General features: G+C 45.2%; 1 protein-coding gene and 1 pseudogene across 1 annotated transcript; both read left to right on the top strand.

Annotated features, from left to right (window-relative positions):
• The first annotated feature begins 37328 nt into the window (after positions 1-37328).
• On the top strand, positions 37329-37535 carry LOC128413254 (uncharacterized; annotated as a pseudogene).
• Positions 37536-41466: 3931 nt separating this feature from the next.
• Positions 41467-69040, top strand: OBI1 (ORC ubiquitin ligase 1). The gene is made up of 6 exons (XM_053384542.1): positions 41467-41669; positions 54125-54260; positions 55644-55735; positions 57197-57445; positions 60211-60299; positions 66473-69040. The coding sequence occupies exons 1-6, from the start codon at positions 41598-41600 to the stop codon at positions 68034-68036; spliced, it is 2202 nt and encodes a 733-aa protein (XP_053240517.1). The 5' UTR covers positions 41467-41597; the 3' UTR covers positions 68037-69040.
• Positions 69041-72089: the final 3049 nt, after the last annotated feature.

Here is a 72089-nt window from a genome sequence, read left to right as displayed (position 1 = left end):
GAGATGCTCCTTCAGGTATACAGGGCCAAGGCCATTTAGGGCTTTAAAGGTCAGCACCAACACTTTGAATTGTGCTCGGAAACATACTGGGAGCCAGTGTAAATCTTTTAGGACCGGTGTTATATGGTCCTGGCAGCTGCTCCCAGTCACTGGTCTAATAGCCTCATTCTGGATTAGTTGTACTTTCTGAATCACCTTCAAAGGTAGCCCCACATAGAGTGCATTACAGTAGTCCAAGCAGGAGATAACCAGAGCATGTACCACACTGATGAAACAGTGCACAGGCAGGTAGGGTCTCAGCCGGCGTACCAGATGGCGCTGGTAGACATCTTACAGCATACAAAATATAATAAAATTAGTCAGTAAGTATCCACAAAACACAACTCTAGGCTGACTTCTGAAACTGCTGGACAGCTCCTCTGCTTGGCTCAGAAAAGTTAAAAAAGACAGTGAAGAGTGCAGTGACTGGGAACATATTTATACAGGACAGCGAGCTCAACTGTTCTCTAGTCTTGCTCTATATGACTGCTTAATGTTCAGAAGTATGACATATACCTAAGGCATCTACACCACAAAATTAAACTGATGTCACAGTTGTTCCCACTCTCTCTAAGAATTGTAGCACTTCGAGGGGATAAGAGATTTCTAAGAAATCACCCTGACTGCGTTACACTTCCCAGTATCCTTTGGTGAAACCACGAAATAAACTGGTGCAAAATCTATGAAAGTTGTACACCCTGCATGTTTACACAAAAAGTAAGGATCCCAAAAGGAAATAAAGTCCCGTAATTGGTATAGTTGAACTAAAAAATGTCCCCTTTTTTGGTCAATGTAGGCAATGTTGGCTGGGTGTTGCTAGACTCCAAATCACATCAGCCCCAAGCAGAATGGCCAATGGTCAGAGATTATGGTGACTATAGTCTAGTTGCATCTGGAGAGTTCTGCTGGATCAGACCTCCGGCAAATCTCATCTAGCATTCTGTTTCCAACAATGGACAGCAAAATGCTTCCAGGAGACCAGCAAGCAGACATCCTGAACCAGTTGTTATTCCCAGGAATCTGTTATTCAGAGGTCTACTCTCGTTGAACATGGAGGTTCCAATTCATTATCAAAGCTATTGGGAGGCATTTCTCCCAAGGATTTTGTCTCATCCTTGAGGTGCAAAGAAGTATCGTCTTTCGTATGTCCTGAACCTGTTGCCAAACAAAGTTTATGTAGACAGGTATGATTGTTTCCCTGAAAAGTATCTGCATTTACATTTGTTTCGGGGGCATCGTGTATAATACGAAGTCATTCCCAAATCTCCCACTAAAGAATCACTTAGCAAAGCAAGCTGTTGCCCAAGACATTGATGCATAGGATGTAGATGATCCATACACTGGGTGAATTTATCAGTAAATCGTTTACTCCATTTCCTTCCCTAAGGAACCAGACCTGCCTGCACAAAAGAACTCTTTGTCAGGACCACCGTTAAAGGATTAATATTGGCAAAACATTCAATTTCGATTTGCTCCTGTGGAAGTTTCATAAGGCATAATTTGATAAGTCAGAAAGGCACGGATTTCATCCTCCTGTTACAAATACATTCACTCGCTTCATTTGTCCTAACTGAAATAGTTTCCTGATGAACTTGACTTGCAGCACTGTGGTTTCATCACAAAATATCGCCAGGTATTCACAAAGTACCAATGTTCAACATTTGGAATCAGCTTCTCGGTGTCATTCACCATTTTCCCATTAATAACTTTAAATTTCACTCTGCTCACATCAAAGCTCACAAAGCATCAGTTAAATTTCCACTGCACTTCAAGAGCTTCTTTTAACTAATGCTAAAGGGGTGATTATCCCAACATAAAATATTAAATTGATACATATGGTCATTTTCGTTCAGCTCGCTATGACCTACGCAAGTGACATTTGTCTGAAGTATTTTTAACACCAAAGGCAATCAATAATTTTGACGTCACAGCAGCCAAACACTACATCAAGCATAACTCAATATTTTAAACTGTTCTGTTCATAAACCATAGTCTTTCCTTTCGTGAAGGATCACGTAGTAGCATTTCCATAGCAATACCCCATGCAACTTGCATGATATCAGATTTTAACTGATAGTTAAAATAGTTAAGAAGGAAGGAAAGAAGGAAGGAAGGAAAGAAGGAAGGAAGGAAGGAAGGAAGGAAGGAAGGAAGGAAGGAAGGAAGATCAACCAATATCTCTCCAATAAGCCATGCCTGGGGGGGAAACTACTTTTTATGAATCCTATGCATGTTTACTTGGGAGTAAGTACCACCCAAATCAGTGATTATTAAACATACACTCTCACACACGAATGGCTACCTGCACTGTTCTCTTTGAGCTGGCTGCTTGAGAAGAAGGATATAAATAGATTATCTAAAAGAAGTAAGTATACAGTATATAGTAACATGCATTAGAGGGCACGCGGGTGGCGCTGTGGTCTAAACCACTGAACCTAGGGCTTGCCGATCAGAAGGTCGGCAGTTCAAATCCCCACGACGGGATGAGCGCCTGTTGTTCGGTCCCAGCTCCTGCCAACCTAGCAGTTCGAAAGCACATCAAAGTGCAAGTAGATAAATATTGGTTCCACTCCGGCGGGAAGGTAAACAGCGTTTCCATGCACTGCTCTGGTTCACCAGAAGTGGCTTAGTCATGTTAGCCACATGACCCGGAAGCTGTATGCCGGCTCCCTCGGCCAGTAAAGTGAGATGACCTTTGGTCTGATCCAACATAGTTCTTCTTACAGGCTCTGCATAAATCCTTCTATGTGTGTGTGGCACATGGAATTTGGCAAGATGTATATTTTTCATTGTGACACTGTCAGGAAGACTATTGTGCCTTGTAATCAGGGGCTGAACTAGATGAACTTTCGGCCCCTTCCAATCCTGCGGCTCTATTATATTGTATTTAAAACCTAGTCTCATAATGCAGTGGTTTTCAACCAGGTGTGGTGATCACACAGGGTCCCCGGACGTTTCACCGTCTGTTGATCCCTGTGCCACCACTTTATTTCTCGCTGCCACCACCCAGGCCCTACCTGGGACAATACTGAGTCCAGTCAGGTTTAAACTGAAACATAAACTTCTGTTTATTTATTGCAGTTTAACAAGCGTGTGGTCTCATAAACAGTCTCAGTCAATTACAATCATGAGGTGCCTATCCAGACCTATAACTTCCGCTACCTGCTCTTATTCACTAAACCACTTCTCAGATATTTACTTGTCTTCCTAGCTCCTAACTGTTCCTGACTCAGCTTATTTTGCTACACTAACTCAACCTACCTACAGACTCTATCCCAACTCACTCCCACTCCAACCAACCATCCAACTCCCAATGAACTCCTCAACCCTCCCAGAGCTGGTTTTATAGTCCCTCTGACTCCGCCCCCCGGGTCCTGATTGGGTAACCTGTTTAACTATTTCACCTCCAGCACTCTCTCATATGTTAACATCACACCAGGCGACTCTCAAAGGGTAGCAGTGTTTTGATTTGTGCATTTTTTTCTGGGAAGTGCAAATTGGATAGGTCTGTACTGACATGTGAACCGAACTGATCTTCTGCCCCATCTCCACCATGATGCATGAACATGGCCCATGTAGGTCCCACCATTCATTTGGAAGCCTTAGGACAGAGCCTGTGGCTGTATTTTGATTTATGTGCTGCACCTAATTACCGAGGGCACTCTAGAACTTACTAGCGTTAATAAAGCCAGACCATGGATTTCTGTACCTTAAAACTCCCCTAAATTAGTTCGACCTCATTCTGCTACATGTGTAGATCCAGCCACAGCCTAGAGGGTACAAGGTGGCACAGATAGGTGGTTGGGGAGAATGAAGTAGAACATTTGCCAGGCTGTCATTTTATAATGCACTATATCCTGTATCCTTTAGACCCAATTACTGGCTCAGCAGTTCTCAATTCTCATTTCCTTACCTGAAGCATGTTTTTTTCCCCTCCCCTCTTTCTCTCTTGCCTGTCCTTCAGGGCAAATTATCAGAGGCATATTTGCCTGTTGGCACGGAGAAAGGATTTACAGCATCCTCGCTAATATACATGATGGTAGCAGTTTTTGCTGCCAGCTATCAGAAATGAAGCACAATTTGGAGCGCACACCAAAATCCCGGCCGAGTACAAATAGGCTCCCACTGTACTCAAGGGGGAGAGAGAGGAGCAATGGTCGTACAGACTTGGAACCGACAAATGCAATAGCAAGAATTGTAAGGATGGGCATGGGCAAAGCAAAGGGAGAATCGACTAATTAGGAAAGGCAGAGGTTGGGGGAAGCATCAGGCTTTCAGCGAAAGCTTCGCACAGACAATGCCAATAACAGACCTCAGAAAAATAGCAAGAATAGGACCATTGCACTGCAATTTTTATTTTATGGTGTGTGTGTTTTTTATAAGCTACCATGAATGGAGGTCTGTGCATTTGCAACACAGGTGAGATATGGAATTTTTGTCTAAGCAGCTCTAAGTCAATCCTCTTTCATTTAGTAAGTATGTAGCACCAAGCATTTGTACAGTGGTACCTCGGGTTAAGAACTTAATTCATTCCGGAGGTCCGTTCTTAACCTGAAACTGTTCTTAACCTGAGGTAACACTTTAGCTAATGGGGCCTCCCACTGCTGCCACGCCGCTGGAGCCCGATTTCTGTTCTCATCCTGAAGCAAAGTCCTTAACCTGAAGCACAATTTCTGGGTTAGCGGAGTCTGTAACCTGAAGCTTCTTAACCTGAAACGTCTGTAACCCGAGGTACCACTGTATATTGCTAATCATGATGTGTGTTAGGGCTGGGCGATATAGCACCCAAAACTGGTTTGAAGTCCATATCGTGATTTCAGTTTCATAATTTTTGACTTGGCCATATCTCATGAATCATGATGTGTGTGAGAGTGTGTGCTATGCAAAAACCATGATGCAGGAAAAACCGTGAAGTCAGCCAATGCCTCTGGATAACTCCATCCTTATTTCAGACATTGTGACATATCTGTATATCACGATGTTTAGCTGGTGATATATCACGATGTTGAAAACCAGATATCTCCCTAACAATCTTATTGGCAGGGGGTTATTTAGACGCATCACTGTATAGCGATTTCAAGTGATCACAGTACTACACATTCATGCTCCAGTTTTGATCCTTGGAAAAGGGGGCATGGCAGGGTGCTGGGCTCAGAAGCTTCATGAATACCAGAAGAAGACCTCAAGAACACTATTACTATAAGATAACATAGGAAACTGCCTTATATTTTTCATACTTTTGGTCCATCTAGCCCAGTGCTGTCTACACGGAGTGGCAGTCGCTATCCAGGGTTTCAGAAAGGGACCTTTCTCAATTGAATTTAGGACTTCCGCATACCAAGTGTGGGTTCCACTGCCGAGCTATAGTTAGGTTAAGCTGAGAGTCACCCAAGATCATCCAAGAAGCTTCTTGCATAGCAGGAATTCAAACTCAGCTCGGACACTGCCACCCCTATTCCATGCTAGATATACTTTGGATTGTCTAAATCCTTTGCATGTTTTCCATGTACCGGTAGCTAAGATAGTTATAAACCACATGTCGCTCAGACCATTTGCAAAGAAATGCAGATGCGAGATTGTGTTTCCCTTGTTCAGATTCAGCCAGTTTCAGCACAACACAACCCTTATTTTGAATAAAGTTAGGAAAATACCTTTGCCTATCAGTTCACTAAACTATGACCTTTCAGGATTTCTTTCTTTTTAAAATGTAAATTGTACAAAATCCCAACTTCAGTGCTCAGCTGAAGAATGGAACTCCCCTCTTCTCAAAGATCAACGGATTTTAAAAGTGCTTGTTATCTTTAATGATTATGACAACCATTCCATGTGAATTTGTATAGCTAACACACACATGCACACCTTTTCAACTTAATGCTGTGTGCACTTCGTTTTTCATTGAAGAAGTAGCATGTTCCTAGACCTCATGGGCACATAAGTTAACTCGGAAGTGTATCTATTTGGCATCCTGGTGCTCAGAGGTTGTTTCCAATTTGCCAACACTTTGATTGTACCCTAGCTCAGTCAATGCAATGACACAATGCCTTGTAGCAGAGGTTTCCAAGCTTTTTGAATCAATGGCTCCCTTAAACAACTACTGACATTTAGAAGACATCTGAAGGCAGCCCTGTTTAGGGAAGTTTTTAATGAATGATGTTTTAATGTATTTTAAATCTTTTGTTGGAAGCCGCCCAGAGTGGCTGGAGAAACCCAGCTAGATGGGCAGGGTAGAAATAAATTATTATTATTATTATTATTATTATTATTATTATTATTATTATTATTATTATCTTTCTGTGGCACTGCTATGGGGCTCAGGAGCCCAGTTATGTCACCCCTTTCCTGCAGAGCTGGCAGCCTCTCACCCTTTCTCGAACACTCTCCCTTGTGGAGTGTTCCCTCAGCCTCCTCTCCTCTCTCCTTGGGAGTCCACTGAGCAGCCATTGCTGCCGCCCCTGATCTCTGTTGTTGTTGTTGTTTAGTCGTTTAGTCGTGTCCGACTCTTCGTGACCCCATGGACCAGAGAACGCCAGGCACCTCTGTCCTCCACTGCCTCCCGCAGTTTGGTCAAACTCATGGTGGTAACCTCGAAAACACTATCCAACCATCTCGTCCTCTGTCGCCCCCTTTTCCTTTCCCAACATCAGGGTCTTCTCCAGGGAGTCTTCTCTTCTCATGAGGTGGCCAAAGTACTGGAGCCTCAGCTTTAGGATCTGTCCTTCCAGTGAAAACTCAGGGCTGATTTCCTTCAGAATGGAGAGGTTTGATCTTCTTGCAGTCCATGGGACTCTCAAGAGTCTCCTCCAGCACCATAATTCAAAAGCATCAATTCTTTGGCGATCAGCCTTCTTTATGGTCCAGCTCTCACTTCCATACATCACTACTGGGAAAACCATAGCTTTAACTATACGAACCTTTGTTGGCAAGGTGATTTCTCTACTTCTCAAGATGCTGTCTAGGCCTGTCATTGCCCTTCTCCCCAGAAGCAGGCGTCTTTTAATTTCGTGACTGCTGTCACCATCTGCAGTGATCATGGAGCCCAAGAAAGTAAAATCTCTCACTGCCTCCATTTCTTCCCCTTCTATTTGCCAGGAGGTGATGGGACCAGTGGCCATGATCTTCGTTTTTTTGATGTTGAGCTTCAGACCATATTTTGCGCTCTCCTCTTTCACCCTCATTAAAAGGTTCTTTAATTCCTCCTCACTTTCTGCCATCAAGGTTGTGTCATCTGCATATCTGAGGTTGTTGATATTTCTTCCGGCAATCTTAATTCCGGCTAGGGATTCATCCAGCCCAGCCTTTCGCATGATGAATTCTGCATATAAGTTAAATAAGCAGGGAGACAATATACAGCCTTGCCGTACTCCTTTTCCAATTTTGAACCAATCAGTTGTTCCATATCCAGTTCTAACTGTAGCTTCTTGTCCCACATAGAGATTTCTCAGGAGACAGATGAGGTGATCAGGCACTCCCATTTCTTTAAGAACTTGCCATAGTTTGCCGTGGTCGACACAGTCAAAGGCTTTTGCATAGTCAATGAACTCTGAGCTGCCCCCAAAGAGAGGTGCTTCCTCACACTGCCCCACAGGGGCCTGGGACTTGTTTGTCCATTCCCAAGGGCTGGCGGGCAGGCTGGTTGAGCTCCCTCACCCACTTGCTTGCTTACTGCAAGGCCACCTCAGCTCCTGCACTCAGCACGCCCTGACCAGTCCCTGAGACACCATTCGCCTGGGGAGCTTGTAGCCAGGGTTGCTGCAACAAACAGCTGTGCAAACCTTTGGGAGGCAGAGATGCAAGAGGGCATCAGAGGAGGGAGGGGAGGAAAGGGGGACAGAGGCCAGTGTTGCCCACGGCACTCCTGACCACCATTCAAGGCACCCCAGTGCTTGAAAACCAACTATATGTAGGCTACAGAACAGGGGTAGGCAACCTAAGGCCTGGGGGCTGGATGCGGCCCAATCGCCTTCTCAATCAGGCCCGTGGATGGTCCAGGAATCAGTGTGTTTTTACATGAGTAGAATGTGCCCTTTCATTTAAAATGCATCTCTGGGTTATTTGTGGGGCCTGCCTGGTATTTTAACATGAGTAGAATGTGCCCTTTCATTTAAAATGCATCTCTGGGTTATTTGTGGGGCCTGCCTGGTATTTTAACATGAGTAGAATGTGCCCTTTCATTTAAAATGCATCTCTGGGTTATTTGTGGGGCCTGCCTGGTATTTTAACATGAGTAGAATGTGCCCTTTCATTTAAAATGCATCTCTGGGTTATTTGTGGGGCCTGCCTGGTATTTTAACATGAGTAGAATGTGTGCTTTTATTTAAAATGCATCTCTGGGTTAATTGTGGGACATAGGAATTTGTTCTTTTCTTCCCCCTCAAAATATAGTCCAGCCCACCACCTGGTCTGAGGGACGGTGGACCAGCCCATGGCTGAAAAAGGTTGCTGACCCCTGCTATAGAAGCTGTGATATATTGCTGGGGTGGGGGGGCTGGAGAAGAGAAGAAGAAAGCAAGTCTTCAGCCACCAATTTTGTTGATATTTCAACCATCATTGGCTCCCAGTACGTTTCCGAGCACAATTCAAAGTGTTGGTGCTGACCTTTAAAGCCCTAAACGGCCTCGGTCCAGTATACCTGAAGGAGCATCTCCACCCCCATCATCCAGCCCGGACCCTGAGGTCCAGCGCCAAGGGCCTTCTGGCGGTTCCCTCGCTGCGAGAAGTGAGGTTACAGGGAACCAGACAGAGGGCCTTCTCGGAAGTGGTGCCTGCGCTGTGGAACACCCTCCCAGCAGATGTCAAGGCAATAAACAACTATTTTACTTTTAAAAGACAACTGAAGGCGGCCCTGTTTAGGGAAGTTTTTAATGTCTAGTGCTGTATTGTTTTTAATATTTGTTTGGAAGCCACTCAGAGTGGCTGGGGAAGCCCAGCCAGATGGGCGGGATATAAATAAGAAATTATTATTATGATTATTATTAGTATAGCCAGAGACATTTTGACAGATTTTAAATATCCACCCAGGCAGAAATGTTACCGCTGAAAAAGAGGGTGTGTCCTGGAAAAAGAGGACACATGGTGAAGCCTTAGATTAGCAGTACCCGGAGGTCCAGCGGTCCGCCAACCCCGTGGCCAGAGGGGAAAAACAATTCCAGAGACTTCTTGGTCAGAGAAAAGAGATTTATTGAGATCTGCGCAGAGGCAGCCAGTGGAGTCCTCTCCAAAGACTGGCTACAACGATACAAGTAAACAAGCATTTTTATACCTGAGAGCATGTCCATCTCCCCAATTCCCTCCAATCAGCTGGCAAGGTTAAGCTTATTTCCTTATATGGCATATGGCTATCTGACTAGCTAAGCCCACCTCCTTCCCTTGTTCGTGTGCTCCTCTCTTGCGTTACTGCAGCAGAGAGCATGTGCAGAAAGCAACTGCAGTTTCTGCTTAGCTGAGAGAAAAAAGGAAATGGGCCTCCCTGCTAGCCGGCAGAAAGAGGAAGTTGGCCTCTTAGCAAAGCCGCTGCTCTCTCTCTCCGCTAGCCGGCAGAAAGAGGAAGTGGGCCTCTTCCAAACTCAGCAAAGCAATTTATCAGAGCAATTTATCAGAGCAATTTACTTAAATATAAAATACAGGGAATACCTTCCCTCTCCCTTCACTCCCTCCTCTTCTTTTGGGACAACCTATCTCCTAGGTTCGTCCTGGTCTCTCGGGTTTATAATCCTGGGGGAGAACAATAAGGGCCATGATATGTTTATTTTTTTTTATTTTTTTTTTTGCATCACACCTTGTAAGCATTGCACCAAGCAGGGTATACAGAGGCAAAGAAGCAAAAGGATTAACAGCGGCCCTGCTAATAATACCACAATATGCCTGAGCCAACTGCCATGAGGCAGCCAGGAATATAACCAACCCCATAGATCACCTCCTGTAGTTTTCAGCGGGTTCCTGGCTATCATTGTTTCCATGTGATCAATGGTGGCTGAAATTATTATCTGGGACATATCTATTTTATTGCTGAAGGGCCCACTGATACTCGTGCTCTATCAGCTGCCTTGCTTCTTGGGAGGTTGTGTCCCAGCTCTCTGAGGAGGAGCCTATTATCTTAACCAATTTTCCCACCTGTCCTTGTGGATGCTTAATACTCTCATGATTTCTTCCCAACACACTGTATCCGAAAGGGGCTTCTCCCTCTACATATATTAACATATACCCACAGGAATATATATCCACCCTTGCAGAGGCCTGACACACGGAGTGACTATATCAAAGAGTTCTGGCCCCAATATCAAAAGTCCTGGCGGTGCCTCAGAACTTGCTGGGGGGAAAAAAAGTCTCTACGTTGGGGACGCTGCCCGCGGGTGTCCCTCCCATCCACTTGTCCAGCCGTGCATAGAAGTGTCAGCGTCCGGAGTGACACCAGCAGGGCAGTTGTCTGGCGCTCTTCTGGAGATGGTTAGCTTCAGAGGATCATCAGGATTTGGTGTAACTGTCCAATCTAAAATAGCCTTCTTCACTTAAGTGTGGTGGACCCAAGGGGTGAGGTCAGCAACTTTAACAGCAGTGGGCCTGGGTCCACCTGTTAAGAAAGAGAGAAAATCTCGGGAGAATGACTGCACATAATTATCAAACTGCACATTTTGACTAGCATGGGGGGTTATGGCAAAACTGAGTGGACAAAGGCTGGTCCATTGTCAGATCCTATTGACCTAGGTAGCCCATAGCGGGGAATGATCTTCTATAACAGGCACCTGGTTACCTCTGGAGGTAAGCAAACCTCTTTCCTTCCATAAGGCTCCATGGGCATGTAAAGTCAGAAAGGCATACTTAGAATCAGTATAAATGTTTATCTTCTGTCCCTTTGCTAGGGTCAGGGCTCTGGTGAGCGCTGTTATTTATGCCAGCCGGGCCGACGTTCCAGGCGGGAGTGGCTGCACTTCGATCACTTGGTCTTCCAAGGCTACCACTGCATAGCCTGCTTTTCGCTGTCCAGCCTTAACAAAGCTGCTTCCATCCACAAACCATGAAGGCCAATGGGGGTTTGCTTCATCTTTGAGGTCAGGCCTGCTAAAATATTCTTCATCCATTACTTCAATGCAATCGTGCATCTGTTCCTCACCTTCTCCTACCGGCAACAGGGTAGCTGGGTTGAGGGCGGTGGTGACCTGAAACTTCAAACGCGGATGCAACAATAACATCTGACACTTTCTCATCTTTGCTTGGGAGAGGAAATAGGTACCCTTCATGTCAAGCAGAGCTGGGACTGCATGCGGGGTCACACAAACAGTGTCTTGGCCAAAAATAAATTTGTCTGCTTTGTTCAGTAGGGTGGCTACTGCCACAACTGCTCTCATGCACGATGGTAAGCCTTGTTCTGTAGGCGTCAGGCGCTCAGATAGGTATGCCACTGGCTGTTGCCAGCTTCCCAATTTTGGCACAAAACTCCTTTCGCCGTCCCTTGGTCCTCATCCACGAATAGAGTAAAGGGTTTCTCAGGATTTGGGATGCCAAGCGCTGGGGCTTGCTGCAGTGCCCTCTTCAAATCCACGAAGGCTTGCTGTTGTTCTGTGCTTCAAACAAAGGGGTCTCTCTCAGTTCCTCTGGTTGACTCATGTAGAGGCTTGGCAATGATGCTGTAATTAGGTATCCATATCCTACAAAATCCTGCAGACCCCAGAAAGCCACGGAGTTCCCTGCGGTTCTTTGGCTCTGGTATCAGGATAATAGCCTGCTTCCTTTCTTCACTGGTAACAAAAGGGTGTTCCACTGTGATTGGCATTGCCTCAAGATCCTATGTTGGAGCAGTCGCTCTAGATGCACCCACACTCCTTCAGCCGCCCTTCGTGGGATGGGATACTTATTTACTGCAACAGGATTGACAAATGGCTTGGGCTTCACGATTATTGGTGGGATATTCTTTGCCATTCCTAGGGGGTTCACTTGTTCCAGAATACTGGCGGGGATGGGTCCCTCCTCTTCTTTTACCATCATGAGGCGCCAGTACTCCCTCAGGGGTGCCTCCACAACCAGTTCCCCAAGTGACATAGTGGACATTGTGGCTTCTCCCGATGGCTTTAAAGGTAATTTGGGCTTGCAACTTTACCAACAAATCTCTTCCTAATAATAGAATAGGGCATTCTCTCTTCCAGTGCCCTTCCTGTCGGCAGATGGCGCACTGATTCCGTCCGAGACGGCTTCGCCCTCCTTCCCGGGCACTTCCTCTTTCTGAGGGGCGGGTGTGGTAGCCTGTAATGCCATCAACTTCTTTGTTTGATACTTCTCCTTTTTTCTCTGGGCTTCCTCATCTCTCTGATTGTAAGTGGTTTGAGCTAACTCCAACATCCATTGCAGCCCATGGTCGATGAACCCCTCAGGCTTCTGGATTTTTTTTTTTTGGCGAATATCGGACGCTGCCTGAGCTACAAAGGCAGCCTTTATAATGGGGCGTTGGCAATATCATCTGGGTTCTCCTCAAAGGTAGGGTTCTAATTTCTCCAATTGCACACATCAGCACTTGAAAAAGGCACATGTTGGACTGTATAAGTGCGTGGTGGTGCTTCCCCACCCTGTCCTGGGGGGGGGGGCCTGGTGGGTCATACACTCTGCGTAGAGGCATCATTGCAGTCCCACCCTTTTTCTGTGCCTTATGGGACTTATAGAGGGACGCCCTGGTTGCTGCTTCTATCCATTTCTTCTGCCATTTCTTCCCTTGTGTTGGGAACATCCTGCTGCTGCCAACAAATGGGAACTAACATCCACTTCTTCCGCATAGGGTTGTACATACTGTTGCAACCTTAATGTCTGATACTGTGTCCACATTTTTTCCTTTCTTTGCTAACTCAATTAGTCCCTTCATAAACTCCTCATCATCCTCTTCCTCTTCGCTCTCTAATTCATCAACCTTGGAGGGTTCAGGCTGAGGGCCGGCTCCTCCCTGGTCCTGGGGCCCTGGGCCTGGGGGATTCGCTAGAGGGGCAGTTGGTGGAGCATAGGGTGGCGGCGGTTTAATGACTTCCCCCTCTTCTCCTTCCGGATCTGGTATCACCGGGGGGCCTTTCTGACTTCCCTGCCGGTCGGACTGCACATATTGTATTTTGTGGGGCGTCGCCTCGGCAGGCTTTCAGCCACGGTGGATTCTTTTCTACATTGGTTTTCCAGGTAGAAATATAGGGGATCTGGTCTGGGTGGACGTCCAAGATATTTTGATATAGTGGGTTGATTAGTTGCAAATTAAATCTGCCCTCCGATGGCCAATTAGTTCCTTGGGTGGGCCAATCAACCTCACATAATGTCCTCATCCTCTCTCTTCTCAATTTGAACCCCAATCATCATGCTTCGTAGCTGCTTTCCAATTATTCAAGAAACATTGCAAAGGGGTACATTTACTACCTCCGGACCCCATTTTTCAGATACTCCGCTCCTAACCGGGCTTAAGATCCTTTCACACTTCACACACTACAGACTGTGACTTGGCGAACTCGCGTTGCCAAGAAATGCACAGCCCTGCAATCGCTCGGCCAAGGGGACGCTAAGCCCCGGCCCACACTTGACAATTCAGCCACTGGAGTATCTGACATGCAACATACAAAACACACCCCAATATAATTCCAACATGCAACACACAAAACACACCAAAATAATTTCCCCTCTGTTTCCCCTTTCCCCAACCTTACTGGCGGCACTCTACTGCCACCTCTGTTTCCCCTTTTCCCTTTTCCCGTCCCTGTCTGGCGGGGCGGCACCTTATTGCCACTTTTTCTTTTCCCCTTTTCCTTACTGGCGGCACTCTACTGCTCACAACCAGTTTTCCCTTTGTCCCTTTTCTGGCGGCACTCTACTGCTCACAGCCAGTTTTCCCTTTGTCCCTTTTCTGGCGGCACTCTACTGCTCACAGCCAGACCCTTTCCTGGCGGCACTCTACTGCTCACAGCCAGGTGAGGTTGATCAAGCCTCTTACCACGCCCTTTCCCTTGGGCTTACCTGTTCCGCTGCGGACCCCTCCTTCGGCCGTCCTCTTTTCTCCCCCGACTGGGTGTCTCGGCTCAGGCACAGCGTGGCGATCTCCCCCTACGAACTGGCAGGGTGCGCGCTGGAGATTGCGAGCGCTGGTCCTGGTTGCTCACCCGGTCGAGTCTGGCCCCTCGGTCCACCTTTCGTGGGGTGGGGACCCATCCCGGACACGAGCCCCCAAAATGAAGCCTTAGATTAGCAGTACCCGGAGGTCCAGCGGTCCGCCAACCCCGTGGCCAGAGGGGAAAAACAATTCCAGAGACTTCTTGGTCAGAGAAAAGAGATTTATTGAGATCTGCGCAGAGGCAGCCAGTGGAGTCCTCTCCAAAGACTGGCTACAACGATACAAGTAAACAAGCATTTTTATACCTGAGAGCATGTCCATCTCCCCAATTCCCTCCAATCAGCTGGCAAGGTTAAGCTTATTTCCTTATATGGCATATGGCTATCTGACTAGCTAAGCCCACCTCCTTCCCTTGTTCGTGTGCTCCTCTCTTGCGTTACTGCAGCAGAGAGCATGTGCAGAAAGCAACTGCAGTTTCTGCTTAGCTGAGAGAAAAAAGGAAATGGGCCTCCCTGCTAGCCGGCAGAAAGAGGAAGTTGGCCTCTTAGCAAAGCCGCTGCTCTCTCTCTCCGCTAGCCGGCAGAAAGAGGAAGTGGGCCTCTTCCAAACTCAGCAAAGCAATTTATCAGAGCAATTTACTTAAATATAAAATACAGGGAATACCTTCCCTCTCCCTTCAATGGCAACCCTAATGTGACTGCCTCAGGCGGCAGAATCCATACAGGCCAGCAGATCCCAATGTCAATCTTTCTCCCACCACCACTTCCTGGTGAAGATCTTCCCTGACCCGCCCCCCTTCTTCCCCAGCTGCATGGGAGAGAGATGCCATTTGGGGGTCTGCCTCCGGTGCCAAAAAGTCTCAGGCCATTTTCATTTCATTTCACTTTTAATTTGTATACTGCCTTTCTATAATGCTACACTACAAGGCGGTTTACAGCAAGAAAAGATGCAACAAAGCCTTATAATAATCAGATCCAATACAAAACATCATAATAAAACATAGAGTATGGATAGCTCAGTTGGTTACAGCGTGGCGCTGATAACGCCAAGGTTGCAGGTTCGAGCCTTGTATGGGACAGCTGCATATTCCTCAGGGCCCCTTCCAACTCTACAATTCTATGATAACTATAAAATGGAGCAACTTATATCAAATAAAGTAATATTCAATAATTAGACAATAAAATTTGCTCTTGAAACATCAGCAAATAATGATTAAACAGAAATAATTAAACAGCCCTGGCTTCTGGCTCAAGTACTTATTCTAGGGTTGCCATATTCCCAAAAGTGAAAATAGGGACATCCTATGCCATAATAATAATTGAGCTTTTCCCTCTTGGTCAAAGTTGTTGAGCATTCAAAGTTGTTGACATTTTCTTGACATTTTGCCGATTTAGCAAAAAATCCGCCTGGACGCCATTTTGCTGCCCAATTACCAGATGTGTCCCGGAAAACCTGGATGTAAGGCAGTCCTAACTTATTTTTCCTCCCGTGTCTCAAAAAGGCATCTATATACACATTTATTTGAATGTAGTCAATTGATTGGAATCTGCTAAAGAGAAAATCGTGACGGGGGTCATGGTAAGTTGCAGCACCTCTTTTTGTAGAAAAATAGCACTGGTCACAGGGCAGAATTAAATTGAATTGTCTTTCAGTTTCAATCTTTGCACTTTTTTCCTTCGCACAGAATTGACAATGGAGGGTCTCACTCTACGCATCAAATGAAAACTTATGCCATAATAATTTTTTGATTGTCTTTAAGACTCTTTGTTGCTTCTGCATGGCATAGTCTTAGCTCTTACTGGACTGTACCACTTCACGTTGCAGGCAGGGGCCTGACTGGCGAATGCTACACACATAGGACTCAGCTATACAGCTGCAAAAAAACAAAAACGTTTTAAGTGTGTTTTAAGTGTAATATACAATGTGACACTAGATGGCGATGGTGAGCCTTATGGAAAATTCAATGTCCTTTTAAAAACACTTTTTTAAAAAAAAATATTTCCAGAAGGGTTCTTTATATGTGTGTAGATTCCACCATGTTTTTAAAGATGCTGTCTAGGTTTGTCATTGCTTTTCTCCCAAGAAACAGAGACATCACCTTGCCGACAAAGGTCCATATAGTTAAAGCTATGGTTTTCCCAGTAGCGATGTATGGAAGTGAGAGCTGGATCATAAAGAAGGCTGATTGCCAAAGAATTGGTGTTTATGAATTATGGTGCTGGAGGAGACTCTTGAGAGTCCCATGGACTGCAAGAAGATCAAACCTATCCATTCTGAAGGAAATCAGCCCTGAGTTTTCACTGGAAGGACAGATCCTGAAGCTGAGGCTCCAATACTTTGGCCACCTCATGAGAAGAGAAGACTCCCTGGAAAAGACCCTGATGTTGGGAAAGATGGAGGGCACAAGGAGAAGGGGACGACAGAGGACGAGATGGTTGGACAGTGCTGTCGAAGCTACCAGCATGAGTTTGACCAAACTGCAGGAGGCAGTGGAAGACAGGAGTGCCTGGCGTGCTCTGGTCCATGGGGTCACGAAGAGTCAGACACTACTAGACGACTAGACAAAAACAAGATTCTACCATATCCTAGATTGTATGCAGAACTAGAATGTCAGGGGAGACATGCTAGGATATGTTGAAACCTTCACCCTGACATGCTGTATTGAATGTACAGATAATTTTGGGTGTGTGCTATTTGGAGGGGTAGGGTGCAACAAGGGACATAACCGGAATGTGAAATGGTATAGCCATGCTGTTGGAAAATTGACAAAATGTCCACAGCTTTGAGGTTGATCACCTAAAAAAAGCTGTACAACTTTGTTTTTCCTAAAAACAAGCAAAGAAACAAACACAACCCACCGACTTTGATTTTTACTTCTAGACATTTTACTTCTAGAAATATGGCAACCCTACTACAAGTTTTTATGGGAAAGGCTAGTGGTTAGGAAGGGCGAAGTCAGGCCTCATTGCATGACCTGCTGTAGCTTATTAAGTGTTTAAAGGTAAAGGGACCCCTGACCATTAGGTCCAGTCGCGGACGACTCTGGGGTTGCGGCGCTCATCTTGCTTTATTGGCCGAGGGAGCCGGCATACAGCTTCCGGGTCATGTGGCCAGTATGACTAAGCTGCTTCTGGCGAACCAAAGCAGCACACGGAAACGCCATTTACCTTCCCGCTGGAGCAGTTTTTATCTACTTTTATCTACCTATTTATCTACTTGCACTTTGACGTGCTTTTGAACTGCTAGGTTGGCAGTAGCAGGGACCGAGCAACGGGAGCTCACCCCGTCGTGGGGATTTGAACCGCCGACCTTCTGATCAGCAAGTCCTAGGCTCTGTGGTTTAACCCACAGCGCCACCCACGTCCCTTATTAAGTGTTTAGGGGTCTCCAATAAGTCTGCTTTGTGCTGCTGCAATTCTTCCCCCACACACCCCAGTCCAGGGACACATCAGTGATAGTACATTGGCAAAATCCTCCCTTGACCTCTCCCAGATTTAAGACCCACAGGAGAGTCCTTTATTGCCACAGGTACACACAGAATCAGAAATCCCAACAGCACCGATTTACCCCTTAATCCTATCACAACATTACCTTCCTCAGAATCTATTTATTGAGAGGGGAAAGCACATCACCTTTTGGGGAGGGTTGCTTTGTTTTCTTTGAATATAACATCAGGTTACCCTTAATCACATTGCTCAGCCACTGTACTTAAGTATACATCTTTAAGTAATGGTGAAAAATCAGAGGTGTCATTGTTTTCAAGGTTGTTTTGCTAATAAAGGGGCACAGATTTGCATCCTGTATGAAACAGCTGGACCATGACGAGATCCCATTAGCACTAATTAAAATTATATTTTTTGGGTGTAGGGTTGTGTTTTGTGCATTTTGGCTTAATCCCACTTCATTGGACTCAAAAGGATTGTGGAAAATCTGAAGTCGAAGCTGTTGTACAATCTGAGCATCAGGATAGCATGAAATCTGCCTATAACCGTATTTCCTTAAAACTCTGACCCCATAAAGTCAGCATTAAGGTTTTATTTTTATTTTATTTTTTTAAAAAAACGGTTATAGCATTTCCTCACCAATATATGAACTTCATTTAATTTTAAAAAATTAAAGCCTTTAATTTTTTTTTTCCTTGACGAAGGGGGGGGGGGTGAAACTACAATATTAAATGAAATCGCTTTGCAATGTTTCTCTTCCTCAGCTCACTTTACTGGGTCCCTGTTGTTCCCAGCGTATAATTTGCAAAACATATTGCTTCAATACTTACAATCAGAGAGGCGGCCCAGCTGTGGGAGGGAAAGGACAGCAGTCTCCAATATTACCATAATAGTCTGCGGAAGGTCCCAAGAGCACTCGGGTATATACAATTCTCTATACTGCAGGCCCCAGCTGGAGAACATTCTCTTGACATCTATGCCAACCTTTGCCTCCAGCAAAAACAAAAAACAAAAAAAAAGGGAAGGAAAAAAAGGGAAGGGGGGAGGCAGAGAAGTAATCATGAAAATAAAAAATCTTGTCAACTGTACCAGGGATGCTGTTTCTCTCTCTCTCTCTCTCTCTCTCTCTCTCTCTCTCTTCCCCTCCCCTCCACCGCAATAAGCAGGCCTTCTGCTAAACAAAATGACAAGACTCTTTAAAAAAGAGAAAAGGATGCAGCTGGTAGATATTTAGCTGGGGGAAGCGGAACACGGGTGGATTGTATTAATTCTGCAATTTAGACACTGGGGCGGGGGGGAGAAAGGGAGAGAAACACAGGCCCTGGTGCTGTTGCTACTGTCATCGAGTGTGTGACAGCTTTATCTTCCACCTCTTTCACAGGCTGCTCATCACAGAGCCCAGGTGACCAAAAAAAAGAGAGTCCTTGTGGACTGGGAGGCTCACGCAGCCTCGAACCAGTCTTTGGCTATAGCAGACCCTCCAAATGTCCCTATTTTCCAAGGAATTCCAGTCCCAGATTCACAGAAGCCATCCTGGTTTCTGATTTGACCACGGAATGTCCCGTTTTTCCTTGTTGTTGTTTAGTCGTTCAGTCGTGTCTGACTCTTCGTGACCCCATGGACCAGAGCACGCCAGGCACTCCTGTCTTCCACGGCCTCCCGCAGTTTGGTCAAACTCATGCTGGTAGCTTCGAGAACACTATCCAGCCATCTCGTCCTCTGTCATTCCCTTCTCCTTGTGCCCTCCATCTTTCCCAGCATCAGGATCTTTTCCAGGGATCTTCTCTTCTCATGAGGTGGCCAAAGTACTGGAGCCTCAGCTTCAGGATCTGTCCTTCCAGTGAGCACTCAGGACTGATTTCCTTCAGAATGGATAGGTTTGATCTTCTTGCAGTCCATGGGACTCACTTTTCCTTAGGACATCCCTGTTTTCATTGGAGAAATGTTGGAGGTATACCCTGCAACCTTTCTCCAACAAAAATAGGGACATCCTACTCCATAATAAAAAAATTATTATTTAAACCCCACCCATCTGACTGGATTGACCCAGCTACTCTGGGGGGCTTCCAACATATATAAAAACATAATAAAACATTAAACGTTAAGAAAGCTTCCCTATACAGGGCTGCCTTCAGATGACTCCATACCCTCCAACATTTCTCCAATGAAAATAGGGACAACCTACCATACCCTCCAATATTTCTTTGATGAAAACAGGGACATCCTAAGGAAAAGCAGGACATTCTAGGATCAAATCAGAAACCAGGACGATGTCTGTAAATCTGGGACTGTCCCTGAAGAATAGGGACACTTGGAGGGTATGGAGTTCTACAACCCCAAGCCAAGTAGATAAGTAACTATACAACCTTTAGAAGACATCTGAAGGCAGTCCTGTATAGGGAAGTTTTTAATGCTTAAAGTTTTATTAAGTTTTTATATATGTTGGAAGCCACCCACAGTGGTTGGGGCAACCCAGTCAGATGGGTGGGGTATAAATAATAAAATTATTATTATTATTATTATTATTATTATTATTATTATTATTATTAAATGGAACGTCCCTGTTTTCACTGGAGAAATGTTGTTGAAGAAGAAGAAGAGGAGGAGGAGGAGTTTGGATTTGATATCCCACTTTATCAGTACCCTAAGGAGTCTCAAAGCGGCTTCTTTTCCCTTCCTCCCCCACAACAAACACTCTGTGAGGTGAGTGAGACTGAGAGACTTCAAAGAAGTGTGACTAGCCCAAGGTCACCCAGCAGCTGCATGTGGAGGAGCGGAGACGCGAACCCAGTTCACCAGATTACAAGTCTACCCCTCCTAACCACTACACCACACTGGCTCTCATGCTATGAAGGGCATGCTATGGACTCAGGACATACACAGCAGTCTCAGAATATAGTGACCCCCACCTCTGTTGTTGACTGTGGAACCCCCTTTCTTCCTGCAAAGCAACACAGCAAATATTCCATTGACGGTGAGGAAAGGGAGTAACAGGTCTGTAGTCAAAGAAAGAAGCCACTTGCAAGGATCTCATGCTCAGTGTTCGAAACTCCCATTGTTCTAGGCACATTTTGCGACAGGGAATTTCATTAGTATGAGCAGCCTCTGAGCTCTGGGCGCAGTACTGCGCCAAAGATTTCAAATTAAAACTGCAGAGTAGAAGGAAAGGAGGACCTTTTTCTGCCTCCCCACTTCCAGCTACTCTCCGAAGACTGGAGAAGAGACCCTCTTAAGAATATTAGACCATGTGCAACACAAACGTAATATTTTAGCTGCAGTTGATTCATTTTCAGCTTTGTATTCTTGTTATATAAATAAGCGTTGTGATGTTAACATATGAGAGTGCTGGAGGTGAAATAGTTAAACAGGTTACCCTATCAGAACCCAGGGGGTGGAGTCAGAGGGACTATAAAACCAGCTCTGGGAGGGGCAAAGGGAGGCGTTTGTTGGGGAGTTGGTTGGGAGTTGGTTGGAGTGGGAGTGAATTGGGATAGAGTTTGTGGGTAGGTTGAGTTAGTGTAGCGAAATCAGCTAAGTCAGGAACAGTTAGGGGCTAGGAAGACAAGTAAATATCTGAGAGGTGGTTTAGTGAGTGAGAGCAGGTAGCAGAAGTTATAGGTCTGGATAGGCAGCCTATGATTGTAATTGACCAATACCGTTTATGAAACCACACGCTTGTTAAACTGCAATAAATAAACATAAGTTTATGTTCCAATTTAACCCTGACTGGACTCAGTATTGTACCAGGTAGGGCCTGGGTGGTGGCAGCGAGAAATAAAGTGGTGGCACAGGGATCAATAGACGGTGAAATGTCCGGGGACCCTGTGTGATTGCCACAAGCATGCCTAGGCATTCCATTGTTGCGCCCATGGCCTAGGTTTAAGGTGCCATTGAGCTCCTAGCTTTTCTATCTCAGTTTCTAACACTGCTCCCCCCCCTTTTTTTTCTTTTTGATGCAGCTGCTCTGTAAGGTCTCACCTCAGAACTATAGACTGGAAGAACTTCTCGAGTGGTGAAATATTTTATATTATGTTAATAATTATGTAACAAAAGATGGTCATGTGAAATAATCTTAAACTTCAAGCCTACTGGGTTGCGTTGGTAATGTCTGCCAGCATACTGCAAAACAGAAATAGTAAAGGATGAGTAAAGTATGTGTAAATATGAAATAGTAGAGGCAGAAACAGCAGTTATTGCAGACAGAGTTATCACTGATGTACAGCACAAGAATGACAAATATATGCAAATATGCATAATTTATTCACGTCGTAGAATTCCACTTGGCCCAGAATTCGTTGATGTTCTTGTTTGCATAGCTCTTCCTGAGTATAACTATGTTTACGCATGCAACTTTGTGCTGTTGTTGATGCAAATATGTTTAGGATCAGGTGTTCTCACAGCATGGATTGGTTGACATTCATCTTTTTAATCATTATTTTTTTCCTCTCTGTCGATGGCAATAAAATAAGCATGGGCAGCCTCCACAATGTTGCAAAACAGAACATTACATTGAAATTGCTGGCAGATACATCAGTGCAAATGTTCGAGGCTGGAGGGTTAGTTTTGTCTATAAATCCATGAGAGGGTTCTCTTTCTGCACTGCTTTTTAAAAGAAAAAATGCTTTTTGATTTAGCCATCCTTTGAGCAAGAGTAGATTATTGTTTATGGACCATCTTTGGGCACATGCAGGAGGCTATATGATGCAGCTGCTGAAACATGACTCAGAAAATCTCTGATAATTCACCAAAAGTCCTAGCATTTTTTTAAATCAGTACTATAATAATTTCATGGGATGGGTGCAGGAATTAAATCCATACCCTCCAAGCAGAGACATCACCTTGCCAACAAAGGTCCGTATAGTTAAAGCTATGGTTTTCCCAGTAGGGATGTATGGAAGTGAGAGCTGGACCATAAAGAAGGCTGATCGCCAATGAATTGATGCTTTTGAATTATGGTGCTGGAGGGAGACTCTTGAGAGTCCCATGGACTGCAAGAAGATCAAACCGATCCATTCTGAAGGAAATCAGCCCTGAGTGCTCACTGGAAGGACAGATCCTGAAGCTGAGGCTCCAATACTTTGGCCACCTCATGAGAAGAGAAGACTCCCTGGAAAAGATGTTGGGAAAGATGGAGGGCACAAGGAGAAGGGGATGACAGAGGACGAGATGGTTGGACAGAGTTCTTGAAGCTACCAGCATGAGTTTGACTAAACTGCGGGAGGCGGTGGAGGACAGGAGTGCCTGGCGTGCTCTGGTCCTTGGGGTCACGAAGAGTTGGACTAAATGACTAAACAACAACATTCTATGATGGTGATGGTGAAAATTTTATTATTTATACCTCACTCATCTGACTGGGTTACCCCAGCCACTCTGGGCAGCTCCCAACAGATATAAAAACATAATTACGGTAAACATTAAACGTTGAAAAACTTCCCTATACAGGGCTTCCTTCAGATGTCTTCTAAAAGTTGTATAGTTACTTATCTCCTTGGCTCAGGGGTCATATAACTCCATACCCTCCAACATTTCCCCGATGAAATTTGGGGTGCCTTAAGGAAAAGCATGACATTCTGGGATCAAATCAGAAACCAGGACGGCTTCTGTAAATCCAGGACTGTCTCTGGAAAATAGGGACACTTGCAGGATCTGTAAGTCCGTCAAGGGAAAAGTTTGCCCACTCCCTAAGGTCCTCCTCATTTTGTATTCATGATCATTTTGTGCTCATGATGGTATCAGGATAGCTCTACACAATATTGCTTTCAATACAGTTTGCAGCTGCAGAAGTATCTGAACAGACATATTGCTTCATTTCCAATCAGTGCATGTCTAATAAAGGTCTAACTAATAAAACAGAGTGATGTGTGGACAGCCTAGTTTAATTCATGACTAATGCACTATTAAGGGACGGGGGTGGCACTGTGGGTTAAACCACAGAGCCTAGGACTTGCCAATCAGAAGGTCGGCGGTTCAAATCCCCGCAATGGGGTGAGCTCCCGTTGCTTGGTCCCTGCTCCTGCCAACCTAGCAGTTCTAAAGTACATCAAAGTGCAAGTAGATAGATAGGTACCGCTCCGGCGGGAAGGTAAACAGCGTTTCTGTGTGCTGCTCTGGTTCGCCAGAAGCGGCTTAGTCATGTTGACCACATGACCTGGAAGCTGTACACCGGCTCCCTCGGCCAATAAAGCAATATGAGCGCCGCAACCCCAGAGTCGGCCTCGACTGGACCTAATGGTCAGGGGTCCCTTTACCTTTAATGCACTATTATTGTGTTTTGCAGCTGGGACCAGGAGAAGTCATTTACTATTTGTTAACATTTGTTCCACTTCATTATCTGAATGAACACAAAATCTTGAGAATTCATCCGGCTGCAGTCCTATGCATATGTACTTGCAGCTGGTTCTGGCCTATAGAACAGGAACAGGAAGACCTTTTCAGCTCAAGGTCTTCGTTGACATGTGGATAACCTTATGAGGCCCACACGTAAACAGTGGGTGGAGGCAGAAGCCAAAGTAGATGGAGCAATGTATATGACTCTTAACCTTTGATTGATAAAACTTTATTTACATTAGCCAATGGCCATAGCAGCAGTAAAACATTACAGTATACGCAGAAAAGGAAATTTGATATAAGAGCACAATTTAAAGTCCTGAATCAGCAGAATAGTGGCCCTTATTCTGATTGCCCCTGCTATGAACCTAGCAACCTTTGCTGTTATCTGCTCATTTTGATCTGATAGAAGAAAGGACATTGTGGCAGTGGCTGAGCACCCTGGGATAGTTAGTACGAGTGGGGTGATGATCTCGTTCCTCGGGTCTTTGTAGAGAGTGCAAGACAAGAGGATGTGTGCCGCTCCTTCGATGGTACCATCTCCACAGGGGCAAAGATGCTTCTCAGGTGGGATCTTTTGGAATCGGCCCTCAAGTACCCCCAGTCTTGCATCCAGTCTTGCAAGTGTAAAAGCACATCTGTATTTGGGGATAATAAGTTTGTGCGGATATGGGGCCAGAGAATCAAAATGGAGAGGTGGAAAATGAACATACCAAGGGCAGATTTTCCTTATAGTGACCAGGTTGTTCTGATGCTTGATATCTTTTAGACCTTGACCAATTAGGATGTTTGCTTTAGTAGGGCCCATAGTGAGTAGGTGTTGTGGGGATAGGCCACAAGAGTGAAGTTTTTGATAGACGGTTTTAAGCCAGGCACTTTTATGGGAGTCTTGAAGTACTAGGGATAGTAAACTGGGAGGATTTGAGTTTAGGTGGAGCCAGAAGTTAGACTCTTAACCTTTGTATGGTCAGCTACATTCCTGCCATTCAAAAGCCAGAGGTTTCTACACCCTGCATCTATCCATCCTCCAACCTGATCAGGAAATTATCACAGCTCAAGGGCACATTTCAGCCAGGCAAAAGTACTTGAGGAAGATGAGGAACAGGACAGGTGAGGGGTGTAGTCTCCGGAGAGGGTGTGCACCCTAGGGGAAGTCCTGCGGGCCAGATAGAAAAGCCTGGGAGGCCATAATCATCTTGGGACCCAGCCTTGGTGTTGAGATCATCTAGAAAGGATCTTCTCTCTGCCCCACAGCCACCAACATCTTATATGTTTGATGAGGCCTTTTCAGTGGCTGCTCCAAGATTTGGAGGTTCCTACCGGGGTAGGTTGATCTAGCCACTTTGTCGAAAGACTTCCGCAGGTAGGCAAAAAGAACAATAACCCTTTTTATTTTCACCTGACTGGTCCTCTGGTCAGGGAGCTGCTTTTAATGTTGTCACTTTCATTTTGCCTCATTAAAAGATCATCGGTTTTGCTTCTTCCAGAGTCCCTACTTAAGTGGAAAAATCCTCTCCCACACAGTTCAATGTAACAAAAGGTTTATTGTCTCCAGACAAAGCTAAACACTGCTATCTATCATCTACAGTTCTTCTGGTCTTTGAGGTAAAGATACATATGTATGGAGATCCACCAACACTATCACCATGCTATGTAAAACCCACAGCCTCTTCCCCTGATTCTCACAGATGCAGAGTCAGACCTTGACAACAAGCAGGACAGGACAGGACAACATATAATGAAAGCAATGACCTAGAGCAGGCATAGGCAAACTCAGCCCTCCAGATGTTTTGGGACTACAACTCCCATCACCCCTAGCTAACAGGACCAGTAGTCAGGGATGATGGGACTTGTAGTCTCAAAACATCTGGAGGGCCGTGTTTGCCTATGCTTGTCATAGAGACTATTATCCCCATAGGCATATTTCCTGAACCAATGGGAGGGTGAATGGCTCAGCAAATCATACTATCAACCTTGCTATGATAACCCAGTGTACCTGGCATCCTTGTCTCAGAATATCAAAAGTGTGCTACTCATAGCATGAGACCAAGCACTGTGTAATTGAACCCATTGTTTACAACAATCCAGCCCTGGTGACCTGTTTGTAATCTATGAGTTAGGTCTGATTGTAATATGCCAATGTGTTCCAGTTAAGACATAGGAATATCCTACTGCCAGCATGTTGATTTGTTCCCCAACACCTCCTCAAAAAGAAACCAAGACCCCTTCAAAAACAAAGTTGCTGGTTTTTCCCATTCAGGCTTTGTCAGCTTTAAGGACTAAAGCGATCTCCATTTGAGCGCATATCTCCACAAGGTGACTTGTCTATATTATTATCACTCTAGTAGTGGCTGTCGGCAACCACCTGCAGGCAGACATGGAAATCTGTGTCACCCCAGATGGCATTCCTTCACTGCCAGCAGCTTCTGTTTCTTCATAGTGTGATATTTTAGTTCCACAGATCTATCAGAAATAAACAAGCTAAGGTGCCCCTTTTCACCTGTATTTAACTCTTAGAACAGGGATGGGGAAACTGTGGCCCTCCTGACGTTGTTGGCATCCATCGGTCATCTAGGGACACGGGTGGAGCTGTGGTCTAAACCACTGAGCCTCTTGGGCTTGCTGATCAGAAGGTCGGTGGTTTGAATCCCCATGACGGAGTGAGCTCCCGTTGCTCTATCCCAGCTCCTGAAAACCCAGCAGTTCGAAAGCATGCCAGTGCAAGTAGATAAATAGGTACCACTGTGGCGCAAAGGTAAACAGAGTTTCCGTGCACTCTGGCTTTCATCACAGTGTCCCATTGTGCCAGAAGTAGTTTAGTCATGCTGGCCAAATGACCTGGAAAGCTGACGCCGGTTCCCTCAGCCTGAAAGAGAGATGAGCACTGAACCCCATAGCCACCTTTGAATGCGCTTAACCATCCAGGGGTCCTTTACCTTTTACCTTAGTCCAACCCCCTGCCATGCAGGAATCTCAACCAAAGCATCCATGACAGGTGGCCATCTAACCTCTGCTGAAAAACCTCTCTCTATTCCTGAAAAAAACCCTCTATTCCTTACACTCTTGGCAAGGAGATGTTGGCCACCCAGAGCAGTGGTCCGGGAACTGTGGGGGTGGGGAGATGGGCTCCTAGCCACTGCGAGCCAGCATGCAGAAGCACAAATTTTGTGCCAGCCTCGGCGGGGGCAAACCTATGCCCCTGTTTAGAGCACATGCTTGGAAGGCAGAAGGTCTTTGGGTCAATCCCTGGCATCTCCAGTTAAAATGGACCAGGGAATAGGGGGTGAGAAAGACTCCAGAGAGCTACTGCCAGTCAGAGGGCTAGAGGGACAGAGTCTGATCTCATCTTATGCTACTATCCAGCAGGTCTGATCTTATGTGTGCAGGAAGTAGAATCATAGAGTAGGAAGGGACCCAAGGGCCATCCAGTCCAAACCCCTGCAGTGCAATGCAGGAAACTCAGCTAAAGCATCCATGACAGATGGCCTCTGCTGAAAAACCTCCAAGGAAGGAGAGCCCCAAGGGAGTCATTTCCACTCTCACACAGCTCTTACAGTCATTTAGTCGGAATCTCCTTTCTCATAACTTGAAGCCATTGGTTCAAGTCCTACCCTCCAGAGCAGGAGAAAACAGGTTTGTTCCCTCTTCCGTGTGACAACCCTTGAGATATTTGAAGACGGTTATCATATAGTATGGGACGTGGGTGGCGCTGTGGGTTAAACCACAGAGCCTAGGACTTGCTGATCAGAAGGTTGGCGGTTCGAATCCCTGCGATGGGGTGAGCTCCCATTGCTTGGTCCCTGCTCCTGCCAACCTAGCAGTTTGAAAGCACGTCAAAGTGCAAGTAGATAAATAGGTACCGCTCCGGCGGGAAGGTAAACAGCGTTTCCGTGCGCTGCTCTGGTTCGCCAGAAGTGGCTTAGTCATGCTGGCCACGTGACCCGGAAGCTGTACACCGGCTCCCTCGGCCAATAAAGCGAGATGAGCCCCGCAACCTCAGAGTCGGTCACAACTGGACCTAATGGTCAGGGGTCCCTTTACCTTTATTACTATACAACTTTGATCTTAACTTAACTCTAAAGGATCTACCACACAGCTGAAATTTCTGGTGGTATTTCCCGTGATAAGATATATCGGGGCATAAAGGGAAGGATTTCAATAGGCTATACATACTTAAAGTTATGCATGGTCTGGGATATTAGTGTTAATGGGAACAAAATGTCTCAATTATATCAGAAATTTGAAATACAGGCTATGGAACCTCATCCTTCTCATCTGAATCATCCTTAGTCCCAGTGGACTATTATGCTAGTGGTAGTAAGATTAGTTCTTTTATTTTCATTAGCCTTACATGGATCTTACACGGGGATGTGCTTCCCTCTGATTAATTGAATGATTAACTATGCATAGGTACATTTTATTTTATTAAATATTAGTTACTGACCCATCTAATCTGTTAATAGGTAATAATGTGAATTGATTAAATGCAAGACCGCTAACAATTTCATACAGTATAGAGGCATTAGCTGTGAGGGAGAAATGGTGATCTGGGGAGACGTGCAGTGCAGAATGGAGAGCCTTGCAAAAGCATGGGCAGGGTCTTCAGTTTGTCAGGGGCTTGACGAAACCTCCTTGATATAATTGGTCTCCAAGCTATGATCTGAAGACACCAGGGGTCAATACTTTGCTGAAGCTAAGCAGGTCTGGGCCTGGTCACTGACTGGATGGGAAACCTCCCAGGAACCACATCTATGCCGCCTTGGGTTCCACAGGTTAAAGAATCTGAGAAAATAATAAATGAAATAGCCAATTCTGCAGCTCAAATTGAGATGACTTCAATGCGGTAGATATTTTGGCATGGATTAGAGTAGGGATAGCCAACATGCTGCCTTCTCATGTTGTTGGACTCCAAATCCCATCAACTCCAACCAACATTTCTAATGTTTACAGATGTTGGGAGCTGTAGTTTTAATCACGTTTTTGAATGTTTTTAACTCTGTGTATATGGGTTTTTTTAAAAAAAATAGAGAATGCAATGTTTTGTTTTACGTTTTTTGTAAACTGCTTGGAGATCTTCTTTCAAATGGTACATACGTTTTGCTAAATAAGTACAGTGGTACCTCGGGTTAAGTACTTAATTCGTTCCGGAGGTCCGTACTTAACCTGAAACTGTTCTTAACCTGAAGCACCACTTTAGCTAATGGGGCCTCCTGCTGCCACTGCGCCGCTGGGAGCACGATTTCTATGCTCATCCTGAAGCAAAGTTCTTAATCTGAGGTAATATTTCTGGGTTAGCGGAGTCTGTAACCTAAAGTGTATGTAACCTGAAGTGTATGTAACCTGAGGTACGACTGTAAATAAAATATAGTTCGAATGGCATCACCCATGAACCAAAAAAATAAATAAAATAAATATAGTAGTATTCTTGGAAAGGATATCATAGGCAAGGATGTTTTGTTCAGTCTGCAGCAAATCCCATTCCATTTTACAGTATGTTGGACCTCTGTTGAGACCCCAAGCTAGCCGCACCGCAAAATTTCATTGCAGCACTAACTTCAAACCAAGGTGTGTGTTCCTACGCCTTTCAGTTTTCAGAGTCCTCTTCTGAAAACATTGATTAGTAGGAGAGAGAGAGAGATGAAAGTAGAATCAGATGTCATTCAAGGAAATTACCACTCTGTTGAGGACAGTTTGGGGCTGAAGCATCATGTTGCCATGCTGTGCCTTTCAAAGTTGCCGACAGTTCGTGTCATTAATAATCAGTAAATAAGATCTGCAGGTGGGCATTGAAGGCACCCGGTCCTGAGCCAAGAAGCAGGAGCTGGAGCGTCTGTCTCTAAGATGGGTGGCCAGGCTCATTTGCACAACCCTGCTTATGTTTCCACACAAAAGGGCAACCCTATTTAGCATCGCTTCAGGGAAGCTGCCACAGTACAGGGAATGCTAATTACTGTTACCAACTGGCAATGATGCATCCAAAATTAAATGGCCTGCGACTGAACAGATGAACAATTTTTATAGCCCTAAGATTAGAGAACATGAAATTTCTCCCCCAATTAGCACAATCCCATTGGTCTAAATGGGCAAGTAGCAGAAACATCTCCTCGATTAAGCTGTGCGTGTGTGTATTTCACACATAATTGCTTTTGCAGGTTTACCCCACGTTCAAACCCAAATCCGACTTTCTCTTACTTTCCGTATCTGTGCACATTGCCACCTTTCCGCAGCCTTTTTGGGGTGCAGCTTACAATAACAGCAATAAAAGAAAACCCAACAGGAAGCAGTACGGCAATTAATCCCGTTGTTGTAACGGCAGTAAAATCAGTAAAACACAAAACGACAACTTCTGAAAGCAACACCGGGGCAAAAGGCAAGAAGCCAAATGATAAGGAAAGGTTCAAAGATCATCAAGCGGTTGGTGGAATTTTAATTAACTACCAATAACAGTTTGAGTCTGACAAATCTCCCTCTGAAGTAATTCCTTAATATGGGAGCCAGTGCTAAAATACTCCGTTCTTCGTCTAGGGCAGGCAATCTCACAGCAGAGGCACCTGCAGCAATTGTCCTCTGGATGGTCTCCAGCTGACGGATGCATAAATGGCTAGAAGAACCGCAAAACGAGGTTTGGGACTATTCTCCTCCCATATCCCATTCTCAGAAAAGGGCACCAGACAGGCATTGAATGGTGGAATCAGGGTTCTGATATTTGACAGTGTCCCTTCCCACACTTTTCTTTTCTTTTTTAAATTTTTAAATTTTATCTCTTTATTTTATTTTCACCAAGCACAGTGGTACCTCAGGTTACATATGCTTCAGGTTACAAACGCTTCAGGTTACAGACTCTGCTAACCCAGAAATGGTGCTTCAGGTTAAGAACTTTGCTTCAGGATGAGAACAGAAATCGTGCTCCAGCGGCGCGGCAGCAACAGGAGGCCCCATTAGCTACAGTGGTGTTTCAGGTTAAGAATGGATCTCCAGAATGAATTAAGTACTTAACCCGAGGTACCACTGAATTGATGCTTTTGAATTATGGTGCTGGAGGAGACTCTTGAGAGTCCCATGGACTGCAAGAAGATCAAACCTATCCATTCTGAAGGAAATCAGCCCTGAGTGCTCACTGGAAGGACAGCTCCTGAAGCTGAGGCTCCAGTACTTTGGCCACCTCATGAGAAGAGAAGACTCCCTGGAAAAGACCCTGATTTTGGGAAAGATGGAGGGCACAAGGAGAAGGGGACGACAGAGGACGAGATGGTTGGACAGTGTTCTCGAAGCTACCAGCATGAGTTTGACCAAACTTCAGGAGGCAGTGGAAGACAGAAGTGCCTGGCGTGCACTGGTCCATGGGGTCATGAAGAGTCGGACAGGACTAAACGACTAAACAACAAAACCACTGTAATAATCATTAAAAAATAAGAATAAACATGTGCACCCCGCCCCCGGGACTATTCTATTGTCAGTATCCAACCTCCGAAAATTTCAACACCTCTTGCGATGGTTTGTCCCCTTTCCGTTTTAACATTACAAATTCTACAAACACCTTCCATATCTCCTCGAAATCATTTCTCCTACGTATTTCTGGCCTTACCTTAATGGCACATGTTAATTTATCGTTAATAGCTATATCCCACACCTCTTTATACCATTCTTCCATTTCATATTCTGCTTGCCCCTTCCACTTCCTGGCTATAATAATTCGTGCAGCTGTCCAAAAAATTGTGAGCAAGTCCTTCATAGCCTGTGAACCTTCCCCATTGTAAATTGATAATAATGTTACCTCTAGACTTTTGGTCAGCTTTAACCCAGTGATTTCTGTTATCTCCTTAAATGCCCTTTGCCAAAAAAATTGTACATATTTACACCCCCACCATATGTGAACATAATTCCCTATTTCCTGGCATCCCCTCCAACATAACACCCAATATTCCTTATTTATTTGATTTCAGCTTTTCTTTTCATATGTGATTGACGTAAGCAAGTAAAAATGGATAGCAATAAATCACACGGTGTCAGTGCAGTTAACCCTTTCAAGGAAATGAGATCGGCACAGGAGGCTAGGCCTAGTGAGCATAGCAACTCGTTTTGGTAGTTCTTGCTCCTGTGAGGTAGCAGTTGGGACTGATGGTCCCCGCCTTCCCACACTTATCTAAGTTTCCTCCTCCTCCTGTATAAAGAAGATTTAAAGGGAAAAGGATTTGATGATAAAAAAAAATCAAAATTTGAAATAGAAATATTAAACAATGAATGTAAAATAATGTCAAAAATGTATAAAATACTGTTGGAATGGCATTTGAAAGATGAGGAAGTGAAATCAGTAATGATACACTGGGCAAAAGATTTTGGATATAATATACAGCTTAAAGAATGAAGAAGAAATTCCAATGAATGAAGAATGGCAGACGAAATTAATGGACTATGAGAATTAGACAAAATGACAGGAAGGATTTGAAACCTGCGGGACCAGAGATTTACAAAAGATTGGAAGAAGTATATGAATTATTTGAAGAGCAACTGTAATCAACAAATTACGCTAGTAGGACTACAAGAAGTTTTGTAAGGAAAAATATACGAAGTGTTACAAAGTAGAAAAAGATTGAGATATTGGTTATGAGTTTGAAATGTCATAGGGAAAATAAGAAATGCATACTAAGAGATTAGATCGGAAAATTTTCAGACAGGACTGATGGAAGTAAAAAAAATGAATAAGATATGAAAGTATGTTTACTTACTGTTGAAAATAATATGTTAAAAAACTAATAAAAAATTATATATTTTTTAAAAAGTTTCCTCCACCCCTGTGTCCTTCCCAAGCAATTTGAGGCTCCATCGCCATGCCTGTCTTTGCTCCTCTCTCTTCATACCTCTTCTGGTTCTGGGAGACCAGCAGGGAGGGGAGCTGGTTGCAGTAGGAGGCAGAGCTACCCTGCATCCTTCATCAGCCAGACTCATCTCTGCCTCTTGGACCCCTGCCCCCTTTTCAGCCTCCGCTTCCGCCTCTGATTCTGGGCTGCTTTCTGCCACAGCCTCTTCCTGCTCACTCAGCCCTGTTGCCTCTTCAGCTTCTGACATCTCCTCCTCCCAGGCTTCTCAATCTGACCATTCATTGTTGTCCCACTACCAATCCCCTGGCTCTGAGCCATTTTCCCTAGGGGGTTCCCCAGCTGTTGCCATTCCTCCGCATCTAGCCAGTCCAGGACACTCTAGAGCCGTGGTTCCCAATTAGGGGTCCGGGGACCCTGAAGGTCCACAGCCCCATCCCTTGCCTTTCACCCCCAACTAAATTTATGTCATTTTTGCATGGTAATATCACAAATGTTATGGTCTGCTTTAGTGCTGTGTGATTTTTCAATATATTGGCCCAAAATGGGTTTTTGAAATCGCACCGCAATAAAGATTTTGACCCGGCAATACACAGGAATATATCGCTCCTCGCATGAGGGAGAGCAGGGCAGCCGATTTTAAGGCACAGTCAATATCGCATGATGATCTCAGCCTGATAACACTGCTGATCTCAGCTGCCTTCCCTCATGCTGATGGAGAACAGGACAGCTGATTGCCCTCTCTTCAAGGCAACCATAGCACTAACTTCCCCCAGCACTGAGGCAGAGCAGTGTTTAGCTGCTGATATATCACAATGTTGAAATGCTTACATTGCTCAACCCTGGTCTGTTTTTTAATATACCTAAAATCCTTTGCTTATTAGGGGCTACTCCACATTTTGTTCAAAAAATTGCTTTGCAGAGGTAATTAGCATAGCGTTGTCAACATTTTCAAAAGTAGGGGGTCCATGGCTTGGCTTTTGAAAAATAAGGGGTCCTCAGTAATTAGCTAATTTGGGAACCGCTGCTCTAGAGTTGGAATAGATCAATGCTGTTTTGCTACAAAATTAATAAAACATTCCACCCCCACCCCCCAAAAAAATGTGTGAATATGGTTACAGTGGAACCTTGGTTTTCTAACATATCTGTTGATGAACGATTCAGAACTCGAACGCTGGAAACCTGGAAGTAACTGCTTCGGTTTTCAAATGTGCCTCAGAAGTTGAACTTCTAAGGCAGTTTCAGAATTGAGATTTTCATTTTCATTTTTCTGTTTTGAAGCTTCCGTATTGAGTTTTCGGCTTTCAAACGTTTCAGAACTTGAACAGTGTTCCGGAATGGATTATGCTTGAAAACCGAGGTTCCACGGTATTTTCATTAAAGGTTTTTTTTTTATTATTTCTACTGATTCCTCAGGAGCCTCGTTGTTGATTCATTCCCCTTAACCAGAGTTTCTCAAACTTGGGTCCCTAACTGTTGTTGGACTACAACTTTCATCATCCCTAACTAGCAGGGCCAGTGGTCAGGGATAGTGGGAGTTGTAGTCCAATAGCAGTCGGGGACCCAAGTTTGAGAAACACTGCTCTTAACCAACATCTCAGCATTCGTAGCTGATTTATTGATTTGTTGGAGGAACTGCAAAGAGTGGTACATCCATGCTCATACTTATGTGAGCAAAATCTTTGTGATCAGAGAGTCTGCATTATCAGGGTCTTCGGTTGCACAAAAGGTTCTATTATTTGTATAACAACAACAACAACAACTGTTGTTGTTTCTGTTGTTTTTGTTAAAATTTGTATGCCACCCTATACCCATAGATCTCAGGGCATTTAAGAACATAATTAATCTCTACTCATATTCTAGTTAACACAATTATAAATCCCTGCAGACCACCTCAATCCATGGCTAGGCTTCCATTGGCACTAAGTGAAGACTGTTTTAAATACTAATTCTCATGTGAGGACCTTTATTGGTGAAGGAGGCAGGCTGAAGTACATGGAGAGTTGGACGGTTAACCCTTCCCTCTCAATCTGTGATGGAGGAATCTGTCCATTTCGGTTTATTTTCTCTGTTTTCCAGTTTTAAATACAGCCCACTACGGTTCTGTACCACTTAGTGATTCTTTCTAAATCCTCATGAAAATTCACAAGTGTTTTGGTGCACTTCTGAAATTGGGCAACCTTACCTAACAGGGACCCAGGTGGCGCTGTGGTCTAACCACTGAGCCTAGGGCTTGCCGATTGGAAGGTCAGCAGTTCGAATCCCCGCGATGGGGTGAGCTCCTGTTGTTCAGTCCCTGCTCCTGCCCACCTGGCAGTTCAAAAGCACATCAAGTGCAAGTAGATAAATAGGTACCACTCCGGCGGGAAGGTAAACGGTGTTTCCATGTGCTGCTCTGGTTCGCCAGAATCGGCTTAGTTATGCTGGCCACATGACCCGGAAGCTGTCTGTGGACAAATGCCAGCTCCCTCGGTGAGATGAGCGCCGCAACCCCATAGTCGCCTTTGACTGGACTTAACCATCCAGGGGTCCTTTACTTTTACTCCTTGGGTCAATTTATAAATTGAAAGCTTCTTGTGGTAGGGACCCACCCTCTCATTATGCCCAGGGCACTTTGCAGAGACACGATAATGCTCCAAAATAAAATAAGTAACATTTAGAGGCTGGGGTTGCAATTGGCACGTGCGGTTAGATTTTCTTGCTTGAGAAAATGTACCTTTACGTAACAGACACATTTCTGCAAGCCATTTCCTCTAACATGAAGAACTGATGTAATTTTAACTGTGCATTTTTATGGAATTTCCCTCCCTAATATATGATTTTTTTACTTGCTTGGACAACAGTGATGTGTGCATTTCTAAGGAGACTTATGTTTTGGTTTGGCTACTTTTGGGGGAAGTGCAAATTTATCTCCATCCCACTGCACATTCCTTTGCACAGATCCTACTAGTACGTGCAGAAATTTCACACAACCAGCATTCAGCCTTCAGGATTCCATAGAAATAATCTGTAAAATTTAAGAATATTAAACTATAGCCCCCATGAATCAAAAACTGAAATCCCATTCTCGAATGTTATAAGGAAGAAAAAAGCAGAGAGAACGGAATACTGAACAAGAGGCCTATAAAAAAACAAAATCTAGCTATTATATCTGCTGAGTTTGCTTTAGCGATTTTGCCTGTCTCAAATGTTTTCAGCCAATCAAAGTGTTCCATTAATCCAAACAGATTTATAATGAAAAGTCAACCTTAATTGAATTTCCTCATTAAGAACACCATCAAATAGATACAGAACACCTTCCACCACCTTGTTTAAATTAGATTCATTTTTCCGATTAATTATTAAAAGGAAAGTTTAAAAAATCATAAAATCTTAAGTGCTATTAAAAATTGATTGACTTCACTCTTTCATTGACCCATTTAGTGTGTGTGTGTGTGTGTGTGTGTGTGTGTATCACAGGTAATACATTTGGGTAGATGTTTCAGACCTGGCTTTGTAATCATTTTCTCATCTGTCAGCTAATCATGGCTTCATAAATATTGATTTCAGATCCAATTTTCTCTTTTCCTCCTGAAAGGCAGCATGGTGTGTTTTTTTCATTCTCTCACTCCAAAAGAGCAAAGAAAACCAGAATGATATTTTTCTTCCCATCCCACCCCATAATCTTTCTTAAATTGAGATGATACTAAATTCCATATCCCACAGACTTTTTTTTTTGCCAGGCTTGCCTTCTTGGGATGGATGTGGAGTTCCATTTACCCCTCTCTTCAAAATCAGAATGGTCCTGCCCAGTCCTAGGCATCTTTATTCAGAAACAGGTGTGTGCGTTCAATGGGGTTTACTTCCAAGTATACATAAGCTTGCTGTGTTGAGCCTGATTCAATAATCGCTTGGAGCAGGGCTCAGAAAGCTCTGCAAGGTCCATTTCTCATGGAGAATTGTGTGGCGTCACTTCCACGTGGAGCCACCATTAAGTATAATTGGTTTAATTGACACTGCTTATATAATATATATATATAATGCCTTATATTGGTGAGAAGCTTTAACATGGGGAGATTCACCAGGTCTTATTTTTATATTATTTTATAGCAAGGTATAAAAAGTTTCAAGAACAAAGTATGCAAAGAAAAAAACACAAAAAACACCACACCCAACAAATTGGATACAAAGAACCATGTCAAATAAGTGTTCTGAAAATGATTTTAAAAATAATAACCCCCAAAGCAGTAAGCTCTGCTAGTGAAACTTTATTGATTCAGAAGGCTGTATTTATGGCACAGGGTCCCTCCAGACTGGTGTTTTATTGCAGTTGTGTTCTGCAATGTATTCTTAACACAAATAATAGTGCATTAGTAGTGGATTCATTCTGCTTTAGTTTGTTCCACAATGCTTCCCCAGTGCTGCCACGTTATTGCTGTCCGGAGGGGTTATAGTGCAACAGAATAAGCGGCACTTAAATAAACCAGAACATTTGTGGTGTAAAAGGTTACTTACAGTAAGAACCTAAGCCAGATGTGCACTGAAATGAAATTTAAAGCATTTAAAGCAATATCATACCACTTTAAACAGCCATGGCTCCCCCCCCCCAAAGAATCCTAGGAATTACACTTTGGTGAGAGTTGTTAGTTAGGAGATTCCTGTATCGCTTCTCGGCTTTTTGGATAAGATCAAGTGTACTATCTGTTCCCTACCCTCCAACCTTTCTCCGATGAAAATAATGAAGTCCTATTCCATAATCAAAATCATAATAAATTTATTATTTATACCCCGTCCATCGGACTGGGTTTCCCCAGCCGCGCTGGATGGCTCCCTATATATATATATATATATATATATATATATATATATATATATATATATACATTAAACATTAAACATTAAAAACATCCCACTACAGGGCTGCCTTCAGATGTCTTCTAAAAGCTCAGGGGTCGTATAACTCCATATCCTCCAACATTTCTTTGATGAAAATAGGAATGTCTAAGGAAAATAGGGACATTCCAGGATCAAATTAGAAACCGGGACGACTTCTGTAAATCTGGGACTGTCCTGGAAAACAGGGACACTTGGAAGGGCTGCTGTTCCCCTCACAGAGCTACAATTCTGAGTGGTTTAACAATAAATCCCTCTTCCCAGGGAATTCTGGGGAACCTCCCAATAACTCTCAGCACACTTGGAGGAGGAGAACTGGAGGAAATCATCCAGCAGTAGCATGTTGTGGAACAATAATAAGGCAAATTTGCTTGCTGAGCTGGTTTGCATCTTGGAGGCTGCTGATATCCCTGATCTAGTGAATGGACCTAATGGAAGCTGGCAGACATTGGTGGGTAGAAAGCATTGGAGTTTGCACACAGAAGGCGACGAATGCATATTATGCAATTAGCATAGCAATGGATGCAGAATTGCATCTCCTCAGGTTCAAACTATTGCATCTGAAGTCCGGGAAATGCAACAGAAGCTCCTTTTTTATGGCTATTATTAAAGAAGACACACAGACCACGCCAACATATGATAAACAGACACACATTTATTACGCACACAAAAATGGCCATATGGACAGGCCCAAAGATCACCAGCTTGTTAGGTAGCTGTTTGAATAGCAAACACAAAGAGTCCGGCTGCATGCTAGTTCTACAGACAGGGGTGTCTAAATCCATCAAAACTAATTGACTTTGGTGCGCCTTCAAGCCCTGTGCATGACACAGTTTATTTACTTGTTATTTTGAAGGGGGAAAAGAATCCAAACCGCAGCTTGTTACGCACCATACATTTAAAAGACCCCACAAAGAATGGTTGGAACTGTAGCTTGTTGTGGGCACTGGGAGTTGTAGCTCTGGGAGGGATGAACGATGGTTCTTTGGAAGGGTGTGCTTTAAATGTTTGGGGGTGTATACAGCTTGTGTCTTCATCCGAAACTTTGATTCCAGGGTAGTGTACATGGTACAGGGTAGTTTCGGTGGTAGAACGTATGGCGGGCAGCAATCGTGGACGGGTTTGGCGCATAGTGGTTGCGGAGCTTCTCTTTAATCATGTCCCATGCTGCAGTGGCGTAGCGTGGGGGGGTGCAGGGGGGGCCGGCCGCACCGGGCGCAACATCTGGGGTTAGGGCAAATCCACGGGTTAGGGGGCGCAAATCCACGGGTTAGGTAAAAGGTAAAGGTACCCCTGCCTGTACGGGCCAGTCTTGACAGACTCTAGGGTTGTGCGCCCATCTCACTCAAGAGGCCGGGGGCCAGCGCTGTCCGGAGACACTTCCGGGTCACGTGGCCAGCGTGACATCGCTGCTCTGGCGAGCCAAAGCCGCACACGGAAACGCCGTTTACCTTCCCGCTAGTAAGCGGTCCCTATTTATCTACTTGCACCCGGGAGTGCTTTCGAACTGCTAGGTTGGCAGGCACTGGGACCGAACAATGGGAGCGCACCCCGCCGCAGGGATTCGAACCGCCGACCTTTCGATTGGCAAGCCCTAGGCGCTGAGGCTTTTACCCACAGCGCCACCCGCGTCCCTAGGGGCGCAAATTACTTGCCTTGCCCCGGGTGCTGACAACCCACGCTACGCCACTGCCATGCTGCTGCCCACCATACGTTCTACCACCGGAACCAGGCGGAGGGGGAGTCAATTACACCTACACCTTCGTTGTCAGTGTTAAGTTGTGGGTGAACATATCAGACGACACAGCGATTCTTCAAACAGCTCTTGTTCAGTTCTGTCCTGGCCTGTGAATAAACAAGAGCTGCTTGAAGAATCGCTGTGTCGTCTGATATGTTCACCCACAACTTAACATGTGGGGGTTATGGGATTGTTGTTTTTATTTTGATTATATATTTTGTGGTTTTCTATTTTGATTTTGTTCTGTTAACCGCCCCGAGACCTCTGGGTATAGGGCGGTATATAAATTCAATAAATAAATAAAATAAAGATGCCAAAACGTCTCAGGCCAGCCTTGCACATGCATACACACCATCTCCTTCCAGGCAAGCAAGATGCAATGTGCTAGTCCTCAGCGTTCTTGGGCAATTCCAAGACTGAGTACTAGCTGGATCTCTCTGTTCACTTGGGCAAGCAGATAGATTCCAGATAGCAGCATTAGTTGCTATGATATCAAAATCACATTGAATGTATTGTTTGCACTCCGTAGCACAAATTTGAATATTAAATTTTCTAGCTATGGAGTGGGCGGCATTTCCGAGAGACGCTTTTGTGGATCAGACCTATATGCAACAGATATATTACGTATGAATATGCCATGCATGACGGAAGCAAGTTCTGCAGTCTGGTTTCAAGGAGAAACATGGTGGAATTTACATCAGCTCAAGTATAATTTGGCCACAATAAGGAAATTTTGTCCATGGTATGATTATTTTCCACCTAATCCTTTCGATACATTGGCCCCCTATTTGCAAAATGTAACAGTTCCAAGGGACGCGGGTGGCGCTGTGGGTAAAACCTCAGTGCCTAGGACTTGGCGATCGTAAGGTCGGCGGTTCGAATCCCCGCGGCGGGGTGAGCTCCTGTCATTCAGTCCCAGCTCCTGCCCACCTAGCAGTTCGAAAGCACCCCTAAGTGCAAGTAGATAAATAGGTACCGCTTTATAGAGGGAAGGTAAACGGCGTTTCCGTGTGCTGTGCTGGTGCTGGCTCGCCAGCTGCAGCTTTGTCATGCTGGCCACGTGACCCGGAAGTGTCTTCGGACGGCGCCGGCTCACGGCCTCTAGAGCGAGATGAGCACGCAACCCTAGAGTCGGACACGACTGGCCTGTACGGGCAGGGGTACCTTTACCTTTACCTTTAACAGTTCCAAAATACAGGTGCGCTTTCACTTTTGCAAGATTAAATATACTGCCTTCAGCTGTAACTTGAGGGCCGATTTCAAAAAATCCCACTGGAAAAACGCTTATGCCCATGTGGAGATGGCAGTATTGAATCAGTAGCTCATGTGCTGCCAGCTTTCACTCTTTATAAAGATTTGAGGAGTGAGGTTATTCCCCCTCTACTACTATCCATACCAGCTCTCACGACCATTGCTACTGTGTTGTTTTCTTCTAACAGATGAAGATAACCTGGTGACAGCAAAATAAAAAATTAGCAGGGGCACTTATAATAAGATCTATTATTTGATTATTGACGGAAACCTCTAGAATGTATTTTGTATTGTTTTTACCTGTGTCTTCAATTCATTGTATTTTATTTTATTGCTATGGCTAGTGGCTGATGCAAATTCTTCTGACTGTGATTCGATATGGTTTCAAGGAGAAACAAGGTGGCATTCACAGCAACTCAAGTATACACAAGCAAGAACCGCTTGCACTGCTGGAAAAAAGCCAGCGTGTGAATTCAGCGTGGCTTTTGTATCTCTTCGAGGATTAATTGGAGAAAGTGCAGTGTGTTTTAAATCATTTGGGTTAAGAGTTTGTTTGTTTGTTTGTTTGTTTGTTTGTTTGTTTGTTTGCTTGCTTGCTTTAATGTCCCTGACATTGAGCCGGTCGCACACTCAACCTCATTTATCTCATAGGGTTATTGTAAGGACAAAAGGGGAGGGGCTTTGGTAAACCTGGGTCTGTTGCACCAATTCCGACTGAAATTCTTACACATTCGAAATAGATACGTGTGCGCACATCCGTGTCTGCCAAGGCAAGGCAAGAGAGGACAAACCTGGCGACAAACTCGCGTTTTTCACGCTCTACGTGCTCAGATTTCTCGGCCCCTCCCTCCTCTCCTCCCCCTCTTCCGATGAGAAGTCTTAAAAAGCGTCCGCGTCAATGCGAGGAAGATTGGCCTAGCTGGCTTTCCGTACTGGGAGCCCTAACAGCGTGAGAGTTGAAGAGAGCGAGTCTTCCTTCGCCGCCGCCGCCGCGGTCGCCGCCGCCTGTGGATTGGAACTTCCACGCTCGCGGGATTCGAAACGTCACAATGGCTCAGAACGTTCAGAATGTAACACTTTCTCTCACGCTGCCCATCACTTGCCACATTTGCCTGGGAAAGGTAACGGCACCTTGCGTTCGAGATGCAACCGCCCCCCACCCCACCCCAAAGAAGGGACACTTTGAAGCGTGCGTGGTCCTCGGGAGAAAGCCATGCCTTGCCAGGGAGGAGAGCGAGAATGGATTCCAAGGAGGATTTCCTCTCTCTTCTCCCCCCAAAAGCTGTCGCGTTTCCCTCTGACACGTAGCCGATTGTTCCCCGGTTCCCAGATTTGTCCCTGCAGTTCACCGGAACCTCGTGTGTGTGGCTGCTTTTAGAACCAGGAGGAGGAAGGGAGGCCTTAGCTGGACCGGAAAGATTTGCTTCCGCTTTTCAAGACTTATTGGGCTGTACAGTACTTAAATGAGGACGCGTTCACTTTTTGTAAAATGAAGGGAAGCTGTTGTGATGAAGGGTCTGCCGGGGGTGGGGGCGAAACGAAGACTTCCCCCTTCCTCCTCGTTTGTTTCGGGGCTTTTTAAAATTAGTATTTTAGAGTGATTGGAAATTGCTTGGATCAGAGTCGATGCCTTGTCAGTGGTTTTGAGAGACGAGCTTTTCAATCTGGGTTTCTGCAGGCTGAGAACCTGCTAGTAACAAGCTAGGCCAAATAATTTGGAGTAGAAGCCTAGGCCAGACAGGCTCCCCCCCCCCCTTTAAGGACAGCCCTGATTGCTTCACTAAGCTCTCCACAACCAATAATGTTATAGGAGTTCAGCTGGAGTTTGTTTGTTTGTTTCCTCTTGCTTTCTACCTTCGTTTATGGCATGTATGCTGAGAAAATGTTGACTAGCACTGCAAGAAATGATCCTGAGCTATGATTTCAGATCTTATTTACAACCACTCTGTGGTCTACTGTCTTCTTTTCCTCCCTCCCAATCTGTTTGTTATGATGTTGTTTAGTCGTTTAGTCGTGTTCGAATATTCACGACCCCGTGGACCAGAGCACGCCAGGCACTCCTGTCTTCCACTGCCTCCCGCAGTTTGGTCAAACTCATGCTGGTAGCTTCGAGAACACTGTCCAACCATCCCGTCCTCTGTCGTCCCCTTCTCCTTGTGCCCTCCATCTTTCCCAGCATCAGGGTCTTTTCCAGGGAGTCTTCTCTTCTCATGAGGTGGCCAAAGTATTGGAGCCTCAGCTTCATGTTCTGCCCTTCCAGTGAGTACTCAGGGCTAATTTCCTTAAGAATGGATGCATTTGTTCTTCTTGCAGTCTATGGGACTCTCAAGAGTCTCCTCCAACACCATAATTCAAAAGCATCAATTCTTCGGTGATCAGCCTTCTTTATGGTCCAGCTCTCACTTCCATACATCACTACTGGGAAAACCATGGCTTTAACTATAAGGACCTTTGTTGGCAAGGTGATGTCTCTGCTTTTTAAGATGCTGTCTAGGTTTGCCATCGCCTTTCTCCCAAGAAGCAGGCGTCTTTTAATTTCGTGGCTGCTGTCACCATCTGCAGTGATCATGGAGCCCAAGAAAGTAAAATCTCTCACTGCTTCCATTTCTTCCCCTTCTATTTGCCAGGAGGTGATGGGCCCAGTGGCCATGATTTTCGTTTTTTTGATGTTGAGCTTCAGACCATATTTTGCACTCTCCTCTTTCACCCTCATTAAAAGGTTCTTTAATTCCTCCTCACTTTCTGCCATGTTTGTTATGATACTTATGGGAAACTGTGTTCGCCGAATAGACCTGCAACCCTGTTTTCAGCAGGCTCTGTATACACATTGAAAGTTTGTGGCCGTGAGTATGATGGAGCTTGGTAGGAAAACTTTCCCCCTCTTTCAGATCTGATGGTGGCTTTTCTCATGGAGAGAGCAGCATCGTCTTCTTTAGTGATCACTCATAGCCGAGTAAGATTGTCTTCCATGAACACGATCTTAATGATCTGTCTATAAGTGACTGTGGATGCCTATTCTGGATCCACACGTCCTTCCACAGTGGGGACATAGGTTTCTGGGTGGGAGTTGATCACAGTGAGTGTTTGCCTTCCTCTTAGCACATTTCTCCCTTTCCTGAGTTCAAACGTCTTCAAAGTCCATGACACCTTTGGCAAAGGCTGTTCTCCAATTGGAGCACTCGCAGGCCAGTGTTTCCCACTGGTCAGTGATTATACTTGATTTTTTAAGATTTGCCTTGAGAGAGTCTTTAAACCTCTTTTGTTGACCACCAGCATTACATTTTCCATTTTTAAATTTGGAATAGAGTAGTTGCTTTGGAAGACGATAATCAGGCATCCGCACAACATGACCAGTCCAACAAAGTTGATGTTGAAGAATCATTGCTTCAACACTGGTGATCTTTGCTTCGTCCAGTACACTGACATTAGTTCGCCTGTCTTCCCAAGTGATATGCATTTTTTTCGTAGACGCCATTGAGGGAATCTTTCAAGGAGTTGGAGATGGCATTTATAAGTGGTCCATGTTTCACAAGCATACAGTAAGGTTGGTAGTGCAATAGCTTTGTAAACAAGCATTTTGCTTTCCCTGTGAATGCCCTGGTCCTCAAAACCTCTGTACTTCAATCAGGAGAAAGCTGCACTCATAGAGCTCAGGTGATGTTGGATTTCGGCATCATTGTTGGCCCTTGTGGAAAGATAACTGCCCAGGTAGGAGAAGTGATTGACACTTTCCAATGTTACACCATTGAGTTGGATTTGTGGCGCTGCAGAGGGGTTGTTTTGTGCTTGTTGGTGCAGCACTCTGGTTTTTTGGATGTTGAGCGAAAGGCCAAGCTTTTCATAAGCTTCTGCGAAGATGTTTAGGATGGTTTGGAGGTCATCCTCTGAGCGTGCGCACACTACGTTGTCATCAGCATACTGAAGCTCTATGACGGAAGTTATGGTAACCTTACTCTTTGCTTTCAGCCTACTCAAGTTAAAGAGCTTTCTATCTGTTCGATATATGGTTTCTACCCTGGTGGGGAGTTTCCCTTCAACAATGTGTAGGATCATGGCAATGAAAATAAATAATAAATAGAGTTGGGGCGATAACACATCCCTGTTTAACACCTGATCCCACTGTGAATGGTTCGCTTTGAGAGCCATTGTTATCTGCAATTGTTGCTGTCATATTATCACAGAGGCGCCGAAGAATGTTCACAAGTTTATTTGGGCAGCCAATTTTCAGAAGAACAGTCCAGAGGGCATTACAATTTACAGTGTCGAAGCCCTTAGTGAGGTCAATAAACGCCATATACAGGGGTTGGTTTTGCTCTCTGCATTTTTCTTGAAGCTGTTGAGCAGTGAAAATCATGTCTACTGTCCCCCTGGAAGGTTGAAAACCATTTTGGAATTCAGGAAGGGTAGCCTTGGATATAGTTAGGAGATGGTTTGCTAAGATCCTTGCAGGAATTTTGCAGGCCACAGCTAATAAAGAGATGCCTTCATAGTTTCTGCAATCCTTTCTATAGCCTTTTTTAAAAAGGTTGGTAATTTTGGCAACCCTAAAGTCTGCTGGGATCTCCTCTCCCAGATTTTTTTTGATGAGATTGTGAAGTTGTTGTGTAAGTTCAGTTCCACCCACTTTGAAGACTTCGGCAAGTATCCCATCAGGTCTACTGGCTTTGTTGATTTTCATTTGGTTAATAGCTGTGCACAACTCTTCCAGATTTGAAGATACTGCAAGCTCAACTCTAATTTGTTTCTGCGGGATTTGTGAGAGGACCTTGGCAGCTACGGGGGTGTTGTGGTTAAGGAGATGCTGGTAATGTTCTTTCCAGCACAATGCAATAGCTTCTTTATCTTTTGGAAGTGTGGTACCTTCTGTTGAGTGTAGGGGCCATATACAAGTTTGCTAGTGGAGTATCTTATTTGGCAGGGTAGTACAGTGCTATGCTTTTGTGGCAATAGGGATTGATAACCAACTGGGTAGCTCAGTTGGTTAGAGCGTGGTCCTGACAACACCAGGGTTGCAGGTTCGATCCCCGTATGGGATAGCTGCATATTCCTGCATTGCAGGGGGTTGGACTAGATGATCCTCAGGGTCACTTCCAACACTACAATTCTGTGATTCTTGTGATGCCTTTCAGGGGAAGACCAACTCATAAAATATCAAGGTGCGTATTATAGTGGTTCATTCTCGTGGGCTGCTTTCAGAGAGGAAGAGTGGCCTGTAAATAAGTGTAATAGCTGCTCTTCCTTTAAATAAATAAATAAAACAGAATGCTTTATAAACATGTTAAAAACTTAGAAACATACCCGAATAAAAACCATACACCAATATGAAAACATTCTGATTTTTTTAATTACTGATATAGAAACATGACTAGAGGTTGAGTCCTTACGGCCTATAGATCTTTTAACTAAATTGTAATGATTATTGTTTTTAGACGGAAAAGCCACCATTAAATATTTTTTCTCTGCTGCGGTAACGCATCAGAACCAAAATAAACCTCAGAATAAACAAGGAGGCCCACTGATAAATTGGCGCTGTGGGTAAAAGCCTCAGCGCCTAGGGCTTGCCGATCGAAAGGTCGGCGGTTCGAATCCCCGCGGCAGGGTGCGCTCCCGTTGCTTGGTCCCAGCGCCTGCCAATCCTAGCAGTTCGAAAGCACCCCCAGGTGCAAGTAGATAAATAGGGACCGCTTACTGGCGGGAAGGTAAACGGCGTTTCCATGTGCTGCGCTAGCTCGCCAGACGCAGCTTTGTCACGCTGGCCACGTGACCCGGAAGTGTCTCCGGACAGCGCTGGCCCCTGGCCTCTTAAGTGAGATGGGCGCACAACCCCAGAGTCTGTCAAGACTGGCCCGTACGGGCAGGGGTACCTTTACCTTTTTTAATCTGCTAAAGCTATAGTGGATTGATCTGCTTGTATTAAAAGCAATGCATACTTAATTATGAAACTGCTGAAATCTTCCATTCGACATTTGAATGGTGTTGTCAGTTGTGTTTATATATCTTCTAAACGTTGAGTCACTTTGAAACTCTAGGGGGATCTATTTGATGGATTGCTTGAACCTCTGACATATCTTTGTTCACTGAATCAAGGTAAGGATCCAGGCACTAGCCAGGCCTCAAACCATTTGTTGTTGTTGTTGTTTGGTCGTTTAGTTGTGTCCGACTCTTTGTGACCCCATGGACCAGAGCACACCAGGCACTCCTGTCTTCCACTGCCTCCCGCAGTTTGGTCAAACTCATGTTAGTAGCTTCAAGAACACTGTCCAACCATCTTGTCCTCTGTCGTCCCCTTCTCCTTGTGCCCTCCATCTTTCCCAACATCAGGGTCTTTTCCAGGGAGTCTTCTCTTCTCATGAGGTGGCCAAAGTACTGGAGTCTCAGCTTCACGATCTGTCCTTCCAGTGAGCACTCAGGGCTGATTTCCTTCAGAATGGATAGGTTTGATCTTCTTGCAGTCCATGGGACTCTGAAGAGTCTCCTCCAGCACCATAATTCAAAAGCATCAATTCTTCGGCGATCAGCCTTCTTTATGGTCCAGCTCTCACTTCCATACATCACTACCAGGAAAACCATAGCTTTAACTATACGGACCTTTGTTGACAAGGTGATGTCTCTGCTTTTTACTGTGCCTTTATTTGCTGTCTGCAAGCATTTTCACCTGAAGCAGAGAGGACATTAAGACTAGGACTTGGTAGAGCATCCTTCACCAACCTGGTCCCTCCAGATATTTTGGGCTAAAATTCCCATCAGCTCCAGGCAGGTTGGGACAGTAGGTTGAAACTGAACATTCTCCTGCCCATCAGAGAGAAGGTTTTTGGAATGCCCTCTCCAGAGAAATGCACCTGTTTCAACTTACTTTCCTGGACCAGATGAAGACTTTCATTGGTACAAGCTTCTGGACTGGCTGGCTATAATTTGACTGGCTTTTATTGATGTATATTGTTGTATTTTAATTGTAGGCCACCTGGGAGCTTGAGGCCAAAGAGTGGCTTTCAGGTTGACCCGATCAGCATCCTTTGTTCTTCACTAGCTAGTGTTTTGCAAGCAGCAAATGATGCTTTGTTTGTGAAATGGACCCCCAAGAATCAATAGGCAAAACTCGCCTGTGTGTTTTTTGTGCGCCCCCCACCCCATAAGTTTGAATCCTGTGTACCAAAAGTGACCAACCTTTGACCTTCCAGATCTTGCTGGACTCCCATCATACCCAACTGGCATGGCCACTGGTTAGAGATAGTGGGGGTTGTGGTCTAGTTCTGGAGACCCAGGGGTTCCCTATATTTTCTGTTTACGTATTCTCCTGGCATAGGCCTTTTTGTAGCCAAAATGGCACCACCTCCAAGGTTTGCAGAAGTACCTGCATTTTAAAAAATGTAATAGACGGCAACCCCAGAAAAAGCCGAATGAGAACTGAGCATGCTCAGTGGACAGGAAATGCCAATTGCCTGGGCGAGGAATAAAACAGAAAATCATTGGGGCGAGGGCGGGAGTGGAATAGAGTATCCTGCAAGAGGGCTGGAACAGAGTGTCCTTTGAGAGGGCACGACTGGCTAGCTGCTGCACTTAACAGGAAAACATCAAACAGAAGAGTTTGGTTGCTGGCCCCACCTTAAAACTCACATTTTCCGCAAAATCTTTGGACAGCTCCCTAGCCCCGATACCCTCCTTCTGAAACAAACTGTGTGTGTAATTGAAACAATGGCATAGTCCTCTTATTTTTGCCCCTTTAGTGTTTCTCACCCCTTAGGATGCGGGTGGCTCTGTGGTCTAAACCACTGAGCCTCTTGGGCTTGCCAATCAGAAGGTTGGCTGTTCAAATCCCAGCAATGGGGTGAGCTCCCGTTGCTCTGTCCCAGCTCCTGCCAACCCAGCAATTCGAAAGCACACCAGTGCAAGTAGATAAATAGGTACCAATGTGGTGGGAAGGTAAACAGTATTTTTGTGAGCTCTAGTTTCCATCATGGGCTTCCGTTGTGCCCGAAGCTGTTTAGTCATGCTGGGCACATGACCCAGAAAACTGTCTATGGACCAATGCCGGTTCCCTCGGCTTGAAAGCGAGATGAGGGCCGCAACCACATAGTCGCCTTCGACTGGACTTAACCATCCAGAGGTCCTTTACTTTTACCTTTACTCCTTGGGTCAATTTATAAATTGAAAGCCTCTTGTGGTAGGAATCCCCCCCGCCAATTATGCCCAGGGCACTTTACAGAGAAACGATAATGCTCCAAAATAAAATAAGTAACATTTGGAGGTTGGGGTTGCAACTGGCACGTGGGGTTAGATTTTCTTGCTTGAGAAAATGTACTGAATCTAAGAAGACGTTGACCCAGACCAGATATGCGGCAGACTTCTCAAAACGCCGATTCATAAGAGCCCTTAGAGAAACCACAGCTGGCAGGTGCCATCTTAGTAATAATAATAATAATAATAATTTATTATTTATACCCCGCCCATCTGGCTGGGCCTCCCCAGCCACTCTGGGCGGCTTCCATAAAAACCAAAAATACAGTAAAATATCACACGTTAAAAACTTCCCTGAACAGGGCTGCCTTAAGATGTCTTCTGAATGTCAGGTAGTTGTTTATCTCTTTGACATCTGCTGGAAGGGCGTTCCACAGGGCGGGCGCCACTACCGAGAAGGCCCTCTGCCTGGTTCCCTGTAGCTTTGCTTCTCGCAATGAGGGAACCGCCAGAAGGCCCTCGGCGCTGGACCTCAGCATCCGGGCAGAACGATGGGGGTGGAGACGCTCCTTCAGGTATACTGGACCGAGGCCGTTTAGGGCTTTAAAGGTCAGCACCAACACTTTGAATTGTGCTCGGAAACGTACTGGAAGCCAATGTAGGTCTTTCAAGACCGGTGTTATATGGTCTCGGCGGCCGCCCTCCGTCACCAGTCTAGCTGCTGCATTCTGGATTAGTTGTAGTTTCCGAGTCACCTTCAAAGGTAGCCCCACGTAGAGCGCATTGCAGTAGTCCAAGCGGGAGATAACCAGAGCATGCACCACTCTGGTGAGATAGTCCGCAGGCAGATAGGGTCTCAGCCTACGTACCAGATGGAGCTGGTAAACAGCTGCCCTGGACACAGATTTGACCTGTGCCTTAGAAGAGGCACACTCTTTGCAATGCACAAACAGCACTACTATGTGTCCTTGAATGCTTTGTGCTTAGGACACTCTATCATATAATGTGCTACTTTGGGGGGACTTTTGTCTTGGGTGATGTGAAACTTCTGGTTGTGGTTGACTCCGTAGCCTGTCACAGAGAAGTTGGATGCTCAGAAGAGTCTCTGGCCCCGAGCCTGCACTTACCGTATTTTTCACTCTATAGGATGCACTGGACCATAGGACGCACCTTGTTTTAGAGGGGGAGAACAAGAAAAAAATAAATCTCCCCCTCTCTGCTCAGTGCCCCTTCAGCGAAGCGGCAGGAGAAATGGAGCCCCTTCCATCTCTCCTCCCGCTTCGCTGAAGGGGCGCTGCGCAGCTCTTCCTCTCTGCTGAAGCCAGGAGAATCTTGCTCTCCCGGCTTCAGCAAAAGAAACCCAAAGCCTTTGGAGTGCAGCGCAAGTTCCCGCTGCACTCCAAAGGCTTCAGGTGGCTATCCCTCAAGCCTGGAGAGTGAGAGGGGTCGGTGCGCATCGACCCCTCTCGCTCTCCAGGCTTCAGCGAAAGCAACGCGAAGCCTCCGGAGTGCGGAGGGAGCGCTCCCTCTGCGCTTCGGAGGCTTCGCGTTGCTATCGCTGAAGCCAAGGAGCCTGCATTCGCTCCATGGGACGCACACACATTTCCCCTTAATTTTTGGAGGGGGGGAAGTGTAAAACGAGACAGTTGCAAACAATGCAATGGAGTAGAGATTTATACCTGACCTCCTGGCAGGTGCTGCAACTTCCAGGAGGGAGGGAGGTGGCAACAAGTTTGGCTCAGTGCAAACACACCAGCTGAGCCAATCTAGCCATGTGTTTGCACTGCAAGACCCTCCTCTCTACCTCTCCCTTCCCTGTAAGCACCAGCCATTCAGCTGTCAGGAGGACAGTTGAGCATCTCGGCCATGCCACCCGCTACTGGTCATACAAAAGGTTTCTGACTTGTCTGAGGTTTTTTTGGCACCCATTTCTCCACCCAGGCTTGTAGCAGGCCAAAGGCATTCTAGACCAGGGTTTCCCAAACTTGGGGCTCTAGCTGTTTTTGGACTACAACTCCCATCATCCCTAGCTAGCGGGACCGGTGGTCCGGGATGATGGGAATTGTAGTCCAAAAACAGCTGGAGACCCAAGTTTGGGAAACACTGTTCGGGACAAAGGCACATGAAAAGGGCATGGAAAACCGCTGGTATGGTCTGAGGGAGAGTTCAGAGGGCAGATAGAGAGCCCTGGATGGCTATACAGTGGTACCTTGGTTTAAGTACTTAATTCGTTCTGGAGGTCCATACTTAACCTGAAACTGTTCTTAACCTGAAGCACCACTTTAGCTAATGGGGCCTTCTGCTGCTGCCGCGCCGCCGGAGCACAATTTCTGTTCTCATCCTGAAGCAAAGTTCTTAACCTGAAGCACTATTTCTGGGTTAGCAGAGTCTGTAACCTGAAGCGTCTGTAACCTGAAGCGTATGTAACCTGAGGTACCACTGTATTTGGCCCCTGAGCCTGAGACGCCCCACATGCATTCAAGGCATTGTAGAGGACTTACCGTATTTTTCCCTCTATTACACGCAGATTTTTTCTCCTAAAAAGTAAGGGGAAATGTCTGTGCGTGTTATTGAGCGAATGTGTGGTCCCTGGAGCTGACAAGCGCGAGTGAAGGCAAAAATCAGGCAAATATCAAATCGTCCGGAGAAGGGAGGAAAAGAGGAAGCTGCTGCTTTCCTGCATTCTGCCTCAGGGTCTTACTGCCCACCCGCTTCTGTTTCCTTACTGTGTTTGCTCAAACGGAACAAAGAGCAGAGAAAACCCCTCCCCTCCAGGCAAGCAGAGTGGAAAGCAGAGCGTCCTTCTAATTCCTCTCCGTGCGTCTGGGACTCGAAGGCAACATGCAGGTTGGGGGGGGGGAGAGAGAGAGAGTTGGCTGGCTTGTGGGGGGGGGGGACTTTTGCCTTCCTTTCCTCCCTCCGGTAAAACCCCTCTCCTGCATTCTTAGCCAGCTGCTTCTCTGCACACCCCTCTCCTTGTCGCTTCTATGTTTTTCCTTCCCTCCCTACTTAAAACGTGGTTCCAATCACGGATCCACATGGATCCTCAGGATCTTTGCATTGAGTCACCCCAAATTCACCATCAGATCACATAGCAATGATCTGATGCAAAAACAGGGCTGCAATGGTGCAAAAACATGGTTACAAAGCACGGATCCACATGGATCCTCAGGATCTTTGCATTGGGTCACCCCAAATTCACCATCAGATCACATAGCATGTCCATGGCTACAGCCTGCACCAAAAAAATCACGCACCCACTGTTGCCTGGGGCTGCAATGGTACAAAAACATGGTTACAAAGCATGGATCCACATGGATCCTCAGGATCTTTGCATTGGGTCACCCCAAATTCACCATCAGATCACATAGCATGTCCATGGCTACAGCCTGCACCAAAAAAATCACGCACCCACTGTTGCCTGGGGCTGCAATGGTGCAAAAACGTGGTTACAAAGCACGGATCCACATGGATCCTCAGGATCTTTGCATTGGGTCACCCCAAATTCACCATCAGATCACATAGCATGTCCATGGCTACAGCCTGCACCAAAAAAATCACGCAACCACTGTTGCCTGGGGCTGCAATGGTGCAAAAACGTGGTTACAAAGCATGGATCCACATGGATCCTCAGGATCTTTGCATTGGGCTACCCCAAACTCACCGTCAAATCACATGTCTGTGGCCGCAGCATGAAGCACAAAAATGATACATCCACTGTTTCATTCAGAATTTTTTTTTCTTGTTTTCCTCCTCTAAAAACTATGTGCGTGTTATGGTCAGGTGCGTGTTATCGAGCGAAAAATACGGTAGGTTTGTTTGCCTAGGACAGAGCAGTAGACCACAATGCTTGAGAAATTAGGCTTTTTTTATTTTATCCTGTGTCTCATATCTCTGGAAGTAGAGCAGAGTTTAGAAGCACAAATATATCAAAGGCTTTTGGGAGCAAAAGTAACATTTGTTTTGGTCTCTAAAGAAGTTTTCGCAGTGGGCGAAGTAGCATTATGAAATGCAGAATTTCTCTGTTTATAGTTGATTATTGAATCCCAGGGTTGGACTCCAAGCAGAATTTTAAATTAAAGGGAGATCTTATTAGTAATGCCTTTCAGAAACTTATTTTTCTAAAACCGTTTGTGCTCCTTTAGGAAAATATATAAGCATCTTGTTAAGATACAAATGCTTAAAGCCCCAATTCTCTGTGGCATAGCAGCTCTTTACTTCTGCCTTCTGTACAATAGAACATATTATATTGGATGGTTATCAGTGCTTAGAACATCTCAGCAGGGCGGAGAAAACCTCTTGCCCTTTCCTGGTAGCTTCACTAATTTTTGTCTGCAGGGAAATGGCAAACTGGCGGAGTTTTTTGTGCTGCAGATTCTTCTGCAAGTCTAAATTCCGTTTTGAGTTCACTTATCATCGTGTCTCTTGGGTCTTTTTTCCTGGGGTTCTGTGCAAAATAAACACAGTGCAGAACTTGGGCTTTGGACAGTCTGGACTTCTTATTTATTTTCTAAAGTTTCTAGTTCTCAGTGTGGTGTAAAACCGGGAAGGCAAAAATCCTGGAAACTTGAGTTACGTTGTGCCAGAAGCAGTCAGGGGCATCTTCTAAAAGTCTCGCAAGCAGTATCTATACTTTTTTGTTACTTTTGTCAAACATTTTCACAAAATCAAATCATTGCATTGTTTCGTAAATTGACTTCCTACCCGCACCTCCCGCAGTGTTTTTGCTCAAACCTTTTCTACTGCATTATATATTTTATCTGTTACAGAAAGCTTCTCTATTACAATTATTTTATCTTTTCTCTTCCGCTGCTTTTATCTCAAATCCTGCCCACAATTTCATTTGACTCTACACACACACACACACACACACACACACACACACATATTAGTCCACAAAGAGCCTCCATTCTTCTATGAAAATTTCATCGTTTTGATCTCTTAATTTCTCTGTCATCTTTGCCATTTCTGCGTAGTCCATTACTTTCAAAAGCAGTCACTCCTCTTCTTTCCATTTCTGTGCATATAATATTCTAGCTTCTTGGACCCGATATCACTTTCACTTTTCATCACTTTTTAAATTTGTAATACCATCTTTCTATCTTACAATACCCAAGGCGGTTTACAAGCTGAAGAAACTCTTTTGTACACCTTATAACAATCTAATGCAATACCAAAAAATGTGATAATAAAACTTTTCCCTTTTCTTACGAGGAATCCTATTCTGAATAAGGGAATTTCCCTTAAAAAAAGGGAAACGTTGACAGCTATGCTTACAACTTTATGATTCTATGTTCCTTCTATGCTAAGTATGATTTTTATGTGTGTTCCAAGCCAAAAAGGGGAAAGAGCAATTTCTGCTAGAATACCTTTTTAATTGTTATACCCTCTCCGTTGCAAGGTCCGTCATCCGGTCATCTGTGCCAACAACCATGTCTTCTGCTCCATTTGTATTGAAGTGTGGCTGAAGAACAACAGTCAGTGTCCTGCTTGCAGGATCCCCATCACCACTGACAATCCTTGCAAGGAGGTCTTAGGTAAGGCATCCTTTCACCCTCCCATCAAATGCATGCAGAAGCTTTTTATCCTCTGAATGGCATGGAGCCTTTGTAGCACCCAGCTGTGCCGTTTCTGCCGAGGCTTGCAACCAGCTCTTGTATTTTTATTCTGCCCTTTTTGCAATGGTGGCGTCCGTTTCACTATATCCCATTTTGTTTTTGCAACATCCCCGAGAAACAGATTTGACTGTGATAGTGTGAATGGGACAGGTTATCCAGCAAACCCAGGTGTTCCCAGCCATAGCCTTGATTCTCCAGCCAGTGCGTGCAGTGGGGTGTAGTGGTTAGAGCAGGTGTCACCAACGCAGCACCCACAGGAGCACGTGCCAAGACCATTCCTGGCACCCGCAGGGTCCCTTCCCCTGGGGAAATGAGGCTTGAAAGAAGCATTCTGTTGTAGCCAATAGAATAGATTCAACATGTGCTGAGTTTGTTGTTTGTGCCAGGGAAAGTTTCCCCAGTTTGCAACACGGAAGCGAAATGTTGGCCTGGGAAACCTGAATTCAAATCTCCGCTCAAGCCGTGAAGTTTACTGCTTGACCTTGGGCCAGTTACTCCCCCCCCCCCACTTAACCTACCTCACAGGGTTGTTGTCAGGTATATGGGTGGCACTGTGTGTTAAACCACAGAGCTTAGGACTTGCCGATCAGAAGGTCGGCGGTTCGATTCCCCGTGATGGTGTGAGCTCCCGTTGCTCGGTCCCTGCTCCTGCCAACCTAGCAGTTCAAAAGCACGTCGAAGTGCAAGTAGATAAATAGGTACCGCTCCAGCGGGAAGGTAAACGGCATTTCTGTGCGCTGCTCTGGTTCGCCAGAAGCAGCTTAGTTATGCTGGCCACATAACCTGGAAGCTGTACGCCGGCTTCCTCGGCCAGTAAAGCGAGATGAGCGCCGCAACCCCAGAGTCGGCCACAACTGGACCTAATGGTCAGGGGTCCCTTTACCCTTACCTATATGTGTTACACATTCCAGGAAATTACATGGGAGCGATCGCAGAGGTGGTGGCAACCCCAGATTATAAGTAAAGAAGACTTTAGACTGGAATCCTCTAGCTGGCAGCAAGGCCTATGGAAATCAGCATTCTGATTACTGAGTAGACATGCAGAAGATGTAATGAATTTTATAAATATAAATAAGATTTAATTGCACATCTCTCAGGGTGTTTGTCAGGAGGAGAGTGACTTTAGGATTTGACAGCCTTTGTGAATCGTAATCTTAAAATAAATTATATTTAAACTTCAAAGCGAAGTGTGCAAACTTGCTGCCCCTCCAGATGTTGTAGTCTGGAGAGATCTGGAGGGGCTGCAGATGTTTAGAAGAAAGCTGAGCGCTGAACAGAGCCTTGCTTGTTGTGTTGCTGCAGGAGGGACAAGTGAAAGCAACCCTGTGTTCAGCCCGACGGTCAGGAAACAGCTCCGCAAAACGAGGCTGGAGCTAATGCACAAAGAATATGAGGTAAGACCGTGTCAGGAAGGGCGGTTTGTGAGGTTCTGGTTTGTATGGTGCCAACTCCCTTGGGACACATTATCAATGGGGAACCAACAACCTATGGACCTTATTAGGTCCGCAAGGCCATTTTGGCCAAGCCACACCCACCTGCCCTACACCTGTGAAGTGTGGGGCAGGTAATGACCGGGCTCAGCTAAAAGCAAAGTACTCAGCAAGGCTTTGCAGGAGGGTATTTGTGAATGTTCCCAGGGCTTTGCAAGCCCTGGCGAATCAGTGGGTTCTCTAATCCGGTGTTAGAAACCCAGCCTGTACACTATCTGTATATTGAGGAGCTTAAGGTGTACACTTGATATTTTGAAACTGCTTTGTCTTCCAAGGTGCTGTTCCGTACAGATCTGGCTAAAATAATAATTATAAGAATAATAATTTATTATTTATACCCAGCCCATCCGGCTGGCTTTCCCCAGCCACTCTGGGGGGCTCCTAACAGAATATTAGAAACACGATAAAGCATCAAACATCAAAAACTTCCCTAAACAGGGCTGCCTTCAGATGTCTTTTAAAAGTCGAATGGTTGTTGATTTCCTTGACATCTGATGGGAGGGCGTTCCACAGGGCGGGCGCCACTATCTAGAAGGCCCTCTGCCTGGTTCCCTGTAACCTCACTTCTTGTAGTGAGGGAACCGCCAGAAGGCCCTCGGCGCTGGACCTCAGTGTCCGGGCTGGATGATGGGGGTGGAGATGCTCCAGGTATACTGGGATAAGGCCATTTAGGGCTTTAAAGGTCTGCACCAACACTTTGAATTGTGCATCTGCCTAGGCTCTGCTGAGAAAAAGATGCTGTGTGAGATCAGCCTTTGGTCTGATTCAGTACTGTACTATCTCTCTCTCTCTCTCTCTCTCTCTCACACACACACACACACATACACACACACACACACACACACACACACACTCATGCACACACATACAGGGTGAATCGTTTAAAAGGGACCCCATGGATACAGAGTACACATGTTCCACAGGGCCTGTTTTAAAAGACTCACCCTGTATATACATGTAAAGTGGTACCTCGGGTTACAAATGCTTCAGGTTACGGACTCCTCTAACCCGGAAATAGTACCTCCGGTTAAGAACTTTACCTCAGGATGAGAACAGAAATCGCGCACCGGCGGGAGTGGGAGGCCCCATTAGCTAAAGTGGTATCTCAGGTTAAGAACGGTTTCAGGTTAAGAACAGACCTCTGGAACGAATTAAGTTTGTAACCAGAGGTACCACTGTATTCTTTGATGACAGGTTCAAAGCCAGCTACTGGGATCAGCCTACAAAAACCTGCAGGAGAATTGAGCAGTATAACAAAGAAACTTAGCCGTTTTTGTTGTTGTTTTTCCCTCTTCTTTTCCTGCCTCCTGCAAAAACGTGTTTCTTCTGCCCCCTAATCGGCCACGGGTTTGCCTCACTCGGAAGGATGAAATAGAATCTCTGCAGAAGGAAGTGGAGGAGCTGAAAGGGAGCAAGCTCAGCCTGGAGGCGAAGCTCAAATCTGTCCTGCACCCCGAGACGCTAGACGTGTCTGACAAAACCCGGGCAAGTCCAGGACTCTCGGAGGACGAGCACAAGGTGGATCCAGAGACTTTGGCGGTATGGACACAGAAGCTTCAGGCGGCTAATGATATGTATGAAAAGGTGAAGGAGGACATGGGAGTGCTAACGGAGGTAATGAATGCAAAATCTGGCGATATTGAATGGGCAGGGATAACGGGCGGTGTAACCTCTTGCGTAGTTTCCTAGGTGCGTTGGGAAGCGAAATAGGGTTGAGGCACTGGGTCAGTGGACTTCCTGTTAATTGGCCATTGTTCAATATTCCATGAAACCAAGGCCGTGGTTGTATGAGGTCCATGTTCTGTCTTCATTTTTGACACACCATCATTTCATGGCACAAGCAACCATAGGCGCCGACTCCATGGGGCTTGAGGGGGCCCGAGCCCCCTCAAAAATTCGTTTGGGGGGGCTCCGCCCCCCCAATAATCTCCGGCGCCCCTCCAGCAGAGCGCCATCGCCGCCCCTCCCCCAGCCCAAAATGCACAGGGGGGGCGGGCTGCATGCCTCCTGCCCTCCCTCCCGAGCAAAAGCTCCACCCAATTTCCTTTGGAGCTGATTAATAGGCGCAGCACGCTCTCCCCTATTCGCTCACGAGGAGGCGGCGCCACTTTATTTGCATATTCATGAGCTTATTTATTATTCATGAGCTTTCCCGGGCCCCCCCAATATTTTTTATAAGTCCGCGTCGCTGCAAGCAACCCCAATCCATGGGGGATTGAGTTCTGGGTCATTGCGCACCTGAGTGAAATCGTGCGCGATTGAAATACCCCGTCCCCCATTCCGCCCTTTTAGTGATGTCTTTTATGCCATTTCCGGGTCACTTTTGGGCTCGGTGCTGTGTGCGATTGTGCATGTATCAGCCATGACTAAAATGGAGGCTGCCTGTAATTAACAGAATGTTCCCTTAATGGCCGCTGAGCCCATATAACACCGGTCCTGAAAGACCTACATGGGCTCCCAGTACGTTTCCGAGCACAATTCAAAGTGTTGGTGCTGACCTTTAAAGCCCTAAACGGCCTCGGTCCAGTATACCTGAAGGAGCATCTCCACCCCCACCATCCAGCCCAGACACTGAGGTCCAGCTCCGAGGGCCTTCTGGTGGTTCCCTCATTGCGAGAAGAGAAGTTACATGGAGCCAGGCAGAGGGCCTTCTCGGTAGCGGTGCCCTCCCTGTGGAATGCCCTCCCATCACATGTCAAGGAAATAAACAACTATCTGACTTTTAGAAGACATCTAAAGGCAGCCCTGTTTAGGGAAGTTTTTAATGTTTGATATTTTATCGTGTTTTTAATATTCTGTTAGGAGCCGCCCAGAGTGGCTGGGGAAACCCAGCCAGATGGGCAGGGTATAAATAATAAATTATTGTTATTATTATTATTACTACAGGATGGTGCATGCATGTTCCCTTCATTTAGGGCCCACAATCTTGTAACTGTCCCTCCTGATAGCTTAGACCTCTTTGCCTTCGCTCCACCTATTTAGGCTCCCCCACTCCACTTTTTCTTTCTCCAAATTGTCCACCCTTCCATGACATTTGCTCAGTGCCAAAGAGCCACAACATCCCTATCCTGGTTTAGCATAATGTAAACAAGCTGTAGGGAGCCTCTGTCTCATGCTGTGCTCACACACCTTTCCTCTTGCATGCTCAGAAGGAAGAGTTAGGACACTTCCAGTTTTGCTTTAGTGCAATTTGTCCAACCTTGCAGGTCCAATCCTTATCAACACCCCAATGGGCTGACTCTGACAGGCAGCGCAACCTGTTTGCCCGTCACCTGGATGCCAGATGATGGGCAGGGGGGTTGCTCCGCCTGCCCGCGAAAGACCCATGTGCAGCTGCTGACAGTCAACTGGTCTGTCGGAAACGCAGCACAAAGACGCTTTGCAAGCCCCGTGTCTGCGTTTCTTGAGTGCCAAGCCTCGATTGGCAGAGCGGCTTTGTGTTGTTTGTCAGCTGCAGGGTCCTGCAGCCAATCCTGCAGGCTTGAACCAACAGCCCATCAGCTGGTAGAGCCATGACTTCAGCCCCTGTTTTTTGCAGGTATCGGCTGTGCTGCCAAATTCCCCCCTGTCAAGCATGGGGCAAGCAGGTGGGGTTTGGAGGAAACCGGGATATGGGTCAAAATTCGGCCTGTGGGCCGCAGCCCTGGTGCGCAACTGAATTTCTGACCTTTTCTTTGTTGCGAGTGTGCGAATGTGTGCGCCTCTGGCTTCCTTGCCCTTAACGGAAAACGAGACACTTGATTCCGTTTGCGGAGACAAGAGGGGCTTTAAATCCTGAGGCTTATTAATAGCAGCATTCTGCAAGCGACACCAATGGGGCCTGGCAAATAAGTTGTCATCGCGGATTTTGTTCTCTAGAGTGTGTGTGTCTGTGCCTCTCTTTTTATTTTTTTTCTATAAGGGGAAAAAGCCGCTTGACAATCTTAACTCGGTTTGGGAGATTCAGGAAGCTGTTCGACACTCATTTTGCTGATACCTGCACATTGTAATGTTAATGCATTTAAAGTATTTAGTCATGTGGAGGAGAAGGAGGAGGGGAACATGGAATTGCCATTAGTACCTCCCCAACACCACCCCTTAATGACTGTCAGGCTGAACTAACATGGCTCTGTTTATTTCCCTGGGTAGAAGCCTTGCGGTGTATTTTGGGAATATAAATTAAAAATGCCTGTTCTCTCTCCAGAAATTTTTGCAAGCCATTTCCCAGGGTAATTTTTAAGTGGTGTCTCTGTCGAGGGTCTCGGAGAAGAGGGAGCGGAGTTAACTGTTGCTCCTGTCTAAATATGCCTCCCCTCCTTTAAAGTCTTATAAACATTACGAGTGAGTTTGTTTGGGGGTTTTTTCCCTGCGCGCTTATAATCCTATTTATTTCCATATAGGTAAATAAGAAACTGAGGCTTGAAAACAGTGGCCTTGTGAGGGAGAACTTGCGGCTAAAGGCTGAGGTTGGAAGCCGATCGCCCCAGAAGTATGTAAATATTTTAAAACCTGTCGTGCATTATTCATACGATCATACGCAGCTACTGGAGGACCATAACCGCCGTTGCAGGAATGTAGACTGGGCTGGTGGAGAGCTTTGTCTTTGTTTTGTCTGTGTGGAGATTAAATAGGAATTCTGAACGGCTTGTCTTCCTTCAGACTTAGATGCTACATGCCGTCTCTGTCTGAATGCATGGTGATTTATATTAGATTTGTTTCAAAACCACCTACAACGATATTACAAAAACTGCTTGATATTTGCCTGTTTCCTACTTTCCCTCCCCCGCCCAACCACCACCACAACCCCCTGTGCTGTTCTATAGAATAAAAATAATAATAATAGATTTATTCATGAGTCCTCAAAACAACTTGCACCACAGGTATTCAGGTGGAAATTTATTGGTTTTGTTAAAAGTGTTTGTAGTCCACCCTGCAGCCCGAAGGTCCAAGGGTAGAGATGCAAAAACAGGACAATCAAATCAACCTCAGGTAAAAATGATTCCCCATTCCTTCACGACAACGGTACTGCCAACTACAGCCTTGTATTCAGATGCTTGGATGCCATGGGTGGCAAGGGGATCTGTGGAAGTAAATTAACGGACAGGCAAAGGGTAGAGCAGGGATAGCCAACATGGTACCCTCAAGATGTTGATGGACTTCAATTCCCATCAGCCCCAGCCATGGGAGATGATCAGAGATGATGAGAGCTGAAGTCCAACAACATCTGAAGGGTACCATCCATTCTTCCTCCACCAACCCGTAGTGTTTCCAGGTTGGCCTCAGAGTGGTAAAGTCTAGCCTGCTCCTGGTTGCTCTCAAGGTTACTTAGAGAACTTGGTGGAAAGCCATATTGTCCCCTCTTCTCAAAACATTTGTTGAAACAGATCATAGCATTGTCCACCTTTTCCACAGTGACTCCTCCAGTAGTTTTGTGGCCATCGTCCATTTCTCCCAGCACTCATACAACAAGTTTTGGAACCCGGGGTCCCCAACATGGCACCTGTGGGCACAGTGGCACCCTTGGAAATTCTCATCGGGACCTACCAAGGCCCACCAACCTCTTCCAGTGTTTAGTCCTTCTTCCTTTGTTGAATTTAAAGAGTGTGGTGGACAGCTGCTATCACTAACCATTGGCCATGGTGGTTGGAGGTGATGACAGTTGGAGTCCCAACATCTGGAGAACTTGGTGTTCCCCACTCCTGATCTGCTATGTTAAAAGACTCATCACTTCAAAGAACGTGATGAGACTGGGAGAGCTCAGTTGGTAGAGTAGGAGACTCTCAACCTCGGGGTTGTGGGTTTGAGCCCCACATTGGACAAAATATTCCTGCCTTGTAGAGTCCTTTCTGACTCTGCAATTCTATGATGCTGTGAGAGAGAGGGCGGTCATCTCATCTTGGCTGCCTGATGTGTGCAAACCACAATGTTGGGTCGGACGTGAGATACATTCCTACCTAACTTCCTTCCTGTGTTAAATGCACTAGAAATAGACCGGTGGGTTAGTTAATGTGCTGATGTAGCCCTGCTTAGTCTGTACTTCCCAGTGTGTCCCTTATGGCTGCTAGAATGGTGGTCTTTCTGAGGTCCAGACACACTTCTTAAGAGAACCTGCGCTTGAGAGTACAATGCTTTCTCTTGGTAAGCAAATTAGAGGTTGCCTCTAATGCAGGTTGCATTAAATAAACATCTGACACATTTCTTCCATTGGACTTTTCTGCTAGATCTGCATATAAGTGAACTGTGCATATTTTGCACAGACAAGTCTCTCTCTTCCATAGCAACTATGGCTGGCTCTCAAAGTTTGCTTGCTAACAGGCCCCCATGTCTTTTCACCATGAATCCTTTCTTGCAGCACTGTGAATGTGCCAAGTACAAGCTAGGCTATCCTTCGTTTTTTGTTTTTTTTAAATAATATTTTATTCAGTTTAACAATAGAAAAGTAGAACAATAAAAACACAAAGAAAATATAAAACACAACAATACAAACTTTCACGATACATAAAATACAAACATTTAACAATAAAACAAAAAAAGACAATCAACACTCAAAAAGTAGAATAAGAAAAACACAAATCACTCTTTTCCAATTATTCATCTTCAATTAACTTATTTTCCTGACTTCCTCACGCCTCCCTTTTTTATATCCCTTTTTGACAATTAGTTCAGCAAATTCGTATCCTACTACTTTATCCTTATTTATTTTACCTCCCAAATTTCAAATTTTTATCTCTTATTACTAGAACCCCTTCATTTTAATTCAATGTCATCAGCATTCATACATTTTACAATACTTCTGTAAATAAGTTTTAAATTTCCTCCAATCTTCTTCCACCAACTCTTCTCCCTGGTCTCGGATTCTGCCAGTCATCTCAGCCATTTCCATATAGTCGATTACTTGCATCTGCCATTCTTCCAAGGTGGGTAATTCTTGTGTCCAAGCTAGGCTATTCACAGACCAGTTTCAGCCCACATGCAATATCAAGGAAGTCATAAAACACGATAGGGATACATTTGAATTTGCAATTAGGTATAACAGGGACAATACAGATATAGCAACAGTTTAAAAATATATAAATTAAAACTTAGTCACTAACATATAACCTAAAATTATCATTTAAGGCCTTAATCATTATGATTGCACAGCTTGTTCCCTAAGTTTTATGGCAGTCACACAGAATTTGGTTACCCTTAACGTGATCTCAGGATCCTTGTCCTCTACCAGGGATTTTAGACATTGAAGTTCAGATTCATTTGGAGATTTTTGCATAGAAGGGGTGATAAATACTGAGCGTATATCCTCATAGAAACGGCAGTGTAACAAGGCATGAGAGACAGAGAGAAACCAGGAAGAATTTTGTCCAGCACAAAAATTATAACCGATACATTTATGTATGTGTGTGTGTCTTATACTTCTACCCAGCTCTTAAGTTCAAATGAATACTCAACAAGGCTTAGAAAAGAAACACAAATCCAATATGCAATATTAAAACCTCAAATACAGCAACTGAAAGTAGCGTTTGTTAACTGCAGCACCCAAACAGATGTTAAATATATTTATAAATCTGTGCAAGAAGAGTTCGGCTTGTAGTCTGTTCACCTGACACAGTTAATTTTTGATCACTTTTTGTTATTTCTTGCACCTGTGAGTGTGCTTCATGTTGCATCTTCAGTCTCTTGGTCGGGTGTGCGCTTCAGCAATTGCAGAACGCTTTTAAGTTTCTCTAGCCACATCCTTCAGAATTTATCAGCTCTTCTGCCTATGGACTTACCCCCAATTTTGCTTCAGGTGAAATTTGAGCAGCAGCTCTCAGTATGAACCAGGCAGAGGGCCTTCTCGGTAGTGGCGCCCGCCCTGTGGAACGCCCTTCCATCAGATGTCAAGGAAATAAACAACTACCTGACTTTTAGAAGACATCTGAAGGCAGCCCTGGTTAGGGAAGTTTTTAATGTCTGGTATTTTATTGTGCTTTTAATTCTGTTGGGAGCCACCCAGAGTGGCTGGGGAAGCCAGATGGGCAGGGTATAAATAAATTATTATTTTTATTATTATCATGATGATGATGATGAACCAGTCAAACCTCCCCAGGGTGAATATTCTTCATCTGGGGTGCTATCAGCCCATCCTATGCCCTTTTAATATGTGGGGCTTTTTCGAGTGGGGGTGTTATTGGGTTGTTGTTGTTGTTATTTTGATTATGTATTTTGTGGCTTTATATTTTGATTTATTCTGTGAACCTCCCTGAGACCTCCAGGTATAGGGCAGTATACAAATTCAAGAATAATAAAATTCAAATAATAACAAATTCAAATAATAATAGCATAATATTAATACCACTGAGAAGGCTCTCTTCCTAATTGCCACGTGCCTCACTTCAGATGGCTTGGGGCAGCCGGAGGAGGAACTCTGAAGATAAGCCTGAGTTTACAGGTTGAGAAAGGGCATATCCTTCAGAGATCTAGGTACCAAGCCATTTTAGGCAGGCCCCAGCACTTCGATTTAGGCCCAGAAGTCTAACTAAAACTTGTGAAGCAAAGTGATCTAGGGTGTCAGCACAAACTCTTCATCAAAAGCACCGCTCTGCTCAACTGACTGCTGTGTTTTTATTGAAGTATGCGGGTTTGGAGTTCCAAGGAAACAAGGAGCTTTGCAAAAGATTTTTTATTTTATTTTTTTTAAAGTTCCAGCACTGCGTAAGCCGGGAGAAAGCTGTACATCAGAGAGGAAAATAATCGCAAGGCTCCAAATGAGTCTTTAAAAAAAAAAAATCTCTAAAGGATGGTGACAATTACTGAATTTCATATTGGCATTTTTATATTTGACAAGGTGACATTGTGGATGAAATGTATATTGTAAAACACTGCTGAGCTGTAAGAAAATGATTGAATGTAAATATTTCAAGATGTGGACTGCTGTTCAAATGTTATCATAAATCTCTGCCATTGTTTTAGGGGATAATTCTTCATGCATATTTGAGTTGAATGGATAGGTCCAGCCCCTGGTAGGGTAATCTTCTGCTTGTTATTGCCTTAGTGCTGCTAATGGTTTAATTTTCAGCCATAGACTCTCTTTTTTCTAAAGATTTCTCTGCTCCCTTTTATCATAGATGTAGAATTTTGGGGCTTAACTAGGGCATAATCGCCATGTTCTCGGTTTTGTCGCAACGTGGTGCTTTGCTTGACTTGAAAAGACATGGGCATGTCCTATTCTAGTGTGGGCACAGCTTCCAAGTATGGAGGAACTGGTATCATCATTTTAGTTGTACCCCACCCATCTGACTGGGTTCCCCCAGCCACTCTTGGGCGGCTTCCAAAAGATAGAAAACCATAAGCAGAACATCAGACATTAAAAACTTCCCGATACAGGGCTGCCTTCAGATGTCTTCTAAAAGTTGTATAGCTATTTATCTCCTTGACATCTGATGGGAGGGCATTCCACAGACAAATTTTATGCTGGATGATGGAGGGGTGTTAGGGATGGTCAGCACTCTTATCCTTCAGCTGTTTACTGTTAAAATAATGCTACAGAGGTCTTGACATTGAGGAAAGAAGGGTCAAGAAACTAGGATTTACCACGAGTGTGTTGCCAGCGCCATAATAATAATAATAATACTACTAATAATAATTTATTATGTGTACCCCACCCATCTGGCTGGGTTTCCCCAGCCACTCTGGTCGGCTTCCAACAAAACACTAAAATACTATTAAACATTAAAAGCTTCCCTAAAGAGGGCTGCGTTTAGATGTCTTCTAAAAGTTTGGTAGTTATTTCTCTCTTTGACATCTGGTGGGAGGGCGTTCCACAGGGCAGGTGCCACTACCAAAAAGGCCCTCTGCCTGTTTCCCTGTAACTTCGCTTCTCACAGTGAGGGAACCGCCAGAAGACCCTTGAAGATGGATCTCGGTGTCCGGGCTGAACGACAGGAGTGGAGATGCTCCTTCAGATATACAAGGCCGAAGCCATTGAGGGCTTTCTCCTGTACCATTCTCCTGCCTCAGAGCCTTCCCAGTCTGATATTTCCATGAGAAGTTCCCTAGGCTGTTGCCTCCCCACATTCCTCCTCATCTAGCCAGTCCTTGGCAAGAATCTGTATTGGAATTCTTTTGATGACGATATTGTTTTATCGCTTGTTGTATGTTGGCCAGGGATCTATTGGGAAGATGGGCAGGATATACATTTAAGTAATTATTATTTATGGGACTTACTAGTCCCTTCTTTAAACGAAACCCCCTTTTTAAATGAAATATAAACTCAGCACAACTTACAATAGTTAGATAAATAGCCCATCAATGCCTGGAAAGACCACAGATTCCTCATCTCTCTTCTCATTCCATTCTCCCTTCCTTCTCAGAGTCCCTCAGACTTTTCCTAACTCCATAAACGTGTCTGTCTTCTGAGCCACCTTCGTCAGAGCTATGAGTTGTTTGCACATAACAAATTGCCTATTTAATTACCTTTAACTTTCAAGCCACAGGTTTCTTCTAGGAGGCCTATAGAACCACCTTTTGTTGATCTTGCCTCTGTCGTAAAGCTATGGCAGGGTAAATGGGATTGTTGACGCTTGCTTCTTGTATAAATAAGTGAAACGGTAAGAATTGGGGTGTCGGTTGACTCTCTGTTTCCTTTAACCCTCTTTAAACGCCTCGCATTTTGGTTTCCTGCAGATTCGGAAGGTTTACCGTCGCCGTGCTGCAGTCCAAGCTGGAACAGTGCGAGCGCGAAACCAACCGCCTGAAGAAAGCTTTGGAAAGAAGCGACGCCTACATCGAAGACCTGGAAGCTCAGGTCGCTCGGCTGAAGAGGGAAGGCAGCCAACGGAAAAGCACAAGCCCAGAAAGCGACGCCGCAGATCCCATGGAGGACAAAGAGAGTGGCAGGAGCGCAGCCAGCGAGATAGCGCTGCTGGAGAGCCCGGAACAGCCCATAGACCCGAGCTGCTTGTGCGCTAGCCACAGCCCGGATGACCTCGAGCAGCCGGCGGGGAGCGGGCTCTTAGGGAGCAGCAATGACGTGTGCCTAAATTCAGCCGGCCGGGGCTGTTCGGATGAGCCTGTTGCCCAGTGCTCATCCGGCACGGACGTTTTCGCCGGCTCTCAGGAGGGCCTCTTGGATATAGGGGGCTCCGAAATGGACACCTGTTCGGAGCAAACATGGGATAAAATAGAAGACTGTGTGCCGTACAAAGAAGAGCTTTATGAACTCCCGGATCCCTGCACGCCTCTGTCTCTTAGTTGCCTGCAGCTGAACACTCCTGGCAACAAAGACGACCCTGCCACAAAAGAGGAGGATCCCAGAACGACACCCACCTTTCTGAGGAAACTGGAGTTTGAGGATTTCGGTGAGGCGTCGGATGACGGGAACAAAGACTCTCCGGAACATAGCGCCAGCAGTTGCGAGGGCGGCGAGACCAAGGCAGCCTGTTTTGCTTCGGACAAGCCGGTGTTTTGGAACAGGTGCCAGCCTCGCTATGATGAGAACTTTGAGGGCCCCGAGCCCAGCGCGGCCCCCGGCGACTCTGGCGAGCCTTCGGCGAAATCCGGCGACAAAACGCACAACCCGAGCGTCCCGAAAAAGCTGCATCCTGTCCGCTCTTCGGAAATGAATCGAACCAGGACGTCCAGCGAGGCGTCTATGGATGCCGCCTACCTTGATAAAATCTCCGAGCTGGATTCGATGATGTCCGAGTCGGACAATAGCAAGAGCCCCTATTACACTTCCAAGTCGTCTTCTGACCTGGATAACTCTTGCAAGTCCACGCAGTGTCCTGACCTCCTCAATGAAAAGGATAAGACTGTCAAGGAGCGGAAGGAGCAAAACGCTCTAAAATGTCCTCTTGCAGGTGATAATTCGGAAGAGGGGAGCGACTGGAAGTCTGCCACCTTTTCCATCCTTTCTCCATCTGCCTTAGAGACGACAGAGCCGTTCCCGTTATTTGCCAGCCGGACTTCAGAAACGAGTGAAACGAAACCTCGGAGTTTCCTATTCCAACGAGAGCTTTCCCCAAGCTTTCTGTTTAGCAACTCTCGAGGGTCATTTGAAGAGCACAAACTTGGGTCCCCTCTCTATAAGGTGGCGCCCGAGCTGCAGACCCTCCACAACCAACTCCAGTCTCCTTGGTCGTCATCCTTCATACCCGACAGAAAAGCCAAAAGTATCCACGCGTCGGCGAAAAGGAAAATCCAGAGTAGCCTGTCCAGCGCGAGTCCCTCAAAAACGACCAAGAACTGATTCCCCTTCTTGACTTTCAGTGGGTTTTTTTGTTTTGTTTTCCTAAACACAATACTTCAGTGCCAATGTGAAAATGTTCGTTCCTTCACCATTCCTTGCAAATTCCTTTTGGGTTCTCCAGTGACCTCAGTCTGTCCTACTTTGACACTGAGCGACGGAGTGTGGAAATCCTTTGGTGCAGGGGTGAGGATCCTGTGGGCTTCCCAGGTTCATCCAGACTACAATTTCCACCATTCCTGGCAATCTGCTGGGCTGGTGGGAGTCTGGCAACACCTGTAGACCCACAGTTTCCTTCCCCCTCTGCTTTGGAGTACATTTTCTTGAAGAATAAATCTTCGTAATGTTTATCTCTCGATAGATGTCTTCAGGTTTAGACACCTCGGGGTTTGTTTTTGCTTCTTTAGCGTTGGGTTATAGGAGGTCTCTATCCTGTGAGGAGCTGTTAAATGCCCAGTTACTGAGCCTTGACAGATCTTCAAAGCAGTTTCTTGTGGAGACAAATCATGATATGGGTTTGACACCAGTGGGGTGGCACCGTTGCTTCTTGTTTTCTTCTGCAAAAATGTGACAGGAGCTATCATCACAAAGCCCAGCTTCTCTACGAACCTGGCTTCCACCGCAAAACATTTGCTTGCTCGCACCTGCATGAGTCTTTGCTGAATCTGTAGCTTTGAATATGTAGCTGTTAGTCTCTTTCTTTGGCAGTTTTCATTTGGAAAAATAATGTTGTTTTGCTGAAGACACAGAACCCAGTCCTTTTTGCTTCTTTGCTTTCCTTTTTTTTTTTAATTAAACACTGCTTTCAACTTTCCAAAATGAGAAAGTGCCACTGTTGTACAAGACCGTGTTGTTTTGTGACTGTGTAGTTCATAAAAATGGGTTGGTATGCTAATGCCTTGTTTACCAAATGTGCACTGAGCATTTTACATGAATACTGTACTGTTTTACATTAATACTGCATGCTTTTTTTTCTTTGTGGAATGAATAAAAAAAATGTCACAAGCGCCGCATTTCCTTGATGCCGCTTCAGATACTGAATTAGCATACAAAGAATTGGCGACTTTGGTAATTAGAAATCCTACTCGGAATGTTCATTAAGCCGTTCCCTGTGATAGTTGCGCGTACCAGTTTTGTCAATGTGGTATCGAATAATGTAGCTGGTATCTTTTGATTTCCATCCTGCATTAATGTTTGGTTTCAAATTCACTTGTATTCTACTCTTGCCTTCAAAGAGCTCTGGGTAGCAAAATGTTCAAGGGGCTATTGCTGTTCATTTGTGTGGGGGGGGGTTTTGCATCCCAGCTCCTGTCAACTAGGGTCAAGCAAGAGGAACTGGCCTGAACTACACATTACGGCATAATCAACCCCTCGTAATTAGTACAGCTGAGAATGTGTGACGCATCACATTAGAGTTTTTTCTTATTCTGTGGTCTATTTTACTGGCTTGTGGTACTGGGGGAAACAGGGGGAACAACCTCCCAAGAATAGCTGAATCTGTCAATTTCGCTTCCTCTTGCAGTCTCCAACCTTGATTTCAGTTCTCCACATTTCCACAACGGTTTACCAGAGAGCCAGTGTGGTGTAGTGGTTAAGAGCAGTGGACTTGTAATCTGGTGAACCGGGTTCGCTTCCCCGCTCCTCCATATGCAGCTGCTGGGTGACCTTGGGCTAGTCACACTTCTCTGAAGTTTCTCAGCCCCACTCACCTCACAGAGTGTTTGTTGTGGGGGAGGAAGGGAAAGGAGAATGTTAGCCGCTTTGAGACTCCTTCGGGTAGTGATAAAGCAGGATATCAAATCCAAACTCTTCTTCTTCTACCACTGATGGGAGGAATCGTCGTGAAAATTCATCAGCATCTTAGCATGAACCTTTTCCAAAGATATGTTTATACCTGCCAGGCAAATTTTTTTTTTGCAAGAAATTTCTCCAGATAGAGTGCATTTTTTCCACTATTACATTCAGATTTGTCTTTTTTTGTAATTTGGTTGGAGAACTTCCCAAAATTCAAACAATTGCAAATTTTGACAGATAGTGTTGTTTTGCTTTCCATGCCGTTCCAGGAAGTGAACAACTTGTGGAATTCTTTTTTCATGCCGCCATCATTATTCAGTTTTAGCTGCAGCGCAAATACTCCCCCCCCCCCCCGGCTTTGATCCTTAATAGGAAGGGTATTGTGGCCTCTTTTAGTGGGGCAGGACTTGTATTCCTTTCTTTTAGTTCGACTGTGTTTTTAGTCTTTTATTTGAATTGTGTTTCTATGTTTTTATTGTTCTGAATTGGTTTTCTGGCAGGTTGCTTTGAGTTACCTTGTAAGCAAAGCGACTAACCAATGCAGTAAAGGTAAAGGGACCCCTGACCATTAGGCCCAGTCGTGGCCGACTCTGGGGTTGTGGCGCTCATCTCGCTTTATTGGCCAAGGGAGCCGGTGTACAGCTTCTGGGTCATGTGGCCAGCATGACTAAGCTGCTTCTGGCGAACCAGAGCAGCGCACGGAAACGCCGTTTACCTTCCCACCAGAGTGGTACCTGTTTATCTACTTGCACTTTGACATGCTTTCGAACTGCTAGGTTGGCAGGAGCAGGGACCGAGCAATGGGAGCTCACCCCATTGCGGAGATTCGAACCGCTGACCTTCTGATCAGCAAGTCCTAGGCTCTGTGGTTTAGACCACAGCACCACCCGCGTCCTTAACCAATGCAGTAGATAACTATAATTATTATGCAGGTTTGCATTTAAAAGCCGGACCAAGACGAGTTTCTCCCACATCGCTACAGCTGACCCATATCCCTGTAACATGTAATTTGGGGCTGAGTTTTGAGGCTGATCTATGGGTTTCAACCCAGCTATCATCATCAATCAAAGGGATTGTTTGGTCCAGCCTTACTATAGAACCTATCAATGTCTCTTCAATTGGGTCAGTAGTGTTTTGCTCCCTTCCACCCCACCCTTCCAAGCTCCTTTCTTTGTGCTTAGAAGGTACGAACTTCTTCCAAGAACTCTGTCAGAGTAAGTACTGTAAGAGCTAATTCAACATTGGCCTTTAGCTTTAAGTGCACAGATCAGGGAAACGGAAAAGGATGAACAGCATATGGAAGAATAGTCCTCATCAATGAAAAGCCAGGCAGGAATAATGTATGTACAATCCAACTTCCCACCAGGAATGTATTACTTGTCAGCAAGCCGTTTGCCCGATGAGCAAAACAAAAAATAAGCCAGTGTTCTTGAACCTTGTGTTCCCAGATGTTGTTGGACTACAAATCCCATCGTACCCTGTCAACAACCCAATGACCAAGGTTGTTTTGTTGTGTGTTTTTCATTGTGGAGGTTCATATTTTAATGGTTTTTATTGTAGTTTAATGTTTTAGGTTTTTATACTTGTAAAATGCTTGGAAGCAGTGTTAGAAACTCAGATATGTAAGCTAGATGCCAAACAGCTTCTTAAACCAAGGTTAGAGTCACCAAAATGGAATGTCTAGTTGCCATTTGGGGGCAAGGTAGCTCTTAAGTCTTGTTTTTCAAGTGATGGACTGACTGTGATTGATTCTCAGTTAAACCTCTGGCTAGTTCAGATGACAACTTTGAGCTAGGTTAAGAGCTTTAAGGACTTAAAGAAGAAAAGTCACTTGATCCAGGGACAGTCGACATGTATATTGGCCTATTCCGACCTCTTAATGGCGGCTGCTCCTGCTCAGACTGCACAGAAAAAGCATTTTTGGTTCCTAAAATTCATTCTGATTGTGCAGATAAAAAGTAACATAGAATGCTACAGGATGGGGTATTAAGTCCAGATCCAAAGAAACCTGTTTTTGTGCTTAGTGGTCTATAAATGAATGACTCATTGTGGACAGGGAAAGAAGCTGAGAGCATGGCCGCCCTGCGCTATGGACAGCCAGGCGTCAGTTGCACGATCATGATCCAGAGCTCAGTTTTGTAGGTCAATGTTATTTTTTGAGGGCAATTTCTGCTGCCTCTACTGACCCAACAGAATTGCAGTCATATATAGCAGGGATGTCCAACAGGTTGATCGTGATCTACTGGTCAATCCCTGGGAGGT

Source organism: Podarcis raffonei, chromosome 4 (assembly GCF_027172205.1).
Source record: "Podarcis raffonei isolate rPodRaf1 chromosome 4, rPodRaf1.pri, whole genome shotgun sequence".
NCBI classification, from domain to species: domain Eukaryota; kingdom Metazoa; phylum Chordata; class Lepidosauria; order Squamata; family Lacertidae; genus Podarcis; species Podarcis raffonei.
Note: the sequence above shows the minus strand (reverse complement) of the source record. Positions and strands in the feature narration are given on the sequence as shown.

What these genes read in the sequence shown, in the direction of transcription:
- OBI1 (XM_053384542.1), top strand. Translation starts at nt 41,598, where the DNA reads ATGGCTCAGAACGTTCAGAATGTAACACTTTCTCTCACGCTGCCCATC. An exon ending in GCCACATTTGCCTGGGAAAG is followed by an intron (nt 41,670 to 54,124) that starts GTAACGGCACCT and finishes CTCCGTTGCAAG; the next exon opens with GTCCGTCATCCGGTCATCTG. An exon ending in ACATGGGAGTGCTAACGGAG is followed by an intron (nt 57,446 to 60,210) that starts GTAATGAATGCA and finishes ATTTCCATATAG; the next exon opens with GTAAATAAGAAACTGAGGCT.